Source organism: Pantherophis guttatus, chromosome 4, assembly GCF_059756535.1.
Source record: "Pantherophis guttatus breed Tessera chromosome 4, ASM5975653v1, whole genome shotgun sequence".
Taxonomy (NCBI): domain Eukaryota; kingdom Metazoa; phylum Chordata; class Lepidosauria; order Squamata; family Colubridae; genus Pantherophis; species Pantherophis guttatus.
In genome coordinates, this window is record NC_142066.1 from 134,670,237 (window position 1) to 134,737,859 (window position 67,623).

Below are 67,623 nucleotides of genomic sequence, written 5' to 3' on the forward strand. Positions count from 1 at the left end.
AAGACGCACCAAGCGGCAGCGTGGGCAATCAAGGCCGCCATGTCTACTTCCTTTTTCAATAGGGCATCGCTAATTTGGTTATCCCAATTACAGGAGAGGCTTCCCCCGGAGGAGACTAGATTACACCAGGACATTAACAATAATAATAGCTACTACCAAATATTCAGCGGATGCATCTTTGAATGCTGCCAAATTTGCCTCTCATGCCCTCGCGTCCACAGTCACCTTGCGGAGACTATTTTGGCTTCACAATTGAAAAGGGGACATGAAAGCCAAGTGGAAGCTGGAGTCGGCACCTTATAAGGCCCCCAACTTGTTTGGAGCCGCTCTTGATCCTGTTCTTGTGGAGGTTAAGGACAATTGCAAAGTCCTCCCATCCTCATATCGCAGACCGGAACATAGGTACATGCCATATTCACAGCAGCAGCCCTTTCGGTCTTTCTCTGGGCCCGGGGGGTCCTATTCTCAATGCTCGTTCTCTCATGGTGGTGACTGATCTTCTGACAGGCAGTCCTTTCACGACCGTGGCAGATCCCAATTCTCGGCCAAACGACCGTTTAGAGGATCTGGATACAAATCTTTCAGGAGGGGCAAGTGACTCCCGGTCGTCGGGTCCCATTGGCGGTTGTCTCCAACTCTTTTAATGTCAGTGGGAAGCATCGACATCAGACGCATGGGTATGTCACACCGTGACCCATGGACTCACCATCGAATTCCACTCCAGTCTTCCCAACCACTTTGTTCGCTGCCTGGTTCCTGCCATTCCCGCGAAGAAACTCCTGATGGATGAGGAGGTTCGCCACCTATTGGAGATCAAAGCCATCGAACTGGTTCCCAGCGGCCAGGAGGGGACTGGCTTTTACTTGATATTGTTTCTGGTGCCCAAGAGTTCAGGGGGCTGAAGGGGGATTCTAAACCTCAAGCAGCTGAACTTGTCTGTCCACTATTGCAGGTTCAAGTTGCACTCCCTCCGTTCGATCCTCGGGAGCGTAAGGAAGGGAGACCTTTTACAATCCGTAGATCTCAGGGAGGCATACTTGCACGTGCCAATTCATCATTGCTCATCGGAAATATCTGCGGTTCGAGTATGCTGGCAGTCACTTTCAGTACTGTGCCATGCCCTTTGGCCTTTCATTGGCCCCCTGGACCTTTACCAAGTTGGTGGTGGCGGTGGCAGCAACGCTCAGGATAGTCCTGGTACGTGTTCTCTGTTACCTGGACGACATCCTTGTTTTCTCATCCTCCCCGGCCCAGGCGGCCCATGACATGGACTTAGTGATCAGTGCATTTTGACAGCACGGCTTTTCCATCAATATGGACAAGAGTCAGCTGATACCCACCACCTGCCTCCTTCACCTCGGGGCAGTGATTGACTCGATAAATGGGCAAGTGTTCTTATCTCCCAATTGGATGCTCAGCATCACAAATCTGGTGAACCATGTGACTGCTCTGAGGTCAGTTTCCTTATTGACTCTGTCGCAGCTGCTCAGAAAGATGGTCTCGTGTATTGCCATCGTCCCTGGGGCTCACAGACACTCTCTTCCCTTGCAGTGGTTCCTCCTGCCATTCCAGAGGTCGGAGCGCAGCAACTCATCAGGCAAAGTGACCTTGCCACCTCAAGTATGTTTGTCTCTCTGATGGTGGACATCTCCAGCCCTGCTGAAGGGCTACACCTTTCTAGAACCGGACCATCTGGTGCTGACCTCGGACGCCAGCCTTTATGGCTGGGGCGCGCATCTTCTCAACCAGGTTGCACAGGGACAATGGTCCCCAGCAGAATGGGTGAAAAGCATAAACCTGCTAGAGTTGCGAGCTGTTTGTCTGGCTCTTTGTCATTTTCGGCCCTTGCTGGAGGGGCAACATGTGCTAATTCTCACGGACAATATGTCCGCAAAAGCACATGTCAACCAGAAAGGGGGCACCCGATCCAGGCCTTTGATGCTCGAGGCGGAGAAGTTGATGAGTTGGGCAGAGTGTCACACGTTATCAATCAAAGCGGACCACATATCCAGCACTTCCAACATCTGAGTGGACTGGCTGAGCAGGGAACGAATTGATCCGACGGAATGGTAACTTCACCCATGCCTTTTTCTGGAACCGTCACAATGGTTCGGTCCCCCAGTGATAGACCTCTTCACCAGTCCGCAAAACGTCCAGCTCCAGAGGTTCTTTTCTTGCTTCCCGAGCTCCAATGTGGAAGGTTGCAACGCTTTTCAGTGCCTCTGGCTTCCCGGCCTGCTTTATGCATTTCCCCCACCCCTCTCATCCCAAAGGTTATTCGAAAGATGCTCAGTGAGCAAGCGGAACTTTTGCTAGTAGCTCCCCATTGGCCACGCTGGCCATAGTTCACCGACCTGGTGGCGCAGCCATAGGTAATCCCTCAGCATCAGATCTCTCTCTGCCAGGGGGTCATACTCCACCCAGAGCCTCAGTGGCTCCAGTTGACCATCTGGCACTTGAGAGGGTCCTGCTGAGGAAGGACTGTCTTTCAGAACATGTGATCCAGACCATCCAAGCATCCAGATGGCCATCAATGGCCTGTATTTATGAGGCTTCCTGGAAGGGGCTCTGTTCCTGGTGTGCTAAGTAACACGTTGATCCAACATCAGCATCCATTCCGGACATTCTCGACTTTCTGCAGGCGGGCTTGCATAAAGGTCTGGCTCCAACTACCTTATGGCGACAAGTGGAGGCTTTATTCACAGTTCTCACTTGTGCTCCTTACCACATCCTCAGATCATCCTCGGATTTGAAGCTTCTTACATGGCGCCACGAATATACGTCCACTGATAGTGCATTGCTATCCTTCCTGGGACCTTTCTCTGGTTCTACAAACTCTCACTTCTGCACCGTTTCAGCCATTGGGATCCATTGGCCTCAAGTTTCTGTCCTTCAAGGTCGCCTTTCTCCTAGCAATCACATCTGCCAGGAGGGTTTCGGAACTGTCAGCCCTGTCCATCAGGAAGGACCTCTGTATATTTCATTCTGACAGAGTGGTGCTAAGATTGGATACTTCATTCTTGCCCAAGGTGAAGTCTTGGTTTCCAAGATCATCTTGCCTGACTTCTGCCCAGCTCCAAGACATCAGCTGGAAGAATGCTGGCACACCTTAGATGTGAGGCGGGCTCTCCATCGGTACATTTGGCGGACCGCCTCCTTTCGCCGGACTGAGGCTCTCCTGGTCTCCTTTCACCCGTCTTCTATGGGACAAAAAGTTTCCGCTTCCACCGTGGGCAGGTGGATAAAGGCTTGCATCTCAACTGCATATGATCTCAAGGCCAGGCCTCTATCTGGCAGGATTTTGCCACATTCCACACATAGCGCAGCTACTATGGCAGCCTGGGCTACCCAGGCTTCTATCTCTGACGGGCGGCCACTTGGTCGTCCATTTCATCTTTTATACGTCATTATAAGATCGACAGCTATGCCTCTGCCAAGGCGACATTTGGCTGGAAGGTATTGCAGAGTGTATATTTGGCCCTGGGCCCGGGGAGCAGTCAGCCTCCCGCCCAGGAATCTTGAGCTTGGGTATATCCCATCCATGGATTATAGGAGCAGCACACTGGAAAACGGACATTGTCTTACCTGAACGTCCCTTTTCTGGGCGCTGCGACTACAATCCATACCCTCCCCTTTTTCGGCTTCCTGCTCCGGATCTCTGGGGTGGCCTTGGTGTCTGTAATTTTTCTGTGTCCAGTTTTTTATAGACTTTGGTTGGCCGTGCCTTCGTGACAAAAGACTGACATGTCAGGAGATAAGGAGGCGTGATCAAAGGATGAAGAAAGAAAAAAAAATCACAAGATTTTGTTCTGTCAAGACATGAGGAAGAACAACCCATCCATGGATTGTAGTCGCAGCGCCCAGAAAAGGGACGTTCAGGTAAGACAACATCCGTTTTGTGTGGATCTCTAAAGTTTGGCTTTGCCTGCCAGCCTCCACTCCCCCTCCACAGCACAAGTAGTTGGATTTACACATGTGAAGCTGGATAGGAGAGCACGGATAGATGGATGGATGGATGGATGGATGGATGATAGATAGGTAGGTAGGTAGGTAGGTAGGTAGGTAGAACAGAGGGAGGGAAAGAGAAAGAGAGAAAGACAGGGGGAAAGGAGGAGGGAAAGAGAGAAAGGGAGGGAGAGGGAAAGAGAAAAATTATATTACAAAAGTTTTTCTTTTTTATTGTTACTAAATGTAATTTCAAAAGCAGAAAAAAATGAGGGGCATAAAAGTGCATTTATCATGTTTTTCTTAGAACAATTAGCTGAACTCTGCATTGTTTATCATTATTTTAGGTAGTAAAACCTCATTATTCAGATTAAATTGCCATATTGGCACTTTGCGATAAATAAATGGGTTATGGGTTGCAGTTTGGGCACTCGGTCTCTAAAAGGTTCACCATCACTGATATAGACTAATTCTGTGCTGAAACTGAATGAAGGATAAAGGGCAATCAGCTGAATATTGGATAGATTTCTTGATAGGTAGAGTTGTTGTGCAGTGGTGCGTGTCTCTATATAGAACCATAGTAGATTCTCCCTTCCTAGAAGATTTCAAAAGGAGCTGATGGTACCTGTTGAGGGTAATTTAGTGCTGAGCAGAAGATAGTACTAGGTGATCCATAAGGTTTTTCTACACATCTGGTGCATTTATGAAATCTGTTATTATTTTCCATCTAAAAAGACTAGAGACTGCAATATGGACAGTTTCTCAGATCTTCAATTTGCAACCATGCTCAATGAAAATTAAATCTGAGTCCAGAAAGAAACTCTGGAAAGTTAAAAATTTCAGAATAACATTAAGGAACACTTCATACATTGATCCATGCCAAAACATTCACTTCTAAGAGCTAGAAATATTCACACTCTCCCACGCTTAAAAAAAGAAATTTTGAATTGCCAAGTTACTAACATAGATGTTCAAAAACTGAACAAGTATTTCTGCAACCTTTTACACTCCAGATCATGATTTCAAATACATTTGAAGTAAAGTAAAGCTGTGTATTATTTAGCTGATCACAACAGGCCCAGTGTGCAATCTGGAAAAGACTTTGAAGCTGAAGTTCAGGTTCCAGAGATTACTGGATTGTCAAAGCCAAATAAACTAGGTAGGTAAGGGGGAGGGGGAGACACACAAGTTGGTTGAGTGCATGGTCTGTAACACATCAGTCAATCAGAATAAAGCTGGAAGGGACCTTGGAGATCTTCTAGTCCAACCCACTGCTCAAGCAGGAAACCCTATACCTTTTCAGACAGTTGGCTGTCCAGTTTTGTTAAAAACCTTCAATGATGAAGCACCTACAACATCTGAAGGCAAGCTGTTCCACTGGGTTAATTATCCTCACTGTTATGAAGTTTCTTCTTAATTCTAGGTTGCTTCTCTCCTTAATTAGTTTCCATCCATTGTTTCTTGTCTTGCCTTCTATACTTTGCAAAATAAATTGACCCCCTCTTCTTTTTGTCCCCAGGCCCTTAACCATCTTAGTTGGTCTTTTTTGCACTTTTTCCAAAGCCTCAACATTTTTTCTTGTAATATGGTAACCAAAACTGGATGCAGTAGTCCAGGTGTCATCTTACTAAAGATTTATAAAGTAATAATACTTCAAGAGGACATGGTGGCTCAGTGGCTAAGACCTGAGCTTGTCGATCAGAAGGTCGGCAGTTCAGCAGTTCGAATACCTAGTGCTGAGTAACAGATGAGCTCCTGGTACTTGTCCCAGCTTCTGCCAACCTAGCAGTTCGAAACACATAAAAATGCAAGTAGAAAAATAGGGACCACTTTGGTGGGAAGGTAATAGTGCTCTATGCGTCTTCGGCATTGAGTCATGCCGGCCACATGACCACGGAAACGTCTTCGGACAGCGCTGACTCTTCAGCTTTGAAACAGAGATGAGCACCACCCCTAGAGCTGGAAACAACTAGCATGCCTGTGCGGGGGAACCTTTACCTTTACCTTTAATAATACTTAATGTGATTTTATTTCTATGCCTCTGCTTATACAACCAAGGATTGTATTAGCTTTTTTGGCTATTGCTGCATATTGCTGGCTCATGTTTAAGAGATTGTCAACTAGGACTGTAAGATCCCTCTCACAATTACTATTTTTGAACCTGGTTTCACCTACTCTGTACTTATACCTTTGGTTTTTCCTACCTAGAAGTACAACCTTGCTTTTCTCCGCATTAAATTTCATGTTGATAGGGCCCATTGTTCAAATCTGTCAAGATCTTTTTGCATCTGGAGCTTGTCTTCTGGGGTGTTGGCTGTTCCTGCCAGCTTAGTGTCATCTGCAAATTTGATGAGTTCTCTTTCTATTCCCTCATCTAAGTCATTTACGAAGATATTGAAGAGCATTGGGCCTAAGATGGGATCTTGTGGTACTCCATGGCTTATTTCTCTCCATGTAGATCAGGGCTGTCAAACTCCTGGCTCATGGGCCAGATGTGTCACACTCTGGCCATGCCCATGCCCATTTTAGTGAAGGGAAAAAAAGTCCAGATACGTCATGTGATGCTGCCGTGACGATGTGAAATTGACACCCGTGATGTAGATGTAGTACCATTAAGGACTATTCATTGAGTATGGCTTGTCAGCTAATTACAAATCCATCTGGTGCTGATGTTGTCTATCCCACATTTTTCTAGTTTTCCAACATGTAGGTTGTGGTATACTTTGTTAAATGTCTTGCTGAAGTCTATCTATGCTATGTCCACAGCATTTCACTGGTCTACTAATGTAGTCACTTTGTCAAAGCATGAAATAAGATTGGTTTGGCATGATCTGTTTTTAACAAACCCATGGTGGCTTCTAGTTATAACTGTTTGTTTTTATATGTTCTCAGATCTGTATTTTGATATTTTTTCCAGTATCTTCCCAGATATTGATGTTAGGCTGATTGATCTGTAGTTTCCTGGATTTGTTTCCTTCCCCCCACTTTTTTTTTTTAAGATAGGAACTACATCAGTTCTTTTCCAATCCTCTGGAAAAGTTCCATGGTGTTCCAGAGTTTTTGAAAAATATGGTGCAATGATTCTGAGATAACATGTATTTGGCCTCATTAAAACTGATTTTCATCACCTCTGTACTCTCTTTCCATAGATAAAAAATCATTTTGCCAGGCTGCAGGGCAGTAATCTGCATCTATGATTCCATATCTTGTTTTCTTATTTTTATTTTAAAAACAAAGTATACTTTTAGTAGCAAATGCTGTTTATCAGTGAATAGCTTCAGGACAAGGATAGAGGACATTTTTAGTCATGAAATATTGTGAATGAAGAAAATGTAAAATAGAAAAAAATGTTTCACCCCCTAAAAATTTGGGGCATTGCTTGTTGTCTTATGTATTTGTTACAGATGAACTTTAGAGAAGCACAGAGAAAAGAGGAATGTTGGAGGGGTGGGGAGGGCAGTAAAGGAATTCACATAGCTATTGGGGGGAAGGAACAAAAAAGGGGGAAATACAACCTATGAATCAATATTTCAGAATATAAAGTTAGTTAGGTTTACTATCATGAATTCTTGAAGACTTTGCATAAGCTTCTAAATGATGCATAAAGTGATATACAAGTAGCAAACAGAACAAGCAATAACTTTCTTATATTGAATTTATTAAAGGGATCTATTAAAGTCCTTAAGGGTTTTGTAAGAAGGAACAAAAAAATAAAAAACAGACAAACTTTAGGATATTATTTGAAGAAATTAAATATTACAATTGTTAAAAGTAAAAAGAATTTCTCTAATAAAGAAGACATGTTAAATGGGTGGCATACAAGTCTAATGAATGATGAATGAACAGATGAATATAGGTAGGAATATAAAATGGATTTATTTAATCAAAGTTCAAATAGACATGTTATTTCTGGTAACTCTTAATGAACTTTTGCTCAACAGGGTTTTAAGGATCTATTTATAGATAAGAGAAGTGATATGGATGAAAAGATTGTGATAAATTGTTAAAATTGTGTTTATATGTTGCAAATAAGGAGAAATTTATATCACTGTATATTTTTACTTTCTTCTGCTATATTCTCATTTTTTTCTTTTCTATTTATATATATATATATATGTTTTCTGAGGTTTTCGCGGGTGTTTGTATGTAGGTCTTTGGTTATTCGGATTTTCTCCCGTGTAAAATTGGAGATTTCTTGGCAACGTTTCGACGAACATGAAGCCAAACAACAGCAACACAGCTCACCAGCTCAAATCCCCCTGCTACTCAGACTAACCCGAGCACAACCAAGCCTACACCTAAACAGAACACACACCCAGCCAATCAGAGCACAGCCAACCCCTCACCCAATCAGAGCACAGCCAAACCCCCAACCAATCAGAACACACCTCCGCCCAATCAGAACACAGCCAAGCTCCCACCCAATCAGTTTACACCCCCACTGGCAGTTAAAAGGAAGAAACAGCTGCGATCACACACATTGCTGCTAGAAGCACGAAGCCGAGAACACCAGCCTGAAGATGACAAATGAGACTTCGTCGAAACGTTGCCAAGAAACCTCCAATTTTACACGGGAGAAAACCCGAATAACCAAAGACTACATATATATATATCTTTCCTTTTTGTAGGCTTTATGTCTATTTCTCTTTAGCCAGGTTCTTCCTACGTAAGCCAAGATTTTTATGCAGCTGAACCTAGTTTCACTGAACTAGGGCTGCATAAAAATCTTGGTTTACGTAGGAAGAACCTGGCTAAAGGGAAATACATACATACATACACACATACATACATACATACATACATACATATTGCACTTTCTATTTTTTATTCTTTTGTTTTTTGTAGTTTATATTATTTTTATCTTTAACTATAATATTTAATAAAATTATTTAAATCCTTTGTTACACACCATTAATGGAGTCCATTAGTAGTGATCGGTCTCATTTGAGACAATGATGAATCCACATACAGATTCATACAGAGATAGAGATTCATACAATCACATACAGAGGTTGAACAACTAGCCTTGTGGTGCAACCAGAACAATTTGAAACTGAACACACTCCAAACCGTAGAAATCGTGGTGGACTTTAGGAGAAAACCTCCCATGCTACCACTTCTTACAATACTAGACAACACAGTATCAATAGTAGAGACCTTCAAATTTCTAGGTTCTACCATATCTCACGACCTAAAATGGATACCTAACATCAAAAACGTCATCAAAAAGGCACAACAAAGAAAGTTCTTTCTCCGCCAACTCAGAAAGCTCAAACTGCCCAAGGGGCTGCTGATACAGTTCTACAGAGGAATTATTGAGTCTGTCATCTGCACCTCTATAACTGTCTGGTTTGATTCTGCAACCCAACAAGACAGACACAGACTTCAGAGGATAATTAGAACTGCAGAAAAAACAATTACTACCAACCTTCCTTCCATTGAGGACCTGTATAATACATGAGTCAAAAACGGGGGCTGTGAAAATATTTACAGATCCCTCACATCCTGGACATACACTGTTTCAACTCCTACCTTCAAAATGACGCTATAGAGCACTGCACACCAGAACAACTAGACACAAGAACAATTTTTTTCCCGAACGCCATCACTCTGCTAAACAAATATTTCCCTCAACACTGCCAAACTATTTACTAAGTCTGCATTACTATTAATCTTCTCATCGTTCCTATCACTCATCTCCTCCCACTTATGACTGTATGACTGTAACCTTGTTGCTGACATCCTTTATATTGACTGTTTCCCTATGACTATCATTAAGTGTTGTACCTTATGATTCTTGATGAATGTATCTTTTCTTTTATATACACCGAGAGCGTATGTACAAAGACAAAGACACTTGGCCAATAAAGAATTCTATTCTATTCTATTCTAGTAAGAAAATGTTCTTGCCTTTGACTTGCTGCCTTCCTTTCAACTTCTGGTTTGGCTGCTATAGAAACAGACTTCTGGGCAAATGAGCCTTTTGATGTGATCCAACATAGCTCTTCCTATGCTCATCTGTTTTTCATCAGATAGAATCCAGAATTTTATCATCACAATCTACCATCTGATTCTGCATAATGTGTAGATAGACTTCCAAGCGTTCTTTCTTTTCAGAGGTAAGCATATTCATTCTTTGCAAAAGAAATGTGTAAAAATTGACAAACAGATGAACTGTGAATGCTACCGGATGACAAACTGAAGTTAAGCCTGTAGTGGGAATATGGGAAGATATTACTAACTCAAATGACACAAATATTTCATGGATAAAATTATGCCAAAATGAGTGGGTGACAGCAGAAATTCAAATGCCTGCAGAGAGTATTACTGTTAACATTGTTTTGTGTTAATTATTTTAAAAAATGCTTGTAGTCCACATTGAACCATTATCCATTAATTGATTTTCCTCTACTTCAAATGCATTTGGCAAAGCAATATGGAAGTCCTTCCATAGGTGATGAATATATAGTATATGAATCATAGGCATTATTTAACAGTTTTATCTTTATGTAAGAAGCATTTATACCTTTTCAAACTCTCAATTGCATTATTGCCTTAGAGAAAAATATTCTACTTCTTTGAAGCTGGTAGGTTTTTCTAAAACCACTACAGACAAAGGACCAAAAAAATCATTATTTTCATGTTAAAGTATAAAAATAACATTTTTTCCACAAATATTTACTACCTATGCATAGAAAAGAGAAGCACTGGTCTGATAGCTTTCAGTTGCTTTTAATTTTAGACAATGCAGCTGTTCTATACATGTATAAAACAATTTTATAAATATATTAAACAATACATTCCTTTTTTAATTGTTTTACTATATATGCACAGTATTTTTGTTATGCTTAAATTGTATAGTTTTATTTCATTAAATTTAATCTGTTCATTTCTTTCACTATCATGGATATCCGCTGAATAGGAGGCTGGGATATTAAAAATGGTGAGATGGTAGGTGACATATTTCTGGTATTCCCAATAAATATGCAAAGTCCTTTAGGGTATTCTAGGGCTGTGGGTAGTTCAAAAATGACTTGAAGGAAGCATCTGGAACACATGCAAGATCAATCTCATTCTGCTATTTTCCAAAGCCGTTTTTCAAACTTCTGCATGAGTTGTGGTTTCTTTAAAATGTCAAATGTTTAAAGTGGTTGCTGAAGATATCATTGAAATGTGATGCCAGTTGGCAAATCTAAATATAGTTACTATAATATAAAACTTCATAGTGTTAATATGTTCATAGTATAGAAAGAGGGGTTATATACTGATTCTTATCATCTTGTTCTGATAATGCATTGATAGTGTGGGCTTATATATTGAGCTTGAAATTTTGTGGATTCATCTTTGATCAACCTATTTTTGGATACATTACTGTGTTTTAACATTAGCTACCCATTAGCAATCCCAATATTAATGTTGTGAGAGTTGGACTATAAGTAACGCTTGAGTGCCAAAGAATTAAATGCTTTCAAATTGTGGCATTGGAAAAGATTCTTGAGAGTTTCTTGGATTGCAAGGAGAACACATCAATCAATCCTAAAGGAAATAAACTCTGACTGTTGTTCAGAAGGACAGATACTGAAGCTGAAGCTTGAATACTTTTTATCACCAAATGAGAAGAGAGGATTCATTAGAAAAGACCCTACTGTTGAGAAAGATTGAAGGCAAAAGAAGAAGACGATGGCAGAAGATGAGATGGTTAGATAGTGTCATCGACGCAATGAACATGAATGTGGGCAAACTATGGAAAACAGTGGAGGACAGGGGGGCCTGGCTTGCTTATGGTCCATGAGGTCATGGAGAATTGTAAATGACTTAACGACTGATCAACAAATCCATCTGTAAAATAAAAGTATTGAATATATCTGTTTTATGGAAGATTTGGAAAGGCTAACAGAAAGTATCCCTTAGGATTGAAGCGTATTGTGGCTCAGCATGCACATATAAATGATGTCATTTAAGTACATAGATGACTATACAAATAGTCCTCAATTTATGATTATAGTTGAACCCAATATTTTCATTGCTAAGCAAGGCTGTTGTTGAATGAGTTTTGCTCCATTTTACTATCTTTCTTGCCACAGTTGAAAAGTGATTCATTGCAGTTATTAAGTTAGTCACATTGTTAAGTGAATCTATTGACTTGTCAGAAATATCGAAATATTGAATATCGAAACAATACTTTTTCTGATTTTTATTTAAAGACAAAATGGCACCCATATTTTGGACTGAAATATTTCCACTTCTTTTTAAAGAAGAAGATATACAGAAAAATAAGGATTGGATGTTGAAATAGTTTCTTGTATCCTGTATCACCATTTCTTCGGTTCTGTACTGTATACCAGGCTATTACTGATCATTAACAGTGCCTGAGCACTTCATAAGTGCTAATGGATTCTCTCCATCAAGCACGCTTCTTTGGTATTAACTGGAGGAAAGCAAAATACTCAGATATGCTTTTCTATTGATTCTCAGCATTTTATTTAATCTGTTAATATTATAATAAAGAGAATATACTTTAAAATATATATATATCAACAGCTGCAATAATTTTCTTCCTTCCTGTATCTGTTCTTCAGAAGTTAATTAAAAGATGAATTAAAAATTACACCAAGAATTACATGAATTTCTTTTTGATATTTTTAACGAATGCATGAGAAATGTCTAGCTTTCATTCACCTTGCTGTATTTTTCATAACAGAAAAGGATTCCTGTTATATCCTCTCTCCACCAGACACTCATACTCACTTATCCCCTTCTCCCTCAAACCATCAGCTTCACAGCTAGGCTAGCAAGATCAACTATTGCAAATGCCATTGAGGGTGTTGTGTGCTATATTGATATTTTCCCCCCACTGGGAACATTTCGAATCCATGCATCTTGAAAAGCTGTTCAGATTGATCTTCAGAGAGCCTTTTAACACCCGAAGTAGCAGGAACGATGATTTCATAAGCAATGCTGCTACTTTATCTTGAGCTAGAGCAATGATTCACCTAACTCGGCACCATCTCCCCAACTAGCTTTGGCCTGCTCGAACTGCTTCTTCAGAATTACTTTGTAGGGTCTTGTCATTTAAAGGTGGAACATTAACCCTTTGACCTCACTCATGCGTACTTATAGAAACAGCCTTAATGGTAGAACAGAGGAAAGAGCACCTAATGCTTCTTCCCTAGAAGCCTAGGAATAGGTGTAGGCAGAATATTAAAGAGAAGCTTAGCATCCTAGCCAAAGTGAGTGATAGATAGTGCAGAAGATACAAGCAGAGGAGATGCTCGAGTTCCAGCATGTTGTCAACTCCTTTAGCATCTACCTAAACTGAAAGTGATTGTTTTCCTAAGCAAGATTTATTGTGATAAATGGGATGAAGTTATAACAATTCCAGCAACTGAATTATAGTACTTTCAGTTAGAACCAACATTCCCCCCTGTGTAGATTAGAGCAGAGACTTCCTGATTTTCTTTCTAGAAGCCTCCAATGAATCAGCAAGGAGGTGGGAATGATACAGGAGGGACTTGTTAATTTGGGAAGAACTGAAAGAAGATACAGCAGCAACTAGCTATGCATAACCTAACTGGCGCATATAAAATTTCAGTTACAACCCGTATTACATGATGATCATCATCTTCTTCCTAGAGTATTCCCACTAGTGCAGGGTCTGATTTTGTGAGAATATGCTTTTTTTGTAATTGTTTCTTTGTGGTCCTGCCCAGAGGTGGTATTCAGCCAGTTGGGACTGGTTTGGGTGAACCGGTAGCAGAAATTTTGAGTTGTTCGGAGAACAGGCAAATCGCACCACTGACTGGCCCTGCCCCCCCGCCCCTCCCCCCTATATATTTTGCCTTCGCCACATGGCAGCTAATCTCTGTGCCTCGGCTCCGCACCTCATCCACTCTGCTCACCAAAGATAAGCATGTCACCTTTCACCTCGGGTTGGGGCGCAGGGACGTGCCATTCCCTGGTTCCAGCCTTGCCCCGGAGCCTCCGCCTGCTAGCTGTTTGCCTTGAGTGGGTCAGGGAACGCGCCATTCTTCCGCTACAGCCTTGCCCTAGGCTTCCACCCGCATGCCGCCGCCCCCCTCTGGCCACAAACTACGCCTCCCCCCCGGGCCAAAGCAATTCATTCAGCCTATGGCCTGCCACACTAGGCCAAAAGGCCGTACGGGGTAGCATGGGCACAGGAGGCCTGAAGCAGTTTGGGAATGTATCGGACTGTTCTTCTTACCTGCAAGAAGTCCCATCCGGAAAGCGCTGCAGCAGAGATCTTGCAGCCGCTTTTTCTTTCCCTTGCCGAGCCTTGGTTTCGTTGAGATGCTCCATGTGCTCTCCGGGTCAGCAGCTGCTCCTCTCTGCTGCTGCTCTTGCTGGGAGAGCGTCTTGTGCAGCTGTGAGCTGCTGCTTTCCTCTAAGTCCCATCCGGAAAGCGCTGCAGCTGAGAGAAACAGCATTCAACATGGCTGCTGCTTCTTTGTGCCGCAGCGCTGTCCAGATGGGATTTAGAGGAAAGCAGCAGCTTACAGCTGCTAAATTGTCCAAGATGGTCTCCCAGCAGTGTGGAGAGAAGCAGCGGTTGCCCCAGAGAGCAGAGATGGAGGGGAGCAGGTTCTGAAAGGCTGCTCTGTCAAGTCTCGCCATACGGGCATGCATGTATGGAAGCCGTGCACACGCTAACATTTTTGGTGAACCAGTGGTGAAATTATTTGAAACCCACCACTTATCCTGCAACTTCCACCATTTGATTCTCTCATGGCCTGTGGTGCTGTTGTTCATTCTCTTATGGCCTTTTATTTATTTTATTTTATTTTATTTTATTTTATTTTATTATTGTTTTGTTTTGTTTTGTTTTGTTTATTTATTTTTATTTTCAGTTCTGTAACAATTAATTTGTGTTGTGGGGCAAGAACACCAAGGGATAACCTTGGTGTTGCATACCATGTGAAGGCCACGCCTTCTCAAGAGAATAAAATCGATCTGACTGCTATTTCCACCATTGGAAAAATAATGAGATGGTCTGGACGTTTCTTGAAAAATGTGTTGCAGATAATGAGATCATTTGCTTCTGCAAAGTCCAGGATTCGAAATCCATCTTCATTGCAGTTTCCATAACCTTTGTTCCCATGACATTGGTAGCCAACCCAACTGCTTCCCATGTGACCATTCATATCACCACAGAGGAGCAGTAGATCTTCTTCAGCACAGGCGCAGATCTTAGTCAGATTCCAGAACTGATCCTTGGTATCTTCATCAAGTCCTGTTTGTGGGGCATAACAAAAAACACCTGGTGTCGACTGGTGAGTGTGTCAATGGTAACAGACACGAGACGGTCAGAGTGTCTCTGGACCTCAGGCATGTGGCTGTGTAGATCTTTGCTCATGACAACAGCAACTCCATAGTTGTTGGAAGTTCCTTGGTAAACCAGCTTGTAACCTTCTTGAATGTCTCTGAATTTCTGTCCCTTCCATCTGGTCTTCTGAAGGCATGCTATGTCAATATGGCGGTGTTTCAGGATTTTGACTAACTTGCAGCTGCATCCAGTCAGTGTTCCTATGTTGAGAGTGGCGATGTGCAGTGATTTTGGCTTCATTTGAGCTAGCTTCTTTAACTGGTTTTGTTTCTGAACCGGTATTCTTGTCCATTTTCACATTGGTTGGATGGGACTATCTCGTGTCACATGCGGGGAACACCCTGGTGGCTTTGGACTATTTGTTGCGACAAAATTTCTGACTGGCCTGTCACCCGAGCTTGGCATAGGGGACCATGATCAGTTTAGCACCACCTAAAATAGGTGGACTGTAACCAGTGGCACCACAAGGAGGAAAGGACCATCACTGGCTGCATTAAATGATAATATAAGCACTAATTTATATTAAGTATGGTATCTAAATTTATACCAAACTAAAAATATCTATTAATATCTGCAAAGAAGTGATATTTAAATTTTAAATAGATTATTGTTACAGGAGATGCATTGCAGGATAATGGTCAATCAGAGTTTGATAGACCTTCTGTGCTGCATGCAGAACTTAGCTAAACGCTCTGTAATAAGGGGTGCTTCTTCTATGAGCAGCATCTGAGCATAGGCCCAATCTGGATGACCAGGATATGTACTGATCAGAGGAAGTATGAATCCAGTTTAACTGTCTTCATAAAGGGAGCAATGTAGAAGGACATGTTCTGTAGTTTCTACCTCTCCAGAATTGCAAGTGCAAAGCCTTTCAGCCAATGGAACTTTTTTGTATTTACTGTCCAATACTGCAGAGGGGAGAACATGGCATCAGGCAATAGAGAAAATTTTCCAACGGCTAAGTGTTTTAGCTGTGTGAGGCAGCAGTGACAATATATCTGTTGTGTACTTGTGACGGGAAGATTGGAGCTTTCTCTAGATCTCTCTGCCCCGCTTATCCTTTAACATTTGCTTCAGGGATTGTTTCATTTGTCCATATTCCATTTTAAGAACTGTGGCAGCCTAAATTTGAAGCATTAAATTCCATAGCCTTGATCCATATGAATTGGAAGTTATCGATACTAAACCTTAGGGAAAGAACTTGAGCTTTAACCAAAGGTTAGTAGAAGCTAGACACTCAACTTTTATCATGCCTATCTCCAGTCGTAGGTATGTGTTTGAGAGACACAGTGTGAATCTGCAGAGCTGCTCTGATGTAATCAATATGTCTCCTTCTTACTAATCACAATAAAATGTTTTTTTAAAAAAACTATAGAAACAATTATTCTGCTCTGCCCTTATCTACTCTATTCTTGTTCTTTCTAGTTTCCAACTGTAGGTCTTTATTTCAGGTATAGAAACATGGGAAATTGCTTACAGCATGATCAAGTGTTGATAGTTTAAAATGGCCTTTTACTGATTTCCCTAATAACTAATCCCACTGGATGCATTAGATTTCAACTCTCATAATTTCAAACTTGCAAGTTCTTTTGCCATGCTAAGTGTAAAATTTATTCCAATGTACCTGGGCAGGGTTACGATAGAGAAGACAGCACTGGGTATCCAGAATATCAGGTGGAAGTCTTTCCCAATTTCTCCTGACAAGATTTGGAATCAATCTGTAATCTTCTTCATATGCTCTGTATAAGGAAACTGCTATCAAGAATAGTAATAGCACTTAGACTTATATACTGCTTTACAATGTTACAGCCCTCTCTACGCGATTTTTCAGAGTCAGCATATTGCCCGCAACAGTTTGGGTCCTTATTTTACCCACCTCGGAAGGATGAAGGCTGAGTCAACCTTGAGCCTGATGAGATTCAAACTGCCAAATTGCAGGCAGCCAGCAGAATTAGCCTGCAGTACTGCACTCTTAACCACTGCATCACCATGGCTCTATGCTTTAAGAACACAAACAATAGAAACATTAAAATAATTTTATTCTATCAGATTCAACCATTGGTAAAATTGATGTTCTTCATCTATTTTTCTTATTCTTGGCTATACTTGCATTTTTGTGACTTGAAATCCCACACATCTAAAGGTGCTAAAGTTGAGAAATATTGGTTTAAACCATCATTTTGTCAGTTTTTCATTCTTTTAACTCAAATGGGCCTTCTTTACACTGGACATTTTTAAGAAGTTAAATCTATTCTTCTGTGCAGAATAAGTTTCAGTAATCTTTAATTTTAATGTTGTTTATACAAAACCATCAAAGAACTGAATAGTAATAATTGACAACCAGAGTTTTAGATATTCTATCAGGTTTTATGGCATAAGCTCAGAAAGAAGAATTGTCCAGGCAAGGTTCTTAAGCTTGTCCAATTAAACCATAAAAATAGATCTCATGTTGCTTCCTTTTTCTCTCTCTCTCTCTCTCTTGTACAATAAAACCAAGGTTTTAAAGTAAATTCCATCTTTGGGATAAGAATATTAGTAATTACTTGATATAGTAATTTTCATGTATTATGATCCTAGGTATGTGCCCATTACTTTTTGTATTGCACAACTTGCATACGGAGTTATTGTTTTAAAAGTTAAGACCTTAGACTATACAAAATGGATTTTTGACATTATATACCACTTTAAAAATTATTATAAAAGGGGCTTGGGAAAATCATGAAAGCAAAATAATATTCATAGTTTGATACATGAAGGCAAGTATAAGGAATCACATGTAGTATGTTGGCATATATTGATAAATCTGAATCATCCCCAAAATAATAATAAAATTAACTGGTGAACCCAAAGTCTTCTCTAGACTTCTAAGTAGAGTCTAATGTGAACCTTTGGGAGCTACAAGTTTCAAAATCAGTTTTCTCTGAATAGTTTTAATGAAAGCTTCGATTGTTAGCTAGAAGAAAAATTCTCTTTTTGGATTTAAATAATAAAACATTTCTCACTTAGACTAATACTTATTTTTAGGGTGTTTTTTATTGCTTTAATATATTTAAATTTTAATTGTTTTATAATTTTAGAATTGTAAGTGACTCAGAATCACTTGGTTGAGTTAGGAGGCTATAGATATTAAATAAATGAATAACAAATTTTGTCAGCTGGAAACCTGCCTTAATGTATCATATTGGAATTGTCATATTTGGCATATCTTACAAGTGGATTTGATACATACAGAATTTATTTATTTATTTAATTTGTATTGCCACCCATATCAGTACTCTGAGATCTGAGCAATCTTAAAATATCTTTTTTTAAAAATCCATTATAAAAACAAAAATTAAAATACATAGCAGCTGAGCAGGGTGTGACAATTAATGGTCATTAACATACCAAGAGACAGGCCCCTTCACAAATTTGAGACCCCAGTCCAGGCATAGTATATTTAATAATTGCCGAGACTTCTGAGTGATGAAATGAATTTTCTCAACAAGAGAGGGGATATACCTTTATATAATCTGTCACCATTCTTCAAGAGTGTCTTTGCTAAAAAGTAGAACAGCTCATTTCTATATTTGCCCCAGGATGACCACAGGAGAGGGCAAAAAAGTCAAGATAGCAACCACTAGTAGTCAGTCAAAGCCCTTTTGAATGAGTTGTAAAAGAGTGGTGCTTAGATTCTACAAAGCGGCTGCCATACTGACTTTTTGGGCATCTCAACTTTCCCTTTGAAATGTGAACTCCATGTCAAGTTTGTTTATTTAATTTATTTCCTGCCTTTCATTCAGGAACTGAAGACCTCCGGACAGTTCCTTTCCTTTTTTATCCCTCCCCAGGTATTGTGTCATGGGTGATCAACAGGACAAGATGAGTTTAAAATGGCAGGATGATGCCTGCAACTAAGAGTTTGAAAGCCCACCATTTTCTAGAGAATTGCAAATGTGATTCATGTAAAACAGGGAATCGTAAACAAAACAGGTATCAATAACACAGTTATTTTAATTAGCAGAGTGAGAAGGAATCAGAGAATGTAGAAAAAGCAATAAGAAGAAAAAATAGAACATTAATAAAAAGCCAATTTGAGAAGAAAAATCATGGAGGTATTTTACATACAGCTAACAATGTTGATGATACATTTAAGAAGACTATAAATTTACACAAGTAGTGAGTAAGTCTCAATGACACCTTTGTAGGCATTTATATTGTGCTAAGTCTTGATATTATTTTGGAGGCTTGGCTACCTCAGTTGCTGTGGTTTGATGATGGTACCCAGGCTGATGTTCAGTCCAGATTTTGGCTACCACTGGATCCAAATGTTAATTCCTCCTTTATTTTTCCCATTCCTGGCTAGGGATGGGTATCCTAGTGTCCATCTTTTCCCTTTAGGGACATTTCAGTCCTCCCTTGTTTGCACAGGGGGGACTGAAATGTCCTCCACACACCCTTCCCAGGCTCCCTCATTTGATGGCAATGCAAACTCCATTCTGTCTTTATTTTCTCTCATTGTATCATTAATGCTTTGATGCTGTAATGATTAAAGCAATGGGAACAGATTGCTCCTCCACTTCTACGTTTCACTATAAATCTATGGAAACTTTCAAGCAAAGAACTGATGATTTAGCTTCAAAGAAGAGAAGGGGCACTCCTGGAAACTTTATAGGTTCATTTCAATATGCCAACGTTGCACTTTAAAGATTTAAGGGGGGAAAGGAGGAAGAAAAGAGGGAGTTTAGCACTACTGTATGGTTGAAAAGTTAAGGAAGCATGCTTTACCTTGCTTGGATACAAACCAAAAGCATTTAAAGGTTGAAGGAGGAGTTTTGGGAGGAAAATTAAATAGTTGATTCATTGTTGGATCAACCACAAGATTAAAAAGTGGCAGCTGAACCAGCATGAAACATAACAGCCTGGTGTCAGCTTTAACAGGTGCACCAGACAGGAAATACGATCAGATGAGCTAATCCTAGTTTATTATAGGCTATATTAACAGAATCTTGTAAGTATGAAAATACTATTCTTCTTTACATCTTGAGAAATTAAGGGGAGTCTTTTTTTTGCTCTGCCCTCTGTTTAGCTGTGGAATATGCTGTCTCTTATCTAACAACCATTCTAGACAACCCACTCTGGGGCAGATTTCCCAGGTCACTCCCACATATCATTACATCTGGCTGCTTAGTGCAGAATTTTTATTTATTTATTTAATCCTGCTTTTATTATTTTTGTGAATAACTCAAAGTGGCAAACAAACCTGATACTTCTTTTACTTTTCCCCACAACAACAGCCCTGTGAAGTGGGTTAGAGTGAGAGAATGTAACTAGTCCAAAGTCACCATGCTGGCTTTCATGCCTAAAACAGGACTAGAACTCATAATCTCCTGGTTTCTAGCCTTGTGTCTTAACCACTACACCAAACTAGCTCTGTCATAATCACCAGTGCCTTAACACCAGTGGTGGAATTCTGCCAGTTCTAGGGGGTTCGGCCGAACCATTTGTTAAATTGCTGGCTCACCCCGCGCCTTGCCCCGCCCCTCCGCACCACTATTTATTGCCAATAAATAGTGGTGGGCGAGGGGCGGGCGAGCCAGCAATTTAACAAATGGTTCGGTGTTTTTTTGTAATTTTATTGGCCCGCGGAGCTTCAGCATAGGCTAATTAGCCCTTGATTAGATCGGCTCCCGACTCTCAGCTGATTTTCTCTCAGCTGTTTTGCTCAGGGCTCTGCTCCTTGCTGGAGCAGATTTTTTTGCCCTAGCTATGCTGAAAAACGAAACTGAAAGTAAAGCAGGCTGTTGGCTTTGCTGTTGCTGCAACGTTGGAAAATTAGGCAGGCAGAATTCTTTTCTTTTTCCTCACCAAAAAAGGTAGGTGCAAACAATGGGAAATTTAGGGAAAAAGAGGAGAGTTCAAGATTTTAAAACACAAAAGAAAAAAAGCTCTATTTAACTAGGGAATTGTAATAATTGAGATACTATTAATTGTATATTGTGTTGAAAGCAGAAATGGTTAAGTTGTGGTTTGGAGAAATATATGGGGGAAATTATTTGGTTTATTATTATTAGTAAATATAATTAATTGATTTGTAAGAAATTGGATTGCATGGAAATAATTGGAATATTCATGTTCATATTGATTAATATACAAAAAAGGTAGTTATATAACTAATTGATTTATATTAAAATGTTGAATTTATATTAAACAACTGTAATATTACATAATTAACCAATGTAAGGATGGATATAAAAATAGATGACAATGGGAAGGGGTATAATATAGAATAGAAGGGAAAAATTGAATTTGATTAAGATTAGAGATGAAGATGAAGGGTAATATTGGTTTTTTACAAAAATAGATGAGGAATAAATATGGCAAAAAGGAAATATAGAAACTGTAAATTTAACTGAAATGACTAAACACTGTTTAAATTTGTGAACCGGCCAAATACTCTGTTCAAAGAAAATACATCGTATGTTTGTATGTGTGTTTCTAATTATTGTTATTTATTCATATTTGTTCTCTTTTATTCTTTAAAGTTTAACAATTCATTCTTTATCTTAATATCTTTATATGTTTGGGGTTGGCTTTCTTCCCTTTCATCTTTTTTATTGTACAGCAATCTTTCTCCTCAGACCTACCACCTCTCTCTTTTCTTTCCTTCTTACTTTCTCTTCCTCACCCTCTTCTTCTCCTCCCTACTTCCTCTTCCTTTCTCCTTCTCCTCCTCTCTTCCTACCTCTCTTACCCTCACTCCTACTCTAATTTCCCTTCCCTTCCTTCATCCCTCTCTATTGCTGTATCCTTTTATGCATATGGACTACTCAGAGGGCTGAAAAAGTTATTTCTGACTGGTCCTCGCACTTTTGACCAGTCCTCGAACTTATGACTGTCCTCACATTTTACATTTTTGCCCTATCTTGTCACCATGGTGAAGAGAAGCAGTTGTGAAATGAGTGACACGGTTGTTAAGAATGCTACAATGGGCATAAATGATGACCAGTCATAAGTGCGAAGACCGGTCAAAAGTGCGAGGACCAGTCAGAAATCACTTTTTTCAGCCCTCTGGGTAGTTCTTTTGTGCATATGGACTACTCAGAGGGCTGAAAAAGTTATTTTGACTGGTCCTCGCACTTTTGACCAGTCCTCGAACTTACGACTGTCATCATATTTTACGTTTTTGCCCTATCTTGTCACCATGATGAAGAGAAGCAGTTGTGAAATGAGTGACACGGTTGTTAAGAATGCCGCAACGGGCATAAATGTGAGAATGGTCATAAGTGCGAGGACCGGTCAAAAGTGCGAGGACCGGTCAGAAATGACTTTTTTCAGCCCTCTGTAGTCCCTATGCAGATAGCCACGCCCACCGGTCACATGACCAGCTAGCCACACCCACCCAGCCACATGACCAGCTAGCCATGCCCACCCAGTCACATGACCACCAAGCCACACCCCCAACTAAGCCACGCCCACAGAACCGGTTGTTAAAAAATTGAATCCCACCACTGTTTAACACTATACCATTACCAAATGGTTATATATAGCAGTGATCAGGCTAAATGAGCATGTTTGATATTATAGCCTACCAGAGCTGAAGTTGTCATTAAACCAGAAGGACGCTTTGCAAGCCTTCTAGTTCGAAGTGTTTGACAAGGTTTAGGATAGAGCAGCGGTCACCAACGGTCACCAACTGGTGGTTCATAGACCACTGGTGGTCTGCAAGAAAATTTTGGTGGTCTGCAGAAGAATAATTTGCATTTTTTATATTGCACTAAATCAGAGGTCCTCAAACTACGGCCCCTGGGCTGCATACATGCAATGAACGTTTGTGTTGCTGCAGAGAGTCTCCCCTTTCAGGGTCTTCTTGTGTGGGTTGGAGAGGGGCAGAAATTCCGACTTGGGATCTGCTTCAGCCTCCTGCTGCAGGGCTTTGGGCGAAGGCTGGAGGGAAGCGCCGCTGGTGGCAAAGATCTGGAGGACCTTGTTCCAGTGGGACTGCATCATGGCCTGGAACTGGCTGACTATCTCAGTCCGCTGAGCGTCCAGGCACCGGTACCTGGCCTTGCACTCCTGCAGGTCTTCCCTCTGTTTGGAAAGCCTATGCTCATAGTCCTCAGTGAGGTGCTTCTGCTGAGCCTCCTTCTCGGTCAGATCCAATTTGAACTGAGCTGTTTTGCCAACTCTTTCTCATGGTGGCTACTTAGCTCCAACAACTGCTTCCTGTTGGGACCCTAAGGAGCCCGGGTGGAGAAGCGAGGAGTGGATGTGAATGGAGGGGCAAATAGAGGCCAGCGAGGCGCTCCTCAATGTGAGTGACATCGAATTGACCACACCCACCCAGTCACATGACATCTAGCCATGCCCACCCATTAGGCAGATCATATTAGTGATCCATGGGATTTAAAATTATGAATTTAGTGGTCCCTGTCCTCTATCCCAGGGGTCCCTGAAAGGTTGGTGACCCCTGAGATAGAGGACAACAGTAGTGAAATGGAGCTTCAAAACATGGAGCAAGGTTTATTTGTGATGGGAGAAGTGGAAGATATCATTTCTCCCTGAATTCAGATACAATAAGGAGTGATCCCTGCTGGTATTGACACAAGCAGCAAATCAGGTCTCCTCTCAGTATAAACTGTAAAACAGTTTTAATCTGGTTTAAACCATGACCCCACTTGCTTCTAACCATGGCATGAACAGGAACATCCTCATTATGCTATCATGTCTTCATGTTTATTAACTTCTCATCTTCAGTCCATGAGTGCAAAAGTCTTGAATCATTCTTAACTGGAGCAGGTATGATAAAGGTTTGTTTTCTCCCTTCCAAGGGCAGCCTCAGAGTGCATAAAACCCATCGTGTTTTCTTACCTCTTATCTTGGAGAGAAGTCAGAAGACTGGGAATAGAAGCAATAGAAGAAGATTAGGCATCTGCAATAAAACAACACATTTCATGCCAAGATGCTTTTAGCTGTTTCAAAAGTAGATGGAGAGCTCAGGTATAGGGACAGGTCCTTTGTATTATGTGTGAATGCAGGATTGTTTAAACAGAATAATTTGAGATGAGAGTAAAAAATACAATGAACCATATTGGGGAAAAAATCGAAGAGGCCTGAAAACACAACCACACAGGTGTCCATACGTTATGGTTAAAAACAATGAAGATGGTGGTCAAAACAGTATGGCTAAAACTCTGCTTGTTTTTTTTTTATGTGATGCAGATAAAACGGTACCACTCTGAACACCATTTTGGCTTATTTTACCATACCATGCAAACTCTCTTCCATTTAAAGTCCTGGTCTTAATGATAAATATCTAAATAGCCTTGCTGTATGCAGGCATGTTGTGCTTTAGCACAGCCATTCAGGGATGACTGAGTTGTAGTTTAACACGTGTGAGGATATTCAGCTGAGGAAAAATGGTTAAAACAAAAGCTGAGACTGTACTTAGCAAGCAGACAGATTGTTCACTCATTAAGAGAGAATGTGAAATTCTGAATGGTACATACAAGTAACAACAAAAAGGAAACTGTTACCAACCAAAGGTAGAAATATGTTTAATTGTTGGCAGATTGTTCTACTTCTTAAATTGTTGTAGGGCTTTTGTTAAAAAATGTAAATAACCTTTCACAGATAAAACTAATTATGACTGTAACAGTTTAAAATGTTACTAAAGGAAGATCTCTCTACATAAGCCATGGGTAGCACAATATCCTCCATTAAAGTAAAAAACTGGCTAGGTTATCTGGCTTCCTTTTTGTGGATGGCAACACACATTTATGCCTTTTTTCTTTTTCTTTTTTCTTTTGTATGAGGGGACTTAAGGGACAAAATGGGCCGCTTAAACTTTGCAGGTGGTCATGAGATCTATTTCAGCCCTTAAATCTCTTCTGAAATCATCTCCAGGATCATCACTCTCCCTCCTCCTCACATCTTTGGATTGTGGCATCCCACAACTAGGCTTTCAACACAGAATTTGCATACCAATGATGTAAGCAACAATGCTAGTTACCGGAAAAGAAAGCCTTAAAAAGTCTTTTTTGGCTTATTCAAAATTTGTATAAACTGATATTCTGCTCATTTATTTTAACTGAGGATCTGAAATTGCTTGGGATAGCTGAAATAGCCCAAGGTGGAGCATCAGGACATCCACAAGAGAGGATGAAAAATATTCTGCCATGTTATATTTTCTAACCATTTTGTACATGCCTCACACATGCAGATGTTCCATTGTATCTATAGAACCTATAGGAAGTTTTCCTAGTATCTCCCTTCCCTCATCAAGCAAGCCTTCATACACTGGTCAAACCTTTGCCTTTATTTATTGCTCTGTAGCTTTCACAATCTAGAGACACTTGGAGGCTTATGTAGATTAAAGACACCAAGTAAACATCCATGATAGAACACTACAAAAAGAGTAAAATATGTCCCAAATGTAGCATTTGAAAATAAAGATGGCATCATAGGTGGTATTCAGCAGGTTCTGACCAGTTCTGGAGAACCGGTAGTGGAAATTTTGAGTAGTTCGGAGAACTGGTAAATACCACCTCTGACTGGCTCCACCCCCATCTATTCTCTGGCTCCCGAGTCCCAGCTGATCAGGAAGAAATGGGGATTTTGCAATTACCTTCCCCTGGAGTAGGGTGGGAATGGAAATTTTACAGTATCCTTCCCCTGCCATGCCCACCAAACCACATCCATCAAGCCATGCAAGCCATGCCCACCAACCACGCCTACAGAACCGGTGGTAAAAAATTTTGAATCCCACCACTGGATGGCATGATACAGTCAGAAGACTTTTCTGCATGGCCACAGAAAAGTTATGGTGGCCGTTTCTTGCTTCAGGCCACCGAGATCTCCCAAAGACATGGATCAATAACCATTTCACTGTGTTTGTTCCTGCTGGTCCAGATAGTAATGTTGGAGTAGGCAGTTCTGCAAATACCAAGGTCTGAAGACATAAAAGGTGTTAGATTATATCCAGCACCTTCGGGTCCAGTACTGGACCTGAAAACCAATTGGCAAATAATTCAAGATTCACCAAATTGATTTTACATGGTCCTTAAAATAGAAGCCAGAAAGTATGCCGTCCACTGCATTTTGGACTATTGTAATTTCTGAATAGTTTTAAGGAGAGTGAGTATAGTGTGTAACAGTAGTCTAACTAAATGCCAATAATGGTATGGCTTATAGTAGCTAGGTCCTCCTGCTCAGATAGGCTCACAGCTAAAAATTCAAATAACCATTTGTTTAAAAAAAAACCCAACCCCAAATGCTTATTTATATACAGGTACTCCTTGTTTAATGTCCATCTGAAGAACAATTATTCAAAATCATGATGGCAGTGAAAGAGGGACACTTAAATTGGGCCCTTATAGTTGCAGCCATCCCAGCATTCCCCAGTCACGTAATCGTAATTGGGTGCTGAGCAAAGAAATCCTGTAGTCACATCATCATCAATTAAGACCTTCACTACTATGACTGTGGACACTGCAACCATGTGAGATTTGCCTAATGACCGCAACTGGAACTGCCAGAACTGCCATTGTAAGACAGTGTAGTCCTTTGAAACCATTCTTAGTGATGAAGTTCCTCGTCCCAATTACTATCAATAAGTGAGACCTATCTACACTATACTGTTTAATTGCTATTAAATGTTGCAATACTGTAACATATTTCTTGTCTTATTTCTGACAACCACAGACAATAATTATTAATATGATTTTATAACTGGGCAAGAGCTTAGCAGGCTTAAGAGACAGGCAGGCAAACTTCTTTTCTAAGCTTTCCTATTCCATTTATTCAGGTTTTCAGGTGAGTGAGAGTTTCTCTAGACATCTAATTTTCTGAAGTTGATTTTAGTGGGGTGTAGACCTGCAGTGGTTTTAAATAGGTCTCATGGATATTGCCATGACTCAAATTTATAGCTTTTAAAATCTTTAAAAGGCTAGTATGATTGAAGGGTCCCTAACCAAATAAATAAATTAAAAACAATTCTGTGCATGTGGGAGAAAGAAAAGTATCTCAGGGAAACCCAGACCAACCTTTTTCTCTTAGATGTTCATACTGTAGGATGTGCAGTGTATGCCAGAACTCTCAAGCATGATTTATTTACCCATTATTTATTGAAATCATTTTCATCCTACTTTATAATATAGAATTCTGAAGGTCTAAATATTTTACACCAGGCACCATTCATTTTAAAACTATAGCAATAATAAAAACCATATATTAATTTAATTAATTTAAATCATTTTTCTGCAACCCTCCATTATCTGAAATCATGAACAATAAATATAAAATTATAAAATGTATAATAAACAATATTAATGCTAAACATACATCAGGTTAATGCAATTTTATAATGTGTACATTAAATTGCAACCATCTATGCACAATTTAGTTGGCAGTTAAATTTCATAGAACTGAATAAGGCATACTTCAAATCAAACATATTTTTTCTTTAAAAAGTCATTAAAACAAAAGCTATTTAATTCACAAGAAAGCAAAAATATCCCATTGCTTTGAAGCTATACATGTTAATAAAAAGCATTACTATTTGTATTTAATATTTAAACTGTCCCCCAGTTGTTTAAAAATTTTATGTAGGAAATAAATTTTACTGCTTTTTCTATTCTGTTCCTGTTTTTTTTTAAAAAATCTTTTTCTCTCTTGAGTACTCACCAAAATAGAAAAGCGACATATAATTCAAATAAACAAATAAATCCTAGCATAAATACCACACACTTAATGTGCACTTGGAAGGATAACATGAATTATTTCTCTTGTTAGCTAATTATGCATCGTGACTACAAATTGGTTTTTGCTACTTTGAAAATAAACATCGTGGTTTGCCTTGGCAATTTGTCCGTGCTTGGCTTCCAATTATAATGTTGCAAAAATGAAAGGTGGGGGAACATTTGTACTCTGGCCTGAAAAATAGGATGGATGCTTACATATTTTTCTTTCTTGGGGATGATTCAGTTTCTAACAAATGTTGCAGCTTTGCATTGACATTTATCATTTAATAGCAATGCCAGATTATATGTAGGATTTTCCCCACCCTGGAAAAGCATGGGCAGTTTTACAGAGATCTTAATATAAAGCAAACCCACCCAGGATTTTTATTCAAGTGCAAGCATAGCCCACTAATGATTTTCAGATCACACAGCCACATGCAACTGAGGCAGATTTATGTGATCTGTTCTAAAACTGGCCCTTCTAGTCTTATCTATATACCTCTAGATTAATGTTTATCAAATTTGGCAACTTGTTTTGCAACGTGTAGACTTCAACTCCCAGAATTTTCCAACTGGTGGAATGTTGATGTGCCAGAGGAAGGCAGACCATGTCAGTAAACATGTTGCTCTAATTGGTTCTACTGGTTCACTGTGGGACCTTCCAGTGGTGAAATGTACTTACCTTCGCTACCAGTTCGGGAGTGTGAGCACACATGCCCAGAGCCTTTTGTGTATGCACAGAGGGTAAAAAAGGGGACGTAATGGCGTCCTGGAGCCTCCTGCCACTGGCTCTACCGGTTCGCGCGAACCAGATAGATCCACCTAGATTTCACCGCTGGGACCTTCTTTTCCTTCTGGCCCCAGATCTGTTATCCCCCTCCCACCACCACCACCACTTCACTCCTATTTTTTATTAAAAAATGTATTGTGAGCAAAAAAAAGGTAGAAAATCTTGAAAGTCTTCCCCAGAGTTGAATCAATTAAAACTCTGTTTTCTAAGTTTAATGGTCATCTCCCTTAATTTTTTCCACTATCATTTTACAGTCTAAAATGAAAGGTTAAATCAACATGGTGTTCAGTTACAAATAAACTTAATAATCCTATTAAGTAACCTTCTCCAGCCTATCACACACATACCATTATCTGGAGTACTCTTAAATGGGCTAGGCTGTTATTAAAATGGCATTCCCCAAGGCACCTTCCACGCTAGATTCACTAGAATTGGAAAAATCACCCAATTTATAGAACAAACAGACTGAGAAAAAAATAATTAAATAACCACAGGAAAGAGGAAAGTTCAAAAATTCAAAATGAAGGCTGAACATGGTCAGGAAGTAAAAAAAATTCTGAGATTAGTAGAGAGAAGAATCCCAAAATAGGGAATGGATTTGGGTGGAAATGAAATCTTCTGGAAAAGGCCATGAAGGTTGGGAATCTGCTAGAAAAGAATCTTCCCAGCCTGTTACAAGCTGCTCTTGTGATTGACAGAAGTAAGGGAGGGAGGGGAGGGAAGGAGCTGTATATTAGCATGTTCCTATTTCCTTCCCAGCCACTTAGCAATCTGGATAGCAAGCAAATAATTTAGAAGAAATGTAAACTTATCCAATTTTGCAGGAATCCAATTCATTATATTCACAGCTCTTTGCTTTTTATCTTTTTTTGAAACCCTATGAAAAATGAATCTCTGCTCAAACTAGTTTACCTCACTCCTAAGTGGTTAATTATAACACGAGCTCCCTGATTTTTGTTGACTGAGATGAAGGGAGGGAATACCCTTAGAGACATATTTAATCATTTGGATCTAGTAGGACTGTATTTATTTCTCCTTTTTTAGTCCATTAGAGAGCAAATTAGATTTGATTCGCTTGCTCTGATTGGCTTAATTGCGCCAGTTACAGCTAAAGTACAAATAAAATTGTAATAAATTGAGCAGATGTTTAACCTACTCTACCAAGATCTTTAATAGTCAGTTCCAATTGCAATTTACATTCAGCAATTTAACAAGACCCCAGGGAAGCATATTTGATTTTGCAGCAAGCTGTTTATTTCAATGTATTTTTTAAAAAAACACACACACCAAGAGCATTGCTTCAAATTATGGGGTAGATATTTAATTTTAATATTTTCTTTCCAAACTGTTCTACTTCTTAAACTTCATTATCTTTAATTAAGATATGTATATATTGCACTTTTTCCTGCAGCAGAATCTCATGATCCAAAGAGATTACAAATTTGGCAAGCAAACATAGCATAGTGGTTTGTGTTTCAAAGCTGTTAACTGATAATAAAAACAAAAAATAAGCATTTTGGTCTAAGGATGAAAAAACATGGAAGTAGGTTGGTTTATGTATGAAGAGTTCAGGCTTACTTTTCTTTCTAATCAGTTTCTTGTTAGAGAGATATGAAAGCACTCACTCACTGACACCAGTGTCTCTATGAACTATAAGGGGACTTCGTATATTTTCCTTTCCCTAACTGATTCATAGCAGAATTGCCCTGGGATTGCAAAATTGGAGGAAAGCATTCTTGGCTTCTTTGTCCCTAGTAAGAGGAACAAAGTACCTGGAGATGTGTCTTTTTGTATCGCCAAGATACTCTCAATCTTACACAGGAAAAGACCCGAATACACCAAAACTTGCATATACATATACATATACATATACATATACATATACATATACATATACATATACATACACATACATACATACATACATACATACATACATACATATATAGATAGATAGATATAGATATAGATATAGATATAGATATAGATATAGATATAGATATAGATATAGATATAGATATAGATATAGATATAGATATAGATATATTCTGAGGTTTTCACGGGTGTTTGTATGTAGGTCTTTGGTTATTCAGGTTTTCTCCTGCATAAAATTGGAGGTTTCGTGGCAACGTTTCGACGAAGTCTCATTCGTCATCTTCAGGCTGGTGTTCTCGGCTTCGTGCTTCTAGCAGCAATGTGTGTGATCGCAGCTGTTTTTTCCTTTTAACTGCCAGTGGGGTTGTGAACTGATTGGGTGGGAGCTTGGCTGTGTTCTGATTGGGCGGAGATGTGTTCTGATTGGTTGGGGGTTTGGCTGTGCTCTGATTGGATGGGGGGTTGGGTGTGCTTTGATTGGATGGGTGTGTGTTCTGTTTAGGTGGGGGCTTGGTTGTGCTCGGGTTAGTCTGAGTAGCAGGGGGATTTGAGCTGGTGAGCTGTGTTGCTGTTGTTTGGCTTCGTGTTCGTGGCCGTGCCAACTATTCATGGTGGGTGTCAGTCTGCTTCATGTATGGATTGGAGGGGTTTAAAGTGGCTAATGATGCAGCTGTGGTCTGGCTTCTGGTCCGGGGTCATGTCTCATCATTAGTGTGGTTTTGAGTCTGCTTTCTGCGTGGATGTGTGGTGGCTGCATCCTGTGTGGCTCTTGTGAGTGTGGGTGTGGTGTCATTCTTTGTGTTAGGGACTCGTTTGTCAATAAGGGCGGGTTTCCAAATGGCTGGTAGGCGGGAGGTATCATCTCGTTTATTCATGCTGTGTGGACGTTTTTCTTTCTCTTTTTTTTTTTAAAATACTTTATTGAGTTTTCCGAAACAAAAAAGAAAATATACAATCTATCTCTCCTTTCGGAGGTGCAGTGTTTATACAATATAGTGAAACAAAAGTTAAAAAAAAAGACTTCATCCTTAACTATACATTATTTTATACAATACAACTATAATACATGTGCCAAGTCAAATTCTAAGGTCATGTTTTCGTCTTATTGTTCAACCAGTGATACCAAATACCCCATACGTCATAATATTTTGAGTTGTCCTCGTTTTTTAACTCACTTGTCAGTTTCGCCATTTCTGCGCACTCTAGGATCTTATTTATTAGAGTTTCTTCTGAGGGCATAAGTTTGTTTTTCCAGCATTTTGCGAAAGCTAATCTAGCCGCAGTTATAATCTGGATTATCAGTTGGGTTTTATTGTTGTTAAAGCCTTCTTCGGTTATGCCTAGGAGGAAAAGCTCTGGGGCTATGTCTACCTCCTGTCCCGTTATTTCACAGAGCCAGTGTCGGATTTTGGACCAGAACTTTTTAGTCTCAGGGCAGGTCCACCATAGGTGGTAGAAGGTGCCGACCGTTTTTCCACATTTCCAACATGTGGGAGAGAGATTTGGAAACATCTTGGCTAGCCTCGCTGGGGCTAGATACCACCTGTGTAACAATTTGTAATGATTTTCCCTAAACGTTGTCGATTTAGTTATTTTGTAGTTTCTATTCCAAGCTATCTCCCAATCATTAAAATTTAGTCTATGTCCTAGATTTTTTTCCCAGATGTTCAGTTGATTTCTTGCTATGGACTCTGCCCTATCTTCATCTAATAGAAAGTTATAGATTTTTGATAACATTTTCTTATCTGTTCCCCAAATAATTTTGTCAAAGTTCCCAAATTTCGCTGCTATACCAAATTTGTCTCTGTCTTTTTGGAATCTTGAGTTGATCTGAAAATAGTTCCATCAATCCAAGTTTAGGCCCTGATCTCTCAATAGATCCAACGATTTAAGTTTCCCTTCTTCATCGAGGATATCCTTGTATGTACCCCATTTGCACTCATCTCTCCTGTTTGGTGCCGCCAACGCTTCCATGATGGAAAGCCAGTTGGGTACTTTCATATAGATCTTCTGTCTAATTTCGACCCACGTGTGAATAAGGGTCTCCCTAATTTTATGTTTATGAAAATAGGATTTTTTCTTGTTCTTTATATCCCAAAGGTAGGAGTGCCATCCTTCTAGAAGGTCATGTCCTTCCAAGGTCAGGGTTCTCCTATCTTGTAACTTGATCCACTCCTTAATCCAGATTATTTTTGCCGCCTTTGATATAGTTCCCAGTCAGGGAGCCCAAAACCTCTCAAATTCCTTTTCCCTTGGAGTATCTTAAAAGAAATCCGCGATTTCTTGCCCTCCCACAGAAAATTCCTGATATGTTTGTTCAAGTCCAAAAAGAATTTTTTATCTAAAGATAACAGAATGTTTTGGAATAGGAACAAAATTTTTGGTAGGATATTCATTTTAATTGCTGCAATTTTACCAATCAGAGACAATTTGAGCTTTTTCCATCTTTCAAGATCTTGGTGTGTTTTCTGCAGAAGGGGAATATAGTTATCATCTTTTAATGAGGAGAATCTCGTGGTGATCCATATTCCTAAGTATTTTATTTTCCTAACTGTCTGGAGGCCTAATAAATCTTCCAATTCTTCCTTTTGAAGGTCTGTCATGTTTTTCACTAATAATTTAGTTTTATCCTTATTGAATTTAAGGCCCGCCACCTCTCCATATTCCTGTATTTCCTGCATTAATTTTCCACCGGATTCTAATGGGTCTTCCATTATGAGGGCTACATCGTCAGCAAAAGCTTGGGTTTTGAATAATTTGTTCCTAATCTTTAATTCTTTGATATCATTGTTAGCTCTTATTTTTCTAAGTAGCGCTTAGTAGCGCTTCTCTAGCGCCAAAATATATAATAAGGGAGACAGGGGGCATCCCTGCCTCACTCCTTTTTGAATCTGGAACAATTGGGTTCTGTCTCCATTCACTAGTATATTTGCCCTCTGGTTTTTATAGATATTCTCAATCATCTTCCTAAAGTTAGTACCGAATCCCATTAGGTCAATTTGATTTATCATAAACGTCCAATTCAAGTTGTCGAATGCCTTTTGGGCATCGACAAACATTAAGGCCAGCTGTTTTTCAGGATGTTGTTCGTAGTATTCAAAGGTGTTTAAAACTATTCTCAGATTATCTCTGATCTGTCTCCCTGGGAGAAAGCCATTTTGATCTTTGTGTATCCACCGATTTAAAAAATTTTTGAACCTCTCCGCAATTATATTCATGAACAGTTTATAATCTGCGTTCAACAATGAGATAGGTCTGTAGTTGGATATCTGTTTCGGGTCGGCACCCTCTTTCAAAATAAGCGTCAAATACGCTTCCCTCCACGAATCTGGAATTGTGATACCCGCCAGAGCCTCATTCAGTATTTCTAGTAACTCTAATTTTAGGGCATCATCAAATTTTTGGTATAATTCCCCGGGAAGACCATCTGGGCCTGGAGTTTTATTCTTCTTTATTTTAGAAAGGACCGTTTTTAATTCCTCTATAGTGATCTTTTCATTTAACCTTTCCTTTTCTTCTTCAGGGATTAACGGTAGATTAGCATCCAACAGGTACTGTTCTACCTTGTTTGACGCAATTCCTTCACTTTTATATAAGCCTTCATAAAACTTTCTTATACTCTCCAATTTATCTTCTTCCTTCGTCAGCAAATTACCCTGGGAGTCTTCTAATACTAATATTTGATTTTTTTCCTTCTCTTTTTTTAGTTTATATGCCAGCCATCTCCCTGACTTGTTAGCGTTCTCAAAACAATAATGCTTGGTTCTTTTTATTTTTTGCGCCATTTCCTCTTGGTCCAGTAAGTTCAATCTATGACTCGTCATCGACCACTGTTGTTTGATTGCTTCATCTCCCGGGCATTGCTGGAGTTTATCTTCAGCTTGCGATAACTTATTAGTGAGCTCTTCTCTAGTCTTTCTTTTTTCCTTGTTTTTGAAGGCAGCATATGAAATGGCAACCCCTCTCACATATGCCTTCATAGTGTCCCACACAATTTCTTTGGCTGTCTCTCGGTTTCCATTTTCTATGAAGAAGCGTTTGACTTCTTCATTCAATTTCAGTATAAACTCTTCTTCATATAGCAGCTTAGTCCTTAGGCTCCATCTCTGTTGTATTTTCTTTGTATCGTGGTGCCAGCTAATTTCAAGGAACTTATGGTCTGCCCAAGCATTTATGCACATGTTGACCTTTTTAATTTCTAGACCCAGTTTTCTGGTAGCCCAGACCATATCTATACTAGACCAAGAGTTTTGTGGCATTGAATAGAAGGTAAATTGTCTGTCATGGGGGTGTAGGATACGCCACATATCGACTAGGTTTATCTCGTCCACTAAATCAAAAAAAGACTTTGGTAAGGGAGATCTTTTATTCTTTTTAGTTATATCACATTTGTAATCGTATTTTGGATCTATTATTCCATTAAAGTCCCCTAACATACATATTTCGTAATTTGCCCAATTTGCCAGCTGTTCATGTAATTTACGGTAAAATTTCCCTTGTTTTTTATTCGGGGCATAAACCCCAACCAATAACACCTTAGAATTACCTCTCGTTATTTCTACTATAAGTATTCTCCCTTTTTCATCTTTATATTTACATTCTGCCTCTATTCCTTTCTTAACATAGATAGCCACCCCCCTTTTTCTTTTCTCAGCTAATGAAAAGAATACTTTACCAAATTTAGTATAATTTAAATAGTTGGCTTCTTCTTTTTTTATGTGGACCTCTTGGATACAAATTATGTTGGGATTTTGTTTCGCCAATTTCGACAATACTATCCTCCTTTTTTTGTAATCATTTAAACCGTTCACATTTAACGATAAGATCTTAGTATCATTCATTCCTGTAACTGTTCTCTAGTCTCTGGTTCTTATTTACCTTTTAAAGTTACTGCTCTCACTGGTCTAGTTTTTTCCCCCCTTTCTTCTGTGTCTTCCTTTTTCTTCTCCTCTTCTATATCTTCTGTTGTGATTTGTTCTTGAGATGTCTCTTCTTCCGTATTTACTATTTCGTTTTCCTCCTTACTAATTTGTTCCTCTTCACCTCTCCTTAATTGCTCTAGGAAGACTTGGGCATCGCTTACACAATCGATTTTGATTTTCCTCCCTTGCCAGGATATAAGCATTCCTTCTGGCAAAAGCCACCTAAATATTATACTTCTCCTGTTTAGTTGGTTTGTCAAAAATCTATAGTTTTTCCTCCTCTCCCTCACTCTCCTTGGAATTTGTTTTAAGATGTTCACTTCTTTTCCCCCAAAGATAATTTTTTCCTCCCTGGCAATATTATACAAAATGTCTCTCACTTTTTTCCTAGCGAACCGAACATGGACTTCTCTAGGGAGCCTATTCCTTCTCACGTAATTTGTTTGGACTCTATAGATTTCGTCGATCTCTCGAATTATTTCTTGCTTATCCTGTTGGAGAGTCACTGCAATCAACTCAGCCATCTTATCTCCTAAGTCCTCTTCTTTGTCTTCCACTATGTTTTGGAATTGCAAGTAAAATGAGGCCTTGTCCATCTCGAGTTGAATTAGGGCATCTTCCGTTTCTTTATTCTGCGCCAACAGGGTTTGATCAACCATGTCCAGTTTCTTCTCGTTTTTTTCTATTCTTTGTTCCGCTTTTTGAATTCTGTTCTTGTTACTAGCGATCAAAATTTGAATCTCATTCATTTTAGCATCAAGTCCATGTATATCCAGTTTCAATTCAGAATGGCTATTCAAAAGTTTTTCTTGCATCGCAAGCATGGTTTCTTGTATTGTTAACAGAGACGATTGTACCGTCTGCAGTGTTGGAGTTGCTGGGGGTTTGTCTGTTTTCTGTGGACCTTCTACTAATTTCTGGGTGGCTGGAGATGACATTGCTAACGTGGGGATGGATGGCACTTTTTTATTGGTTTTTGCGATTGTTGATGTCAAACTTGCCATTTCTTTCAAAAGTGCTTTTTGATCTCTAATTATATTTTCTATCTTTCTCCAAATAATCATCCAATGGCGCTTGCCACCTTTTACTCCGGGGCACTATCTTAAGTCCCAACCTCCTTAATTAGTTCCCACTAATCTCTTAATATGTTTCAGGTAGAACTTGATTTAAAGATTACTATGATACGATAATTCTACGTTGCAGCTAACCGCAATATGTAAAAGTAGGGTTCTTATAAGGCTAAGTGCAGTCTTAATATAATTTGTTAATGTAAATGAATTAATAAGTTAATAAGTTGAGCAGTTAATAAATTACGTTAATAGATTGATTAATAAAATTTATCAATTCTCTCAATAATTCTTATATATCTAAGTTTAGCCCTTAATATGGAATACAATATTACTATAAAGTGAATATCAATGAAATAACTATTACCAATAGGAATAAATATTTAAGATTAAATAGATAAAATAGATAAAATAAATATACCTAGATAAATATATATAAAATATCAATATTGTATCAAATCAATTCAATAAATACAAGTCTATATCCTAATATAAAGTTTTATCAATAACTATTAAATAAGGTCAATACTTAATTAATTAATCAATTTTATGAGTTCAATATTTCTTAACACTAAGGAAATCTACTTGATAGATAGTCTACTTGATAGTATAGTGTAATTTTTTTTTTTTTTTTTTTGGTAATTTTAAAAGTACTTATCAGGGACAGAATCAAAGTTCTGAGTATTAAAGTCCCAGATACTTGAAAGAGCAGGAAGGGAAATGAATAAAAGTATATCTATGATGTAAAACAGTGATCGCCCAGCTTTAAATCTTCGCCTCTCAGCTCTGCTAGGTTCCGACGCTTCTCAGTGGTAAACACTCACGACTAGAGCGTCTCCTTGTCAGTCCTCCGCTGTTTCAGTCTTCCACTTCGATGGACGCACTTCCTGTTTCTCCAGCACTCTCTAGAGCTCTCAAAGGCAGGTCACAAATTTCTCCTTCTTCTTTTTCACTTTGATCGCCAAACAAAACCCAACCGCCCCAAGAGACTTTCCCTTTGCTTTTCCTTTCTCACCGCACCATCTGGAGCTCTTTAAAAAGACAATCTGCTCCCTCTGTGACTCTCGTCAGCTCGTCGGGTTGTCGGGTCTCTGTAGTTGTAATCCGCTTTACCCTCTCTGTCGCCGCCTCACATCGGATCAAAACGCTCCTCTCCCGACAGCACCGACCTCCTCTTTCGGCGCTAGATCACTCCAGGGTATGGGAATAAGGTTTTAGAGCTAACACCGCACCTCCGATCTCCTTCTTAACTCCCCGTCACTTGCCGGCTATTGCAGCTTCAGGCCGGCCATTAGCGGCCAGCTCACCACGTTGGATTGACAGAGCCGCCGGGTCCAGCGAGAAGTGGTTGCGCCCCACTTTCCCACTCGCCTGGCTTCCTCTCTTGTCCGCAGGGCTCTCCGGGTCCTGCGCCCCCCAAGGGATCCCCAAAACGTGATGAAAAGAGGTGAAGAGGAGCAGCGAGCACTCACTCCACACCCTGTCGCTGCAAGTCACCAACCGGAAGTCCGTGTGGACGTTTTTCTATCTCGATGGCTTCTCTGATTATTCTGTTGTTAAAGTGTTCAGTTTTGGCAATAGTTCTGGTCTTTTTAAAGTCAATATCATGTCCTGTGGCTTTGAGGTGTTGGACCAGGGAAGAAGTTGGTTCCTCTTTTCTGACTGAGTTCTTGTGTTCTTCAATGCGTGCACTTATTCTTCTGTTGGTTTGTCCGATGTATGTGGTGGGGTAGGCGGTGCATGGGATTTCATATACTCCTTGATTTTCTAACTCTAACTTTGCCATCCTCCTCCCCTCTTCCCATACATAAAGCCCTCCTCCCATACATAAAAGGCACCACAGACAAAATCAGCAAGATCCTCCACAAACACAACATCAAGACAGCATTCTGCACAAACCGAAAAATATCCACCATCCTAAGAAACCCCAAAGACAAAATTGAGTTAGAAAATCAAGGAGTATATGAAATCCCATGCACCGCCTGCCCCACCACATACATCGGACAAACCAACAGAAGAATAAGTGCACGCATTGAAGAACACACACATTGCTCCTAGAAGCACGAAGCCGAGAACACCAGCCTGAAGATGACGAATGAGACCTCATCGAAACGTTGCCAAGAAACCTCCAATTTTACGCAGGAGGAAACCCGAATAACCAAAGACCTGCAGCCAGCAGGCCCTATGCTGCCCTATGCTGCCTAGTGAGAGACTTATATAGATCTATTTCTGGCTCGTTAGCCATCATCAGTAAGCCACACCCACATCTCATGTATCCTCCCTGTAAAGGTACAATATCTATTTTCTTACTTTTTTCTTCCTTTTCATAGGTTTTATGTGTGTTTTTCTTTTAGCCAGTTTTCTCCTACGTAACCAAGATTTTTCTTTCTACAGCCCAAGCTCAGTGGAGTCACATCCACTTGATTCTGGGCTTTTTTCTTCTGGCAGCCAGCAGGCCCTATGCTGCCCTATGCTGCCTAGTGAGAGACTTATATAGATCTATTTCTGGCTCGTTAGCCATCATCATATATATATATATACATATATATGTCTATGTAAGTTTTCACGGGTATATATGTGTGTATAGTTAATATTTCGGGTTTCTTCCCGTGTAATTGTGGATATATCCCTAAAAGGGTAGAAGCGACGTTTCGACAGAATCTCATCTGCCATCATCAGGCTTATGTGAGGAGTCTTTTGCAGTAACTGCCATTACTATTTCAAATCTGGTGCTGGTAGTCTGGGATGACTCCACCTTTTCATTCTGATTGGTTGGGAGTCCCAGTATGTGTTTATTGGCTTGGCTTCGGGTGTATGGTCGGTTTTTCTCCACTAGGTGGCAGGGCTTCATCTTTGTGGCTGGTTTGAATATGATTTGGTTGGGACTTGTATATGCTTTTTGATTAATACTTGATCTATGTTTTATATTTGGTGTTAAGATTCGTCTATCTATGAGAGCAGGTTTCCAAATAGTAGGCAGACGTGAAGTGTCATCCCGTTTATTCATGCAATATGGTCTGTTCTCTATTTCAATTGCCTCTCTGATTATTCTGCCATTGAGATGTTCTATTTTTGCAACTGTTTTTGTGTTATTAAAACTAATATTGTGTCCTGTTGTATTTATGTGTTGAACTAATGATGATGTGTGTTCTTGCTTTTGTATTGAGTTTTTGTGTTCCTCGATGTGCACACTCATTCTTCTGTTGGTCTGTCCAATGTATGTTGATGGGCAGGAAGCACACGGAATTTCGTATATGCCTTGGTTTTCTAATTCTATTTTGTCCTTAGGGTTTCTCAGAATGGACGATATCTTTCTATCTGTGCAAAATATGGTTTTGATGTTGTGTCTATGTAGTACTTTGCTAATTTTATCTGTTGTTCCCCTTATATAGGGCAAGATGGCTTTCCCATTGTTTTGTTCCTCTTGTTGTTTTTTCTTCTGTCTAGGTGTTGCATGTTGGATCATATTGATGACTTTATTTCTACAGAACCCATTTGATGTCAGTACATTAGTTAGTGTATATAATTCTGTTTGTAAATGTGCTTCATCAGCCAGACGTTTAGTTCTTGTGGTTAATGTTTTGGCAACAGAATTTATTTGTGCTGGATGGTGGTGTGATTTGGCGTTGAGATAGAGGTTCGTATGTGTCTTCTTTTGATAGATGGTATGTCCTAAGGTGCCATCAGATTTTTTATAAATTAATACATCGAGGAAAGGTAACTGGTTTTCTGATTCTATCTCCATGGTGAACTTTATTTTGGGATGGAGGCTGTTCAAATATACTAAGAAGTTTTCCAGTTTATCTCTTCCATGTGGCCAGATCACAAAAGTGTCATCAACATATCTGAGCCATAATTTTGGTTTGTTAACAGTTTTTTCTAAAGCATTGGATTCGAATTCTTCCATGAAAAGATTAGCGATGATTGGTGATAATGGTGATCCCATTGGTGCACCTTCTACTTGTTTATATCTCTGTCCTCTGTGTATGAAATATGTGTTGGATAAACAATGTTCTGTTAAATCTGTGATATGTTTTGGTAGTTGATATTTGTTTTTAATTGATGACAGGGCTTCTTTGACAGGTATTTGTGTGAATAGTGATACAACATCGAAGCTTACAAGAAGGTCATTTTCTTTTATGTGTTGCTTTTTTATTATTTGTATGAAATGGTATGAGTTCTGTACATATGAAGCAGCAGATTCTGCGTAAGGTTGCAGATGTTTTGCTAAATATCTGGCTAGATTTTGTAACGGTGAGCCTATGGAACTTACTATGGGTCTGAGAGGTATTCCATCTTTGTGTATTTTTGGGAGGCCATATAGTTTTGGGCATTTTGATGATTTTTCTCTGGGAATAATTGTTTGTTGGATTTCTTTACTTATAGTACTTGATTTTATCTTTATCTTCGTGGTTTTTTCTAAATATTTTCCCGAAATATTAACTATACACACACACACATACACACACATATGTATGTATGTATGTATGTATGTATGTATGTATGTATGTATATATATATATATATATATATGACAAATTAACTCTTTGATCTAAGCCCATATTGCAGTCATAGAGTGATTCATCCCAAGATTTAATGCTAGTCAATAAAAGGGGGGAGAATTAAGACTTCCTTGCTTCTATGTAGTTGTAGGTTTTATGAGCTCTACTAAAAAATGCCATTTTCTCAAGGGAATAGTTGGCAAACAAAACACAAAAACACAGATTGGGTGGACTGTAGAGCACCATTTAAAATATCAAACATATTGGTCAAATTCAGAGTTTTTCTGTGGATCATCTCAAAAGTGGGAGAATCAGGAATAATTATCTCAGAACCACTGAACTATACCTTTCAAAGATCCTGGAGCACTTTCCACAGAGGACTGGAAAAGAGCTGATGTAATTCCCATCTTCAAAAAATGAAAAAAATAGATCCAGGAAATTATAGACCTATCAGCCTGACCTCTATACCAGGGAAGATTCTGGAAAAGATAATCAAGCAATGAATCAGCGAACACCTAGAAGCAAATAAAGTAATAACCAAAAGCCAACATGGGTTTGTCAAAAACAAATCATGCCAGACTAATCTTATTGCATTCTTTGACAAGGTGACAAAATTAGTGGACCAGAGGAATGCTGTCAATATAATTTACTTGGACTTCAGTAAGATATTTGATAAAGTAGAACATAACCTACTACTAGATAAAATAAAAAATGTGGTTTAGACAGCATCACCACCAGATGGATTCGTAACTGGGTGACCAACCACACTCAATGTGTGGTCCTCAATGGAACTGCATCTTCATGGAGGGAAGTATCAGTGGATTATCCAAGGCTCTGTTTTAGGCCCAGTGCTTTTCAACATCTTCATCAATGATTTGGATGAGGGGATAGATGGGGAACTCATTAAATTTGCAGACAACACCAAGCTAGCAGGAATAGCCAACAATCCGGAAGGTAGGCTTAAGATACAGAAGAATCTTGACAGACTTGAACATTGGGCACTATCTAACAAAATGAAATTCAATGGTGAAAAAAGTAAGGTTCTACATTTAGGCAAGAAAAACATAATGCACAGGTACAGTATATGTGGTACCTCATTCAATAGTAGTAACTGTGAGAGGAATTTTGGAGTCCTAATGGACAACCATTTAAATATGAGCAGCAGTGTGTTGCAGCTGCCAAAAAAGCCAACACAGTTCTAGGCCGCATAAACAGGGCTAGAATCAAGATCATGTGAAGTGTTAATAGCACTTTATAATGGCTTGGTAAGGCCACACTGGGAATACTGCATCCAGTTTTGGTCGCCATGATGTAAAAAAGATGTGGAGACTCTAGAAAGAGTGCAGAGAAGAGTAACGAAGATGATTAGGAGACTGGAAGCTAAAATATATGAAGAATGGCTGCAGGAACTGGGTATGTCTAGTTTAATGAAAAGAAGGAGTAGGGGAGACATGATAGCAGTGTTCCAATATCTCAGGGGCTGCCACAAAGAAGGGGAAGTCATGCTATTCCCGGAAGCACCTGAGGGCAGGACAAGAGGGAATGGGTGGAAACTAATCAAGGAGAGAAGCAACCTAGAACTAAGGAGAAATTTCCTGACAGTTTGAACAATTAATCAATGGAACAACTTGCCTCCAGAAGTTATGAATGCTCTGTATATCATAGAATGAATCACATGTTTGCTGAGCCCTGCTTGAACCTTGAAATAAGAAGGAAAGCTTCCAGCATATCTAAAGAGCAAAGGAATTCTGCTTATGCTGTATTCTAATTTACAATCCTCCTACTACAACATGCTTATTTACATGGAGATTTCCATATACATTATTACTTCAATAAAACATTAGAATCTTCACTAAATCTCAGAGCACAAAGTAATTAGTGGGCAGTGAATGTTGGAAGTACTCATATTATACCATTTACTGTAATAGCATAATAGATTATCACATGAATGGCATTTAAAAGGGATCTGACAATTATTGGGCTAAGGTGAGAAATGGATATAAAATGGATAAAGTAGCCTGAGAATGGGCTCAGTTGTGGTTGTAAATCAAGGACTAATTGTATTGAGATTTTCTACAGCAGTTCAGAAGGAGAGTCTTCAAATGGACCTTAGGACTATGATGTTAGAACTGAAAGTAAAATAATACTTAATGAAATTATTTAATTTTTAACAGCTTTCTTTACTTCTGCTCTTCAAGAACCATCTTCTACAATGCATTTCCCATCCTTTCCCTTCTACTAACTGTAATTCCTATTAGTTGATAGGACAATCTGATTCTTCTCTGATTATTAGGTCAATTTCCTTTTTCTTGTTAGCAGGTGGGGGTGGTTTCAGGAAAGTAATCTAAGTATACATTAAGTAGGAATCCCCCTCTCCACATTATGCATGCACAGATATACTGACCCTCCGTCCCCCATTGCATACACACAGCTCCAAATGTCTACCTAGTATATGGCTACAGGATATCAGTAATTACTCATAATTCAGCACCGCAGGAACTTAGGTAGATGAGCAAACAAAATGAGCAGTGATGATGTACTTGAGGAATAAAACAAATACATAACACAAATACACTTAAAGGTGAACAGAAAAATGAATCCTAGGCAAACTATCTCTCCAAACTAGAAAGAATTTAATTTGGAAAGAGCTTATTCCCTAAATTCAAAAGCCAAGAAGGTTAAATGACCCCAAAGCTTAATTTTCCCACTGGGAATGTTCAGTGCAACACAGCTGCACATATTTTATATATATACATAGGTCCCTGAAAGTAACAGATGCTAATGAATGGCTGTGTTTTTCTGTTCTTCCTTTGTAATTCTTCTTTTTCACATGAGATAGCAGTTCAGGAATATATAAAATATACAATTCATTAGAAACCAAATAACAGTTACATTTTAAAAGGGGAAAGAAATAGGTTACACTAGAAGTATCTATGGAAACTCTCAGTCATCCAGGTCATGGTTGCCTCAAAAGTGCTTTTTTTCAAAAGACGACTTCATTTTTTTTTTTAATTTGAAGACATTTTGCTTCTCATCCAAGAAAGTTCAGAACTGAAGAAGCTTCTTGGATGAGAAGCAAAATGTCTTCAAGCAAAAATAAAGAAAGTCAAGTTGCCTTTTGAAAAAAGCACCTTTGGGTTATACTAGAAACCCGACCCCCAATATATTACTAAAACACCTGTGTCTGTTTGTAACCTTCAATTGGACAAAACTTGAAAAGGCCACTGCTGCACCACAACACTTTTGCAATAAACTGTGCTCATGTGAGCTTCCCACAAGTCAATGGGGATGCTGATAGGAAGTCTAAACTTGAGTTTAATCTAAGCATCTTTGCTTATGCCAGCTTCCCTGCAAAGTCAGTGGCGAATCCAGGAGGAAATTGCAAGTCAAAAAGGCCAGCAGGCAGGTAAGTGGCTGATACCAATAGAAAGAATATTTGTAGATCAGGGTTGGAATGTGGGGTCCTTGAGGCTCTCTGAGCTTGGTTTTCTTGCAGATGTTTCATTACTAAACTGAGCAACATCATCAGTGCTGACATTGATAATATTACCTAATTTGGTAATCAAATGTCTTGAAAAGAACAATCAAATTCAGCACTAAGTGGCTGCTGATGGGTAGGGAAGGGAGCAAGGGGGTGCATAAGAGATGCAACAAGATTCAGGGTCACAGACACAGCATGAGGATACATGTAGGCACAGGATGGGTCAGGGTGGATAGATAAGAGTGTGCCAGGTCAGTACAGCAAAGGTCAGGGATGCAGCACAGGTTGGGAAGGTGCAGGTCAGGGAGGATGCTCAGGGCACATGAATGGTGCACTATGAGTGCAGAGGGCCTGAGGGAGGGAGTGCAAAGTGGGGACTTACACAAGCAACTTGAGACTTACCCTGACAGCTTCCCCACTGACTCTTCCTGCAAGCTTTCCACAAACAAAGTCAGTGGGACTGCCAGTTGGAAATCAGAAATCACTCTCACTTCCATTGCTTTCTTGCTTGCCCGTGGCCATTCTGTTGATCTGCTTGGGCAAGGAAATGTCTCTAAAATGATAACACAATGGAAATGATGATCCAAAGACATATGGGTTGTCTAGTCATATTCTAAAAAGTATGGACTGCAGATTCCTATATAAATATCAAGGAAATGTGTGCGGGTTATTTGTTTGTTTTTTTGGAGTCAAAGAATTTAGATAACAACTGAATATACTTGAGAAGGTTGTATTCAAAAGATCCACATGATAGGAAAAGCTACATGTAAAAAACTGGGGTATAAATGACGATAATGATGGTAATGATCCAGATTTCTACTGGGGTATACATCCATATTAGAAAAAGCAAACTCTCTTGATCCAGATTAATAAAACATTGGAATCTGCCCTGGATCTTTGCTGGCTCTGAACATTTTAGCCATCTCAGTAGGTCAGCTTCTGTTCTGATCAAAGCAGAGGATCATATTGTATCGATTTCTCAGCCACCATTTTTCTTTTTAGACAATTTTTTTCAACTTCATATCTTTCCTTGTTACAAACCTGTTTTTTTAAAAAACCCGGGACTTCTGGCTGACGTTGCTGTGAGATTGGACACTAGGAGGGGGTCTCTACGCTCCCATGCCAAGTTCTCCCCATTAGAAGGCTCCTAAAGGAGCTAAAACAACCTTGCAGGGGTGGTGGAGAAAAGAGGAGTGTCCTGCAGTCGCAGAGAGCAGCAACTCTCCTGCTTGACCCAGGGCTTCTTCCTCCTCATCCACGACAAGGAGAAGAGGCAGCCATCATGGCTGCCATGAAGCTGGGACACAGCCGAAGCAACAAAGAAATATGCAGGAGCAGTGTAGATGAACTGTGACTGGAGCTGGGTGAGAAGATTCTTTTTTTATTTAGACGCTAACTTTAAAAGGAAAAAAAAAGAAATCCAGGAAAAGAGACTCTTAGAACTATTTCTTAAAGCGACCAACAACCATAGAGAGAAAAATCCAAGACCTGAAAGAAAAGAACTAAGAGGAGAAAAGTTAAAGACCTTTTAAAACATAGAAAATTGGATTTTTAAACGGGTAGGAGTTGTTTTCAAAAGGCATTATAAAATGCTGGAACTATCTACTTGAATAGCCTACTTTGTTTCTATAAATTGAACTAAAATTGGATTAATCAATTTATCAGACTTGAAACAATGCTGAAACCTAAACTGAGGGCGCCATTTACTGGTGAATGGAAAATATACCATACACTTACAAGCTTGGGAAAATTCCTGATAAGAGAAATAAACAACATTCATCTGGAGAACTGTGGGGGACTGTTCTATAACTATCTGTTTTATGATAGATTTTGGAGATTTTGTTATGAGAATAAGGAAGACTCTTAAGTAAAGTGACTTTTGATTGTGGAAGCTGCCTGACTACTTAAAGGGAACTGATTAATAATCCTGAGATGTAAAGAACTATGATTATTGAACTTTCTGAGGAGCAACATTGGACTTGAATATATTGCTTTTGGATTATTGAGTAAGAGCGGGACTTACTAAAATAAGACAAGATACTCCATTGCGGGAATGAGTGAGATTTCAAAAGAAATGGCATTGATATTTCAAAGCATTAGGGATACTATGATAAAGAACCACATAGAGATAAAAAACCTATTGCAAGGCATAAATGGGAAAATAGAAAATATCCTACAACTAATAATGAATGAAGATCAAAGAGTCCAGGAAAGAGAGGAGACAGCAGAAAGAATGGAGGGAAAGACAGAACAGACAAACCAAAAAAGAAAGCAAGAAGATGAGAAGGAGAAGATGATAAAGATAATAAGGACTAACGAAATAAACCAAGGGAAAAGTACTTTAAGAGATTTAAAAATGGAATTGGATAACTTGGAAGATACTTATAAAAGGGAGATAGGGATTTGGGTAACATTCTGGAGGCCTGGCAGCTTAGGAGGATAGAGATGGGAGAAATACTCAGACTGAATGGTGAAGACACAGGTGCTGATAGAGACAAAGATCCAAGAGAGGATATGAGAGGGAAGCTAAAAAATAAAAAAGAATTGAAGTATTAAAATACACAAGGGATGATGGACAGAAAGGAATTTTTTTCTTTTTATTTTTTTCCCTAATATAATGGTGGCCTGATTAAAAACTAGAATAGAGGTAGAAATAAGAATACATATCTTTATATAAAGCAATAGTTAGATGGAAAGATTGGAGGTTGAAAGATGGTATTAGGTATGTTTAAATAATAGGATGATTGGTACTTGAATGGCATATTGTGACTTTGAACAACCAAATAATGAAGGACTACTGTATGTCTTAATATAAACATGTATACTAACACTACAATTAGTAATGGTGGCCTGATTAGAAGTTAGAATAGAGGTAGAAATAAGAAATAGGAGGAATATTAGCAGATATAATTTTTATATAATAGAATAATAATTAGATGAAAAGATTAGAGGTTGAACAATGGTATTACTATGTACACTTAATAATATCATTGGCATTAAAATGGAACATTGAAATATTGAGTAAATACTCTAAAACAAACATGTATATCAATACTAGGATTATATAAATTTAATTAATGTAACTATTAGTATTATTAGTATTAGTATTATTGCTGTTTGTATCAAATTGAATTATACCCGGAGGCCACACTGTTCATGTATTGATATTGATGCATATTTAAAAATAAAAATCCAATAAAACTTTTTTTAAAATCCCCTTTTAAAAGTAAGATTGGATCAATTAAAGAAAAGAAACAAACTGCAAAGTTGCATTTTAAAATGACAGTTTTCTCTCTATAGCTGATTGCAAAATTTCTGTGCCATCTGCAGGAAGCCACGCCGGCAAATGTGTCATCAAATCTAATAATGAAAAGAAGAAACAGACAGAACGTGCTGTAGAAACAGACTGGTCTAATTACTCCTTTATATTCCATAGTTTCTGAAAATACTCAAGCAAAGAACAGTTAGGTGAAGCTAATCTTCAAAATAAGGATGTCTTAATTCATAAAAATAAAAAGTTAGGAAAAAAGTCCTGCCCAGTTTTGAACCTGGGAATTAATCTCATCTTGCAAGGCTTTTCAGAATATATAGGAATTTCAATTAACCTCTAACATTTTAAAATGAAGCACTATCTAATTTAAGGCAAATTGACATCAAAATGTTTAATCATTTCAAATGCCATGGGCAATATGAGGTGGGTTTTAATCCAGGGAAGGTTATTTGTGTTGCTATATAAAGAAAACAAAGGACTTTGCTTTGGAATGCAATACTTAATTCTGAGCCTGTTATTCTTCTTCTGCCTAATCTCCTTCACAGGTTTGTTCTTACGAAAATAAGATTTCAGAAGAAATAAGGTTTCTTCTTTTGATTATTTGTCTTCTTCCTAGAGCAGTGCATCTCAACCTCAGCAACTTTAACAAGTATGGACTTCCTCAGACAACCATTCTGGAAAATGAACTCCATGCATCATAAAGTTCTGTCTTAGAGAAAAGGTAAAATATAATTTAAAAAATTAAATATTTCATAACATTCTGCTTTATTTTGTGGGGATTTAGATAGGCTAAACTCATTGGTATGAAATGAGCCAACATCAACCAATTAGGAAATGGTGTTTCCTGTTTAATGAAGAAGTGGAAAACTTTTAAAACTTAAAAAATAAAAATCTGGGATCCTCTGCTGAAGGTTATGCTAAAGTCTGCAATGGATGTCTCCTTTCTCTTTTTCTTTTCTTCATTCTTATTCCTAGGAATCTCAGCTAATATCTATGTATGAAATTAAAGAAAAAGTGCAGCCGTTATGTTCCACCATTGTCTGGGTCTACATAGATGCTCATGAAAACAATTTGGCTTCAAAATACAATTACTGTTATTAAAAGCATGATTTGTGTTGTCTGAAGCAAATAAATTATGAATAATATAGCAGTAAGTATAAATAAGAATGCCTAGAGATGAATGGAACAGTCTCCATTTATTTTAACTCTGCAGTCAATTGCTCTGCAAAAAGATATAGAAAATTCTTAAATATCTATTAGCTGTTAATTTAATTTATATAATGTCATCCGTTTATAAACAGACTTAGTAACATGAGGATGTTACCTGATCTGGTAATAATGTCTGCATGGAAACGATCAAACACAGAGAACATCAGTTTAAGTTTAAGTTTAAACAGGATTCTTTTTCTCCCTTGTCCTCCAATATTTGACAACAGGCTCTCAATTATCCATTCAGGATCCAAATATGCCCATTGGCCTCAAAAAGGTGGTGCATCCACGCTCTATAATGTATCCTCTGTGATTTGGACTATTTTTCCTTTCTACTTCCTTTCTATTACTAAAAGAAAACTTTCAAGAGATCATAGTCCAAGACCAAAAGGGAAAATATTCAGTAGTCTTAAGTACAGCAGCCTTCCACAATCAAATATTCTTTGATTGTTGGATTTTAATCTCAACAACAACAGCTGCCAGTGCATCTGGATGCCAATAGATTGGGGAAAGATGGTACTATTCGTACCATTTCCTATCCTCTAAGCTTATTAGAAGAGCCCAGGATTTGGTTCTTGGTTAAACTGAGATTCCCCCACCCCTCATGTTATATACACTTCTGGCTTGCCAGTTTGATTTCTCCCAGACTTATCGTTTGTGTACTGGATAGAGCTTGTGGAAAGATCAAATCAAGGGGATGGTCATACTAAACTAAAATTAAATCTGAAAAAATGCACTTGGGTCAATATGGCATGTGTATTTCCCTTGCCTTTTTTTACCTCTGTTCATTTGTTCTGTTGCCAGTTTGGACACAGAGTTACAAGACACAAGAATTTCAGTAGAATTCCAACAGTCCAGAACTGTTCAATTATGTTGATTCACCAAAAGACGTATACTGCATTTGTCCTTGGTGCATTGTCCTTTGGTGCACATTCATCATTTCTTCACACAGCCACCTGTAAGTAAGTGATTTTCCTATTAGTCTATTATAATGTAATGCCATTTTATGCAGCATGTCTGGCTCTAGATGAATGAAAAGAATCCATTGCTCTATTTTCTTGGTAATCTTTGGAATGATTCTGCAGTTCAAGATACCCAAATTGGCAAACATAATGACCAACAAATCAAGGCTGGAATTAATTAAATGCATTCTGCTCAGGGGCACAAGTAATGCTCATGTCTTAACTTGAATCCAGAGTGTGCCACTTCGATATAAGCATCCATGGTGTTTCACATATAAAAACCAAATAATTAACTATGCATGCAGTATATTCCTGTTACTGTCATTTAAAAATTCATAAAGATATGCTGCTGTAACACCACTGCTTAGAACAACATCAAAATAACTCTATTTTGGGAGGTTAAAAATATCAGTAGCACTTATATGCCGCTTCATAGTTCTTTACAGCCCTCTCTAAGCGGTTTAGAGAGCCAGCATATTGCCCCCAACAATCTGGGTCCTCATTTTAACTGCAAACAACCATGTAGTACAAAGCAAAAATCTGGAGAATGAAATGACAGGTTAAGCTGGTGTTATAATTGTTACTTACTAATAGGTGGCACTAAGCAACTAGTTTGTTTTTATAGAAACTAAGCAAGCATAGGTAGTCTCCATACTGTATCTTCAAATCCTTTTAGCTGTATTTGAACTAGGTAATTGTATGTATATTAAGGTGACCAGATTTTAACATTGGTAAAGACGGACATTGTGGGCGTGGCTTATTTTGTGGGCGTGGCTAGCTGGTCACGTGACTGGGTGGGCGTGGCTAGCTGGTCACGTGACTGGGTGGGTGTGGCTAGCTGGTCATGTGACCGGGTGGCCATGGCTATGTGTATAGGGTAAGGTGAACAGATTTTAACATTGGTAAGAAGGACACCATTGTGGGCGTGACTTATTGTGTGGGCGTGGCTTGGAGGCCATGTGACTGGGTAGGCGTGGCTAGCTGGTCATGTGACCGGGTGGCCATGGCTATGTGTATAGGGACTACTCAGAGGGCTGAAAAGTCATTTCTGACAGGTCCTCACACTTATGACCATCCTCACATTTATGCCCGTGCAGTATTCTTAACAACCATGTCACTCATTTCACAACTGCTTCTCTTCATCATGATGACAAGATAGGGCAAAAATGTAAAATGTGAGGACAGTCGTAAGTTCGAGGACTGGTCAAAAGTGTGACGACTGTCCTCACATTTTACATTTTTGCCCTATCTTGTCATCATGATGAAGAGAAGCAGTTGTAAAATGAGTGACATGGTTGTTAAGAATACTGCACGGGCATAAATGTGAGGATGGTCATAAGTGTGAGGACCTGTCAGAAATGACTTTTCAGCCCTCTGAGTAGTCCCTATACACATAGCCATGGCCACCCGGTCACATGACCAGCTAGCCACGCCTACCCAGTCACATGGCCTCCAAGCCACGCCCACACAATAAGTCACGCCCACAATGGTGTCCTTCTTACCAATGTTAAAATCTGTTCACCTTACCCTATACACATAGCCATGGCCACCCGGTCACATGACCAGCTAGCCACACCCACCCAGTCACGTGACCAGCTAGCCACGCCCACCCAGTCACGTGACCAGCTAGCCACGCCCACAAAATAAGCCACGCCCACAATGTCCCTCTTTACCAATGTTAAAATCTGGTCACCTTACCTTTGAAGCCCCGGGCAAGAGTTTAAACAGTTTTTTTTTCTTCTAGCCATCAGCTGGGGCTCAAGAGGCAGCGGGACTGAGGAGGCAGAATGAAAAATCGGGACTTTTTTGAAACGCCGCGGGACGCGGGACAAATTGCTAAAAATCGGGACTGTCCCGCCAAAAGCGGGACGTCTGGTCACCTTAATGTATATTGCATTAAGCTTTAAAGCTATCTTAGCCTCATTGTCACAGATGCTACTTTGAATCTCATCCCTTATACATTATCTAAGTAGTCAACTTACTTTTCTTGTGTGTTTGGGCCTCATACTAGACCTTCACCTTATGGTGATTTATATAGATTTTACAGATGGAGATTCTCTGAATTGGCTCTATAACTCATAACTTTAAATCCCAATTCTGAAATTATTCAGAAATTAAAGATTATTAATTTTAACTGCAACTTCCCAACTCTATACTGTTACTTCAGGAAGCTAATTAAAAGTGATATAATTGTGTTCTAAGTCCTTGAAAATCGGACCATTGTTTTAAATTTGGATTTCTGTTTTTCTGAGTAACCCTTTTGAAATATTTCAGTTTTCATTGCTTCATATATTTGTTGTGATAATGAAACAAAATATAACCAAATATAGTTTAGCAATCTTATTGTGTGAGGATGCAGAATATGGGACAAGAATAATTTCACTACTTTCATGAAAGTGCTTTATTGCTTTCATGAAATTGATAGGTTGCCATTAATTTTAATGTGTTTATTTACATTTCATTTAACTTTTTGAGATTTTTATCTAGAGCTTTCTTTTTTTCTTTTTCATTTCCAGGCTTTTTGAAAGCACAAATATGTCCTAGCAGAAATGGACATGTAGCTTAATTCTGGTAAAATAAAATGACAATGTGTTATATGATATTTTGGTATTATAGAAAAAATACTTAGAAAATATATAATAAAAATACTTTAAATGGCTACTTGCAAAATTGCGAGCCAATCTTTTGTTGCTGATCAAGCTTGTTCAAGTTTTAACTTTTGTAACAAGGAATTATTCTCTTGAATAAGTACTTTTATTCTAACCTCTATATCTGCATTTTCTAAAATTACAAAAGAAGGAACTGATAAAAGAACTTTTTGGGCTTATCGTATTGTTAACAAGAACTGGAAACATTGTCTGGTCTTAGTATTCTTCCTCATTAGAAAACTTACAGGCTTCATAACAATTTTTGAATCAATATAAAACCTATACTCATTATTGCTTCATTAGCAAAAAAAATATATGGAAGAATAAAGATAGAAAATGCAACAATCATTTATAGACCTACAATAGAACCCATGGCCCCATTCTCTGAGCATGTTGGTTGATGATATACATCAGTATCTCATACAGTATTTAGAGTTTTCTTTATTGCCATTAAGTCTTTCTAATTTGTTGCTTTCCAGAATCCCAAATATCCAGAGGTTCAGAGGTAATAAAACCTATTCATTTTCCAAATTGGAAAATTAGGGCATGATTGTTTTGTGGACACCATCATGTTACTTAGATCCTGAGAATAGGTCTGTTTCTCCAAGGATCTAATGAAGACGTGTTATTCTTGATTCATAAAGTCCAGGAAATAGTCTATAGTGTGAAAAACAATTTTAGTACTCTTAATGAATGAATCATGAAACATACATTTTTGTATTCCAAATACGATGCCATCAGATTCTAACAATACTTGTAAGGAATCATCTCTAATTAAAATCTAACACATATCTTTCATTAAATCATGATTGTGCTGGCTAATCCAATTAATTATCTCAGTCTTAATCATTTTTGTCCTATAGGAGTTGAAGTAGTCTTTTTAAAAATTATTGAATATGAGCATCACTAGGGCCATTCATTTCACACAATAACCCCATGTATTCAAACATCGTAAAGTTAAACCATTATTAGTTTTCATCAGGGTTTAATGAATAGATTATTATTTATTTATTTATTTATTTATTTATTTATTTATTTATTTATTTATTTATTTTTCATATTTCTATGCCACCACTCTCCGAGGACTCTGGGCGGCTTATACCAAAGACAGTATAGCATATTGCCCCCAACAATCTGGGTCCTCATTTTACCCACCTCGGAAGGATGGAAGGCTGAGTTTACCCTGTATAATAATCTTTCCATAGAATTAAGTCTTGTCCATCTTTTTTTTAAAATATTCCTGAATATTTTAGCTTTTCCAAAGGCATTTAGAAGATATTTTATCATGTCCTCTCCCCTTCTCTTTGTTATTATTGTTACCAATATAATGTATGCATTTTTACTGTGTGTTTGTTAAATTTGTTCTGATTATTTTTATTATTTTTAGTAACATCTTTACAGAATTTTAAATTTTGATTGTAGATTATAGATGTTTTATTGTTATGATTGTTATAGACTGCTGTGAAAATGTAGTTGATTTGCAATATAAATGAAATATGTACACGCCTGTAATGCATATGCATACATACCAAAATTGAGCTGTATACAGTGATAACTTTGAGTCTAAGGCAATTAACTGTTTTGTGGAAGGCACTTTATTAAATTTCCCTAACCAGAATTATAACTGTTCATAAGCTTCAAAAAGAACAGTCAGAAGAATGCATGCTACATATAAATGGAAGGAGATTCACAAAAGCTGGAGCCTGGATAGCTCTGCAGACAAGGCACTGTAATTTAACACCAGCTGTCTGCAATTAAAGTAAGTTCGAATCTTGCCAGGCTCAAGGTTGACTCAGACTTCCATCCTTTCTAAGGTAGGTAAATTGAGGACCCATTTTTGGGGGGCAATAAACTGACCTTGTATAAAATATACAAAAGTATGAAGGCTATTGCTTAATGCACTGTAAGCCGACCTGAGTCTCCGGAGAAGGGCGGCATATAAATCAAATTTTTTTTTTAAAAAAACCTGAGTTCAGAATCTTGATTAGAAGCAGAAAGTTACCATTGGATATAACACTTATAACTGATTTCTATATTTCATCTACATTTCAATATTTCTATTTCTATATATTTCATCTTTCTTTAAGAAAATTGCATTAAATAGAACCTCTTCCTTCTTACGGGCTATGCTTCCCATGATTTTACTAAGTTTGAGAAAGGGTAATGGGCTAAGGTCACCCAATGAAGTTCTAGTCAAATGTAGATTTGAATCTGGATCTTCCTGCTTCTGGTCCAATGCTTTCTACTCTATTACTGATTGCTCACTGATTACACATCTTGTACTACAAACAAACGGTGGCTAGTTGATGAACCATCAATTCCAAGCAGTTGACCTTATTAACTGTGGTGGCCATGACTGTTGAAAGAAACATTGGAGTCTGTTTATGCTTTATGCTAGTATTATATGCTTTAAAAGTTGCAGCAAACCTTAAAGGAGTGTTAATGCTGAAGAATCAATGCATGTGACATTTCTTGCTAATATTTAATTTTTGAGAACAAACTGCAAATATTATTTCTGGGCATTTTTGCTGAGTCATTGAAATTTTATTAAGGATCCTATTTTCCACTCATTTCCTGTCTTTTCATGAAACAGTTGGATGGGTTCTTGCATCCTTTCTACATTTAACAGAAGTACCAGTGAAAAAGAACATTTGATGTCATTGGTATGATCAGAGGACAATTGTTAACATTTATTCACGAATCTCCTTCTGCCTTTATTATTATTTTTTTACTTTTAATGAATCCAGGCAAGTAATTTCCTATCTCCATGAAGGAGAACCACAGAAGAGAATTACTATCCCCAGCAGTGACCTTATAAACTTGAAGAAAAGCCATTCAAGGACTTTTTGTTCCTTCTGCTTAATGGATTTGCAATTTAAAAGGAGATGCTGTTATTTGTTGTCACTTGATATATGTAAAAACAACAGTAACAACAAATGCAGAGGTGTTAGAAATATTGTCACAGTTTTTCAGAGAAGCCTCTGTCAGCATTTCCAGAAGAAGAGAGAAACAGCAGGAGCTCTTCAAATGAGGCTTTAATTACAAAAATGAAGGAACTCAGCATCAGAAAGGGTATTGGTGCTTCCTACATCTGCCAAGGAGAAATTTCAGCCTCCTAAACTCTGAATCTAATAAGCAGCCTTGGTCCCTAAAGATGTTTACCTTCTGCTTCTCTCTTCATCAACCTTGACTGGGCTAGAGAATAATAATTTCCAGCAATAAAAATGATGAAATCATACACTGTTGCTGTATCGCAAGGTTAGCTTGACCGCTTGCTTCCTACGCTTGCAACCTATCTTCCACCAATTGTGCAGTGCCAGACATCGTTTTTCCAGGTGGTTTCCTAACACAGACCCTACAGTTGCATAATTTTATAAAAGAAACTCCTGACTGTGTCCTACAACTTGTGAAAGAGCTTGATCCAATCACAAATAAACCATTCATATCTATTCACACATCATGCTAATACAGAGCTGCCATTAATACACAATTGCAAATCATGGCTTCTAGATGTAATTTACAGCCCACAAATAATGCTTTTTTAAATTGGTCCCATTTACATATCACACAAAGCCTAAAACAAGCTAACCACATTCTGAGACAGTGTGAGCAATTCAGCTGTGTACAGCAGGTCATCCAAAATTGTTGACTAATGTAAAAGGTAATTGGAGACTTATTGTTCTTACCAGTAGGTGTTCTTATACTTACCAGAACTGAAGCAGCTTCTGAATGAGAAGTGAAATGCCTTCAAGAAAAACAAAGAAAGTCCAGTTGCCTTTTGAAAAAAATGCCATTGGGACAACCATGATCCGGATGACCGAGAATCTCCATAGACATGTGCAAAGAATAGAAGAGCAAAACAATTCTCCTTTTACAGATGGAGACAGGATTTTTAAAAATTGTTTAACATTTTTATTTAGTTATAAGATAAAATAAGATACAAAATACAAAAGTAAATAGGAAAGCAGTGAGGGAGAGGGAGGAAGAGAAATGAGGAAGGATTTGGAAAAAGAAATAGAAGCATTGACTTCTGACTCTCTGTTGTAGTAAAATACGGCATTAACATCAAACCACAACTTTTTTGTTTTTTCATAATAATATAAACTAGCCAGTTCTATAAGGATTTATCAATCTAATTGGTAAAACCCAAAATCAAAGTTTCATTCTTTTCCACTTCAAGCACAACGTTCAAAAGCTGTCTCCATATGGAAACAAAAGTGACAGGAAAATCTCTGAAGATCTTTTCCTTACTGGTGACATTTACCACCGTCACTATCCAAGAAATGTCCACAATAAGAGCAGAGCCACATTAAGAGCAGAGCATGAAGGAAAGTCCATGATTTTTGGTGTTGCCTATTATTTTTTCATGCTCAACTTGCCCAGTAAAGCACTGCCATTTTGTTAGATTCATATATCACACAGAACCACCAGATATTCTGTTAACTGACAGGTGTCTCCAACTCCCGGGCCATAGACCAACACCAACCTGCGGTCTGCCAGGAATCAGGCTGTGCAAGTGAGCGAAGCCCCATCCATGCATGCATGGGATCCAGGCAGCACAGAAAACCATGCTTCCCCTCCCTCCATGGAAAAACTGCCTCTACGGAACTGGTCCCTGGCACACAAAATGTCGGGGCCTGCCATGTTAGCATATTACTGTTTTATATACCACAATTTATGAATTAGTATATTGTAGCTTCTCCACAATCCATAATTGAGCCAACCACCATTTTGTGCAACGTAAGAACTCAGGCGTGACCTTTTGTAGTTATTGGGAGGGTCCTTTCTGCCTTCTTTGTTTTTTTGCCTATTGCATGTTTTCCCTTTTTTTCTTGCTTTTTTTGGCTTGTCATAAAAGTTTCTCTTTTCTCTTAAAAGCAGGCTGTTGCTTCCTTTCTCTTTATGGCTCTCAGCAAGCATTTAATGAATTACTTCCTGAACATTCATCTTCCCAAAAAGATTAAATTGACATAACCAGCCCACCCCCTCTGCAAGATGCAACTTAATTAGTAAATTCTCATATGTCCTTTTCTGCTTTTTGGGCAGTTTTGGAAAAAATAAAAATAAAAAGGAGAGAGGTTCTGAGTCTGGGAGAAGTGTTCAGATGCTTTCTGTTAATTCAGGGGATTCAAAGTTGGTTAATAGGTAAAGTCAACTGGAGGCTTTCTCTCTTCACTGTGAAATTGGTTAGATGAAACTATTAAAAGTAATTAAAAGGGATATGGTTCTAAAACCAGCTGTGACAGGAGGGTTTACAGGGGTAGTATGGCAAAGACGTCAAAGTGGTCATCATGATGGGCAAATGAATTTCCATCTTGTTGAACACAACACTTGTAAAAAGAGTGTGCAGCCTCAACTGCACCATTGCTGGTGTCTTCTTAATTTTTTCAATCCCTCTACTGCAGACACTCTTGGTTATGTAGTGATTAGAGGTGTGGCATTTTCAAGAGAAATGAATTAAATTTTTATCCCCATTTGAAATAACATTTATTCCTAAGTGAGTCTACAAGTAATGCAAGTAATGTTTAAAAAATTGAATATTGGAAGTTTCTATGATTTAAAAAATCCTAGATACATTTTTCCTGGAACACACATAAAAAGACACAAGTTGTCTACTGCTCGGATCTTTGAGGAAACAATGCTTAGTAAACAAACAAGAGCTTTAAAATGTCAAATGAGAAGGAAGAGAGACAATAAGGTTAGACTGATCTAAATTTTCCTGGAATTAAGGCTGCTTCAAAATAAAGACAGGAAAGACAAAATCACCAATTCGTCTAGTTTTTTAACAAAACAAACATACATGTTCAGGAGAAATGCTTGATTCTCTGAAACATCATGAATTTGAATTCAGCTTGTCACTTTTAATAGAAAAGTATGTCTTAGGGCTTAACAAGCATTCTGCCCTGCAGCATCTACAGTAAAATATTACTCAGTTTGTCAAAGATGCACAAGACCATTCTGGGATATGGAGGTTCAATCTTGACAATCCTGACATTTTAAGTATTTTGAGTACCAGTGCACTCACTTCTGGGCACTTTGGTTAAAATATAAATAGCTACAATGAAATGAGTCAAAAAGATGGGTAATTTAGCTGGTAAAGTACTGTATTTTTCAGACTATAAGACGCATCAAGATTTCAAAGAGGTAAGTAAGAAAAAATGGTTTTTGCCCTCCCCAGCCCGCAGGAGTACTCTACAGGCCTCCTCTGTGCACAGAGGGTTTGGGAGGCCTGCAGATTGCTCCTATGGACCGAGGGAGGGCAAAAATGCCCCCATTTTTGCAAAAAATGGGCCCGTTTTTCACAAAAATGGGGGTGTTTCTGCTCTTCTCAATCCCCAGGAACACTCTGCAGGCCTCCCAAACGCTCTGCGCACTGTGTTTTGTGAAAAACCGGCCTATTTTTCACAAAAATGGGACGAGTGGGGCGGAGCTTCGGGAGGCTAAAAATGGCTATATTTGGTGTATAAGACGCACCAACATTTCCATTGTCTTTTAGAAGGGAAAAAAGTGCATCTTATACTCCAAAAAATGCAGTAGTTGGAAATCAAATTTTATTAGCAATGGTTGCAAGAGATGCAAAGGTTGCCCTCTGAGAAAATAGATTAAGGAAGAGTTGGTATCTGTCTTCAAATATCTAAAGGGCTATCATGCAAAAGATGGAACAAGCTTCTGTTTGCTACTTCCAAGAGTAGCTCTTGAACCAAGGGATGGAAACTGCGCTGCAGGAAAGCTAATTTTGGCTCACTATCAGGAGAAACTTCCTAGTGGTATAATCTTTTTAACAGCAGAACAGATTGCCTCAGGAGGTGGGTTCTGCTTTGCTGAGAATATTTTAAAGGACTAGCCTTGATGGCCATCTGTCAGAAAGGCAGATTTACATCCTTTGTTGGAAATCCTGCACCAAGAGAGAGGTTGAGCTCCATTGCAAGCCTCAGTAGGAGGTCCAGGGTGATCTGTATCTGCCCACCCTCTCGACCCAGTCCCAACACAGGTCAATGAATTCTAATTGTTCATATGACTGAAAAAGAACTTTTTGTATCTGTAAAATAATATCATTTGTAATTAAAATAGAGCCTAATTAAATATCAATGAGGATGGAGTTAAATCAGTTTGTTTTTGGCCAGTTTGTTGAATTCTGTTTCTTGGCACACAATTCAAAGAACAAGTGAGTTACACAAATTAAAAAAAGAAAAGAATTAAAACCGTTTTGCTTCTTGATGAAATGATCTCCTAGATAACTTTCAATTTACCATCCATTCTTCCTAATAACAAAATGGTGTCTCCTTTTTGAGTCATAAAGTTGTGCTATAAATATGGCATGCATAGAAAACATCTCCCCCAACATCAATCTTGAACTCCAAATCCAAGCATCATGCATTAAAAAATCAATTGCATAATTACTATACTTTTTACCTTTTTTTCTTTTTAGCATTTGTATCACTTAGCTGCAGGGACAACTTATTTCCATTGGGTGTGCCTGGTTCATATGGCAAAGCTCTCAGTGTGTCACCCAATAGTATTTTTTTCTTCAGCCAGTGCCAGTCCTTTGAGGTAGACCAGTCACAGGAAACAAGACTCCATAAGATACTAGTGTTCTATTTTATTGATACAGACAAGAGCAGTGTTTTTCAACCTTATGAACTTGAAGATGTGTATACTTCATTTTCCAGAATCCCCAACCAAACATGTTGGCTGGGGAATTCTGGAAGCTGAAGTCTGCAACTCTTCAAGTTGCCAAGGTTGAGAAACATTGGACCAGAATAACAGAATCTTGAAAAACTGACTGTGTTCCCCTTTCTGTCTGTCTCATACCCTGAGAATTAAGGTGGATTCTGTTTATGTTCTTTTCTTCATTTCCAAGGCTTAAAATATGCCTTTGTAACTGCTCCGGAATAGTTTCCCTCTGTATCTATTAATAGCCAACTTTGTCAAAGAATTTGATGCTGTTTTTTGACTGAGAATGTGTGACTGGCCTAAGGTCACCTAACTGGCTTCCATGGTTAAGGGTGGAATAGAACCTAGATTTTCCCACTCCTAATCAATCTCTTCAACCACACACCAGATTGACACTACTGTTGTCAGTCTACTGTTGGATTCAAATGATTTTGTGTCATGTAATCTTTTTTTTTAAACAATCATTTTGTTTTAGAATGTTTATCATAGTGGCACCACCTTGTGGATCAAAAGCAATTTATACAAAACAATTTATTTATGACTTGCATAATCTGAATTTTTGCTCACACGTATTTTGGATGTTAGAAATCTAAGTTTTCTGAGAAAATGCACTTTATATTAAGATCCTCCATTTTGTTGTTGTCCCATAAAATGAATAGAACAGGTAGCTGGCTCTATCATTAGACATTTATACCAAGAAATTGACTTTGGATATCATAAATGGGCAGGAACTAATCCAATCTTTAATATGTGTTCTATTAGCAGACTGGGGTAGAGGTTTATGGATAGTTTCTCTGCTTCACTATAAACTGATTTAATTTTTATTGAATTAAATTAGATGGGACACCACTGGCACTTAAGCAGAAAAATGTCTACAGTTGTTTTCAATCACTGGACATAGCCATGAATCAAAAATCTATTCTAAAATTATGAAAATTTGCATTTTTTAAAACTCTAGCATTAGCCACCAATATCCTAAATATGATCAAGAAACTGTATGTAATTCCAATTATTTAATATAGATGGCAGGAGCTTTTCACAAGAAAAACATATTCTTATGAAGCAATTGTATTAGCAGGCTAATTGTAGTTTGTCAAATATTTAAACCATGATTAAGCAAACCACGTCTACCTCATAGTATACAATAGTGGTGAAATCCAATTTTTTTTACTACTGGTTCTGTGGGCGTGGCTTGGTGGACGTGGTGTGGCTTGGTGGGTGTGGCTTGGTGGGCGTGGCAGGGGAAGGATACTGCAAAATCTCCATTCCCACCCCACTCTAGGGGAAAGATACTGCAAAATCTCCATTCCAACCCCATTCTGCGGCCAGCCAGAGGTGGTATTTGCCGGTTCTTCACACTACTCAAAATTTCCGCTACCGGTTTTGCGGAACCTGTCACAACCTGCTGGATTTCACCCCGGTATATAAACCATAATGGCTGATTAATACAATATATTAATCTAAACCAAACATCCAACACTTTATGATAAAACATGCTGGAACAGCATTCCCCAAAGATAAGGATTCTGCCCTGTCACTTTCAGTTCTGAAAGTTTTGAAACTTTCATCTGGCTTTGGTCCCAGGTTGTGTTGGGTGATATTTACTATTGGTTCAATTACCCTTGTTTTGTTTTATTATTTTTGCTGTCTGTTGGATTAATTTAATCTGATTGTACATATAATTCAATGTTTTTAGATGTTTTATATTTTCACTAGTTTTGACTGGATTTGAATGTCTAATAAATTTAAAGAAATAAATGAGTAAATTGATTATGTGATAGATATCATAATTTACATTGAAAACATTATTACCATATAGACCAAGTTCAGAGTCAGAAGAAACCAAATCCCTTTGGAATGTAGGATTCAATTGTTTAGTTTAAAATAGTCTCATGTCCTATCCAGACTTAGTATCAAATCTGTAGACAGATTGTGTTTGGTTTAATAAGTCTAAGGGCTGAAACTTGCGAGGTGGGAAATGATGCCAGCTGGAATCATTGTGTAAACACAGAGCAGATGTCAACCTTCAAAGCTAGGAAAAGAGTGGCTAAGAATTTGTTGATGTGAAAAAGGAAGAGAAGGGACCTAGGATTTAATCCCTGACTTTGATATACAAAGGAATAAATAGTTTGATCTCTATGCTCTACAACAGACCTAGGTATGTTATGGCCCCCAGGGCCACATCTGGCCCTTTGGCTGTTGTCCAAGATGTTGGATAACCATTTGTCTGAAGTGGTGTAGGGTTTCCTGTCTAAGCAGGAGGTTGGACTAGAAGACCTCCAAGGTCCCTTTCAACTCTGTTATTCTATTCTTCTATTCTTGGCTGCCCCAATCAGGCCCATGTGAGGTTAGTTGGAAATTAGAAATCAAATTTAAATAAGACCTAACATTATATTCTTACCAGAAACAGCTAATCAAAAGCTTATATTGTAATTTACTGCTTTTTATAAAGCAATAAAATTAATATTGAGCAGGATTAAATTCAGCCTATTGAATCAATTCCAGTTTCTCATTTGGCCCTTGGGAAAATTAATTGCCCTCCCCTGTTCTACAGAATGATAATCTTCTGTGCATATATAAGGTAAAAGCTGAGTAACTTATACAGCACGGAAACGGCATTGGTCGCGTTGGTGGATGATCTCTGGAGGGCTTGGGACAGGGGGTGCTCCTCTGTCCTGGTCCTGTTAGATCTCTCAGTGGCTTTTGATACCATCGACCATGGTATCATGCTGCACCGGTTGGAAGAATTGGGGGTGGGAGGCACTGTACTACGGTGGTTCTCCTCCTTTCTCTCTGACCGGTCGCAGTCTGTGTTGACAGGGGGGCAGAGGTCGACCCCGAGGCCCCTTGTATGTGGGGTGCCACAAAGATCGACTGGCAGCCCCCAGGGAGAGAGCCTTCTCTGTGGGGGCACCTACTATCTGGAATGAGCTCCCCCCGGAGATACGGAGGATCCCGGATCTGCGTACCTTCCGTCGCGCGCTCAAGACTTTCTTGTTTCATCAGGCTGGCCTAACCTAAGTCTTTCCCCCATTTAAATGGAAATTTTAAATTTGGTTTTAAAATATTGGGGTTTTAAATTTGTTCAGCCAAATTATTTAATTCGTTTTATTCTATTTTAAATTTTGTATTTATATTGTTTTATTTTATGGCTGTTCACTGCCCTGAGTCCTTCGGGAGTAGGGCGGTATACAAATTCAATAAAAGTAAAGTAAAGTAAAAGTATAGCCATATTGTGTCCTTGAAGCTTCTCACATTAGCTACCGATTCAGGGTTGAGTTTCTGGAGAAAGATTTATTACTGGATCCTGTGTGAAATCTGCCACACCTTCCTTACCTAACTTGTGTGGCCTTGCAGATGCTTCTAAAACAAACATTTACTGTCTAATTCTTGGCCTCATAAGATGATTCAGAGTCCCAAATTATCTATGACATTAAGCTGTGATTTTCTTACCTATAGTTTGTTAAGGAAGCCAGAAAATGCTATGCAACAAGCCACAGACTGGTTGCCATAAAGCACCCAATAATTTAGAGCATTGTGTGAAACTAGCCCCCAAAATATGGGTCCAGAATGAATCAGGAAAAGATTTCTACTACATAAAGCAAACGTTTGAATCTTCTTACAGAGCTATGCTTCGTGTCTGACGTACTTAAAATGAGCAACATCTTGCTAGTAATAGATCTGTGTGGGCTAGGCATTGAATTCTCCCACCCCCAGAATGATCACAGCCAAAAGAAAAATATTAGGATCCATTTTAGGTCAGGACTCCAATTTGACTTTATCACCAAGCAACACCTCAGACATGAGTAAGCTGTCAAGATTGTAGACAGAAAAAGTTGAGGGGGATTGTGAAAGAAAGAAAGAAATACACTCGTAAATTCTTGATTCATAAGATAATTTAAGCAACTTATAACAATACAACTTCTTTTCTGAGCAAATTAACAACAAAGGGGGTGAACAGATATTATCTTAAGTATTTCTATTCATATTTAAATTCCTAGTGATCTTTTTTTCTGCCTGTGAGAACTGCTTATTTTATTTCTGGAGGGACATACACATTTTCATATAACCTTCATTATGATTCTTCTAATTAACCAATGTGCTTTACAATCAAGTATCAGGCTGTCACCAAAATCAACACTTTTCAGTTATTAATAGATTAGGGAAAAACATTAATTCCCCCCCCCCCAAAGTTTCATTTCATTTGATCTCATTACTTCATGAGCCAGATGGTTACAGGGCTAGATCTGTCAACAGTTATTGGGAGGAAGAATACATTAACACACACACACACACACACACACACACACACACACACACACACACACACAAAACACCCAAATGAAGCATGAGCAGCATTTCAAAAAATAATAATAATATTTTTTTAAAAAGTGACTGAATTCAGCTCATGCTGTTTAGAAATCCCAATCAAGCACACCAAGCTAGGCTGTTGAAAAACGAGCAATTGTGAATGGTCTAATTTTAATATATTTTCTCACCATGGTCTCTTGGTATTCTTACTATCTCCTCCATAATTACAACAGTGTATGGCTCCAGCTGGGAATACATTCACTGAAGTGATCCTCTAATTTCTCTTTCAAAAATGTTCCTGCATTGTATCGTCTTTCTTCAATTGGCAAACATGATGCCAACTTATCAAAAGTTCATATTTGTCCCAAGACAGAGGAACCTGCCTTATACCACAGTGGAATATTTGTTTCTCTTATTATGGTACCCAAGCCTATTAGATTCTAGGCAGCAAAAATTCAAGCTGCCACTAGATGACATCAAAGAAAGCAAAAACAAACAAAACCCTTAATTTTTGCTGCCATCTAGCTATTCCTCCTATTTTTCCACCCACAACTGCAAAATCTAACAGTATCATCAGTGCTGATTAGTAGTAACTCCTCTGGATTTCATGGTAATGGGTTTTTTTGAGTCTTTCTGAAAAAAGGAGATTGTTAAATCTCAAATACATTGAAAGCCAGCATATGATCCTGCAAGGTTCTTACATTTTTATAGGTGATATTAAAAATATTTTCCTTCTGTCCCAAATTTAATTCCTACAGGCTCCTCACTTAAAGGACCAGATTAGATGGAAGACCATGGGAAATTGGCACTACTTGAGGATGTGTGGAACAATACTGGGTAATGGTATAAAGCAGCTTCCCTTCTTATATTGGCTTGATACCATTTTTTTTTCCTTTTGCATCTGCAGTTTCTGCCAAAAACCTGCTAGGAGATATGAGTTTTTTATGTTGTGTGATTCCTGCCTTTAGATAACTGCAAACTGAATCACAGCTATACAGTTCAACTGAGTAATAAACTATAATATGATTGGGAGAAGGAACTGGAGAGGGTAGTATCATTATACAACCCTTTTTTAACCCAGTTTAACAAGTTGCTCTCAAAAAGTTATTTATTCCAGCTGTCAAAATCCTGTTGTTGAGATGATGGCGATCCAATCTCTTTTAGATCCCAATCTTCACATCCTTGCCTGAAGGATTTGAAATACTAATATTGCCCATATCTCTTTTCTTGTCAGCAAAGTGATTTTTTTGATGTTGATTATTTGTTCCAAAGCCATAATGCATTTTGTTTATTACAGTATCAATGTTTATTAGCATGAAATGAATACCGAGAACCAGGAAACAGTTGTGAATCATGTAGGACATGCAAATCGGAGCAAGACATATTTTAATATCTAAAATAAAAAAGCAGATATAATAGTTTTCAAATTCACAAACATACTCTGTATGTAGAGAATGGAATACTGAATCAAAACATCTAAACAAGCTGGAAACAAATGCATGGCGCCATGGCCAAATGTCTCTATTAGAAGTCTGCAGTAATCTGGGATGAAAGAGATTTGTGGATCCATAGCATTACTGGGGCATTCACTCTGTAACTGTGTCTTTTCTTGGACTCGTGCATGATCCAAGCAAAAGAGGCATTTGATGTAAGTTAATGCTGATAGGCACCCTATGCATGCCCATGCATGCCCTGGAGCACCTTCTCCCCTCTAATCTGGATCACTGCACAATCCTATTACTATCAGCATAGCTTACTTCCCAGAGCTAAACTAAACATCATGTGGATTATTTTTGGTTTATGAAGTGTAAACTCAGTCATTACAGCTTGTGGTTATTTCTCAACTTATTCAACATCGTGTGTTCAATAAACCATGATTTTAAAAGCTTCAAGTTTAGTATTACAATTAGCAATCACACCTGTGCTTTAAAGCATCGAGAAGAGTTGTTACCAAGAGTTTATTAGGATTACAGTGCATGGAAAGAGATGTTTAATTCCATAAACATGTCTGCTAAAGCCTAGCTAGAAAGTTCCAAGCTGGTGCTAATGGAAGTTATCTTTCAAGCATTAATGAAATCTTGGAAGCAGGGAAGTATTTTAATCAAATTCAATTCCAACATCTATATTGGAGATGATAGGTAAGAATGCTAATGTACCAGGGACATCACATATGGCTCTCACAAATGGTCGTCTCTAGATTTAGAAAAATTACTAGGTATGTGTATGGAAGGTACATAATGTCACAAATAATTTTGTTGTAAAGTCATTTTCTTTTTGGGGGGATGGTATATATTGCAATGACATCTTCTCAAACATACAAGCAATAAGAGGGCATCAGTTTGAGGAAGTTTTGTTGTAAGGACTTCTCAAATAACCAAACATGCAATGACCTTGAACTCTCCTACCTGGCATGTAAATGCAATGCATGCTAATAAAACACATTCAGAATCGTAAAAGGTTCACAGCAGTTTTTTAAAGATATGTTTCATTTCTTTTCTTTTTTCAGGAAAGTTAATATATACATGAATAGCTGTCATTTCTTCCAATTTTTGAAATGCACCTGAATGCAACAGCTATGAATCTTTCTATAAACTAATTAATCAGTGTTCTATATACCAACTGTTACTTGACTCACACTTTTTTCTTCTTGCTAATGCTGATTCAAAGCTTGTATTCCTACAGCTCCTATTTTACAGATAATTATTACGAAAACATATAATAACTACTTCCCCTATCTGCTATTCCTTGTCACTGCTATCCTTCTAATATCTTGGATGTTCCCTTATTCTGTGCTTATTAAAGGAAAACAGGGTCATGTTTTTGAAATAGTAATTGCTTCCTTCCCAAAGAGAATCAATAATGACCCATTCCTTTCTATGATTATTTATAGCTATGCTCAACAGTGG

General features: G+C 38.4%; 1 long non-coding RNA gene across 1 annotated transcript; it reads left to right on the plus strand.

Moving 5' to 3' along the window:
* Nucleotides 1-9,838: 9,838 nt before the first annotated feature.
* On the plus strand, nt 9,839-52,940 carry LOC117655054 (uncharacterized). The gene is made up of 4 exons (XR_004588520.3): nt 9,839-10,064; nt 48,530-48,634; nt 49,927-50,084; nt 51,829-52,940. It is a non-coding gene; the product is annotated as an uncharacterized LOC117655054 (long non-coding RNA).
* The last annotated feature ends 14,683 nt before the right edge of the window (nt 52,941-67,623 follow it).